Consider the following 60,948-nt stretch of genomic DNA (forward strand, 5'->3'; position numbering starts at 1 on the left):
TTCCAAGTTCTGTACGTATGCCAAATATCTCTTATAAAATGTATCAAAGACAATTACTACTTTCGTTAGGTTAAGAATTGTACGAGTCTTTAGTTCGTCTTAAAAGGGTATAATCGCGAGCATAACAATATTATATATTAATGCCATTAAAAAAAATCAGCTTTAATTAATGGTCTATTTATTTCATCTGTTGCTAGTAATTGAATGTGGTTTACACTCTAACTCTCCATCAAACAGTCATCCAATTACAACACGCGGTATAGATGGAGATGAAAGTTACAATGCAACAATGATCGTTGTGTGTAATGGGAGTTACAACTATACTTCTCCTGGATCGGAGACGGTCCGCTGTGGTAACGATGGAGTTTGGGAAACAATATTAGGAAACTGCCAATGTAAGATGTTGTGTTCCTTTCCCCATAAATTATACAATCTAAAAAGCCTGTATTGGTAAACATAAATTTAAAAAACTAATGAATTTATTCTATGTTAAGTGAGACAGAATATTCGTTTATAGAATCAGTAATGAGTTAAAGAATATTTATCATATATATATATATATATTGTATGTGTATGTTTGTCCCTCAGGTTTAGAAGTTACACGTTAATCGATTTCGAACGTATCAAGAATACTTTGTTCACGTAAACTTCACATTTATTAATATTTTTATACACGCTGACTTTTTTGACACGTTTATAATTGGATTTCGAGGTAAATTATATTACAAAAAACAGTGACATAAATTTTAACCGTGTAATTTCGAGTGACCACATATAAAACGCTGCTACAGTTATTTAAGAATGCAGCATATTTTCCCCACATTATGATTTTAAACATTCAATGACGGGAACAGAAACAAATTTGCAGATGTCAACACGCCTTTCCCTCGCTTCTTCAATCGCATGTATTTCATGTGTAATTGTCACATATATATCCAGTCCATAATCACGACATTTCGTAGAATCGAAAAAGAAAATACCAAAATCTATTCATTCCAGATCAAATGGAAAAGTTGTTGCAATGTGCATTCTTTCACAATATTATTCCAAATTTCAATTTTAACTAGACACGCTATTTTCTTTCGAAAGTTATGTCGAGCGCCCGACTCAGTTCAAATTTATTTGGGTAGAGTTATGTGCTCAGTAATAATTTATATTCTTGTGTCATGACTAATCTGCGCTTGTGTATTTAGTTTGGAATGCGGCATACATTCAGTTACTTTGTTTCTTGTAGTGTATTTTGTTAATATAATTAAGCATTAGGTAGAATTAAAAAAATAGCATATAATAAAAAAACGTTAGTTTATTTGTATGGAAAAATATGAACACGTTTTGTCGGATGCATTTACTGCACTCACAAGTTCGTGCACTATTTCCATTCGAAAAACTCGTTCATATTTTCCCATACAAATGCAGTAACCTATAAGTATATCATGTTATTCTTTTCTACAAAAGACAATATTCAACATGAAATTATGAACAATTTAGCTTTTCTACCACCGATAGTCACAGATAATTGGTGGTACCCTATATTGAATAACAGCAATCCTATTTCAATATTCAGCATAACCAGTAACACCGTATTTTACTCTTCACAGACAACAGAATATAATAAAGGTATTTATTGATGCCGTCTATTTATTTTAAAATTGTTCTTGGAAGCTTAGTAAAATAAATCATACACTAGAATGGAGGAGAGAATTCATTTTTTGATTTGTAACTAAAGTTATATTAAAAATGTAATTTAGAAAAGGGAATGTGCAGATTGTAACTCTCTTTAGAGCTATGTTACAAATAACTACAATCTTTACGAAAACACAGCCTGGATTAATAGCATGGGCACACTTGCCTTACCTGGTTTGTGTACAGACGTAATGGAGTGTTGTTTAATTTGCAATTATTCTATAGTAGCATTTCAAAGCTTTCTACCTGCCGATCATATGTCACCAGTGCTCTATCACTTTGCCAGTAAGATTCGTCGTAAACAGCAAGATCATAATGTGAATTTCATTGAGGGGGTAGATAATTTTGTTCAAGGCAAGTATTTTGTAAATTTCGTCCCTGTTCTATTTATTCCTTAACAAAAACAAATAATGTATTCTTTTATTGACAAAATATACGTAAGTGCGTTTTATGTATTTGAACATTTAAGACACTTTTTATACAAGGGCGCGTTAGAAGACTAACTCTATATATGCATAGAATAATTCGACAATAGATGTGTCATCAGGTTTACATTTATATACTCTCAGAACATTGAAAAATGCATTACCGCTAATAATAATATTTAACCATTTTGATACTTTAAAACCAATAATCATTGTTAACTACAGAGATATTTTCACTGGCATTATCTATGTCACTATCTATCATAATATAACAATATACACGAATTTATGTGATAAAAGGTTGTTTCTTGTTTGTTTTGATATTGTCAAATTATTATATCCTAAATGAAGAGTGGATAAGTACAAGAGAACACTGTTACAGCTACCGTAAAATGGTCACATAAGTCAACACAGCTCGGCAGCTAACATGGGAACGCATTCGCCTATGCTAAACCTTTGATCTTACTCATCAGACAGCCACTGGGGACCTTGTTTGCATATCAAAGGAAAACGATTGGTATGTGACAGCACTCTAATAGTTCCCATCACTGCATTATATAGTGTTATTGGTTTAAGATATCACACGAACGCACTGGCTTCAAACACATGTCATTTAGAAAACTGGACAGACCTTTCTAAATCCCGACAAAAGTCAGCGTCTTCTTCTTGTAAAAGTAACGATTTTGTTACAACTTATGTTGATGTTAAGTTATTTTCGTTATCAACGTTAAATCCCCAATGCCACCGTTTTTCATACATTTCACCATCCTTCCAATCTAATTAAAGTTTGGATTGAAGTAAATTATTCTTTCAAAGGATATTTGACATAAACCGTTCTTCGAAGTTCTCAAGATATTAGGTTTAAACGACCTTTAAATATTCAGTTTAGAATTAAGAGGTGCGACCCCTACAGAGAACACCTATCTCTAAATTTTAATTCTTTTATTTAGAATGCGAAAACGCAATAGAGAATAATGTAATACGAGGCTTTGAATGTAACATCGTGAAATGTATAAATAGTCTATAAGTGAAGAGACCAGATCTTTTAATTCTGACTAATCAGATAATACGTCAGCCCGGACTTTTACCAGAACTCGTGTCCTTATCAGATCAATTGATTTTTACATGCATTCATAGTTCGACTCAACTTTGGAACTGATAAATGAATCAAATTACGCACTATATATGACTTATCTTTAAAGTGCAAACTACGATCATTGGATAATTGCATTAAAAATATCATTAACTTTACTTCTAATCGTTTGTGCAGCATAAAAGAGCCTGCATTACGTTTTCTTGCAGATTGCCCAAATGTAGTGTTTCCAGAAATCGAACCATAATAACTTTATCCCCTGATATCTATAATATATATTTCTTACGGGTATTCTCTTGCTATTACCCTAGGGAAATAAGGATATATCTGGTGCTGTTCATTGGATTCATTGTAAAACAAACCAAATTAGTTTCTATTACGATTTTCCCACTCTTCAGAATAGTTCTGATCACAATGCTCAGATATAAATTTTACGACGTCAGCCAACTATGCAAAGTAATTACTAAGCACACACACACCTATATTGTGCAGCAACAATTCTACATATATATATATATATATATATATATATATATATATATATATATATATATATATATATGCAGATACACGTAATATTTCTTTTCATCACTTTAGTAAACTTACACGACATCCAAGTAATGAGGGAACTTCAAACGATGGAGCTTTAAACATATTTCGCTTGTTTATTTGTCGTTGATATCCTCACCTGGATAAGCTGGAAAAGCGAGTTTCAATATCACATTTACAATTCTTTGCAATAATGCTTTAAACTACACCCTTCCTGGAAATGAGACTATTATCTGCGGCATTAAAGGACACTGGACGGGTAATCTATGGCTATGTGAAGGTGATTGCTTTTTATTAAATTATTTATTTCATTCGCTGAATCGTGTCTATGGAATATAAAGTTGGATTTATTTTACAATCTGATTGTCAAAGCTGCAACGACATATGTTCTGTGCAATCTGTGCATTTTCAAGTCATATAGGTTACACACATAGTAGACAGGCAAATTGTCAAATGGTTTCTTGGGAGTTATTGAAACAATATGTCATCTGAAATGTATCCAAGAAAATCGATATTTTAAAACAGTCATGATTATCATCAATCTATTATCGATTATAATTAAATATTCCAGGCATTGCACTATGATAGCATATAACCAAACTTGAGTCCATGTTACATGGTTATCGCTTTCTTACTAGTAATTGTATGTGGTACGATCGCTACCTTTATATGCCTAATACAAAGTCCGGTAAACATGAACTAGAGATACAGCAGTAGATCTCATGTTTTTGAAACTAAATATATCAGTTCAACAAAATTTTGCACTTCTTGATGAAACGTTCTCTCTGTATGCATGCATTCCAGAAATGGTCGATAAAGAATGCAAAAGGATAAATATAGTGCACACATTGAAATTCTAACTCGATAGCAAAACACTTGAAAACAGGACGTTTTATTTCTTCTTTAGACAGGAAAAAATATTTGGAACAATGGCACAGAATATGAACATAATAAATTCAAAATATACAACCTGATTCAGGCTCAATTCTCCGAGGGGGAAGCAGTTTCTGTATCATACAACCATCAATAGATCACACGTTTTAGAGTTAGATCTTAGCTGCAATAGCTTCTATCAGAACGAGAATACATCAAAGTTCGTTTCCAAAAATATGTTATGCAGATGAAACTTCTCCCACTAGAGTTTGGGAACAATAACGTTCCATCTAAGCATTCTTTGAAATGATGTTCAGATAGTGACAACGAAGAAAATATCCCACATATTGCTGCTAAGCTGACCAGAGGTTCCCAAATTATATATCCAAGACTGAGACATCTCTGCGTTTTTCAAAACCCGTAACGTTATAATAACCCACTTTCACTTTATTGCAGTTGTTTCTATCGCGTGCCGAAAACTGCCGTACATTTTCTGACTGTATATTCTAGAATGTTCTTAAAACATGACTATACGAAGATTATCTTTTGATATTAATATATCCATTTTACTTATGCTCAATCTCTAGCTATCATATTAAGTAAATGAGGAGTTGGTTGGTTGGTTCCTTCCTGTGAATCCTATTATCCGCTAACAGATTTTGTTGAGTTTATTATTTTTCATAACCTCTACAGTATAATTCTGATCAAAATTTTCAAATGCATATTTTGCGATGTCACTTTAATTGTCCTGTTCAGAAACTAAGCCTTTACCAATGATTGCCAGAAACAACACTTCCAAACTTGTACCTTGTGATACATACTTGTATCTTAATACTATTGTTTGGCAATAGTATAACCAGGTGTCAATCTGATTAATCTACATTATTCTAAGTTTATTTCTCCAGTATTTGAGAATGACTGTACTCTTTCCGTTAAGCGCTTGATTCATTCTCGTTAGACGGGAATATTATTTGGGATATGGGCACGGAATATGAAAATATTAAATTAAAAATATACAACCTGATGCAGGCACAATAATCTGCGTGACTATAGTTTCTGTATCATACAGCCATCAATGGATCACACGTTTAAGAGTTAGATCTTATCTGCAATTACTTCTATCAGAACGAGAATACATCAAAGATTGTTTCCAAAAATATCTTATGCAGATGAATCTTCTTCCACTAGAGTTTGGAAACAATAACAATCCATCTAAACATTCTTTGAAATGGTGTTTAGATAGTAACAACGAAGAAAATATCCCACATATTGGTGGTTAGCTGACCAAGACTGAGACTTCTCTGCGTTTTTCAAAAGGCGTAACTTTTTACTTATGCTTAATTTCGTGCTATCATTTTAAGTAAATTAGGAGTTGGTTGGTTCCTTCCTTTGAATCCTATTATCCACTAAAATATTTCGATGAGTTTATTATTTTTCTTAACCTCTCCAGTATACTTCTGATACAAAAATTTCAAATGCATATTTTGCGATGTCATTTTAATTGTCCTGTTCAGAAACTAAGCATTTACTAGTGATTACCAGAAAAAACACTTCCAAACGTTTACCTTGTGATACATACTTGTATCTTCAAAAGGTTCAAAACACACTTAAAGTACCACGATCAGAGCACACCTACCCGCTGCTCTGTACCCTACACTGGCTATCCGTTCGATCCAGAATCAAACACAAGATTTGTTCTCTGTGCTACGTTTCACTGTCGGACTCTAGTCCAACATACCTATCCGACTTCACCCATGTGTACACACCAGCAAGATACTTACGTTCCTCTTCTGACAATCGTATACTCATTATTCTGACTATGAAAACAAAGTCATATGGACAGCGTTCTTTTGCATACAAGGGCCCAGCAACGTGAAATGAATTGCCCACTGAACTTAGACACAAAGACACAGAGATCACATTCAAGAGTGCTCTCAAAACTCACTTATTTCGACTGCGAGAACAAACTTAAAGACCTAATAATGTTTCCTACTTGAAATATTCAAACCCCTTTTTCTTTTTTTTAAAATGTTTTTTTCTAATTTCATGGTGTTTGTTTTTGTAATAATATTATTATATGTTTTTTTATCTTATAGGTGTTGTCTAATGTTGTAAAGCGCTTAGAGCTTCTAAATATTAGGCGCTATACAAAGTCCTCATTATTATTATTATTATTATTATGTTAATACTATTATTTGGAAATAGTAAAACATGGTGTCAGTCCGATTTATCTACATTATTCTAAGTTTCTTTTTGCAGTATTTGAGGATGTGTGTACTATTTCCATTAAGCGCTTCTGTTAACTTGAAACTTTCACGAAAGTAAAAATGCTTTACTCAAAAGAAAGCTTAAATTATATTATGTGCATGCTGTTTATTCCAATAATAATAGAAATGTACTCAATACATTGATGTTCCCTCTGTCGGTGTTGATAATGAAAATATTATTTAACGAACTTCCATCGTATAAGTATCGTATGTGATGTTCTCTGCATCTATGGTACTTGGTTTATATAACTCAGACCTTATCCTTTAGACGGGTATATTTTCTTTGCGTTTTGAAGTATAAAACGAGCACATTTTTATAAATCTTAGAAGCTCTTTCATATCGATGGAACTTTGACCAAATTATTTATCTATTTTTCCTTGTTCACCAGTGATAGACTGCGGTCGGCCATTGAATATACCTGGTAACAGCACAGTAATCTTTTCAACGGGATTAGCCGGAAACACGAGTTACAATGCTACACTGACAGTTCGATGCAATAAGGGGTTCAACTACACACTTCCAGGAAATGAAAATATTCGCTGCGGCAAGGAAGGAAGATGGCCTGATATTCTAGGGCTATGCAAAGGTGACTGCATTATATTTTTTGGTATATTTAAGTCGACAAATTGTTAAAACTAAAGAGAAAGTCAGATTTATCGTATTCATTTGCATTGTCGAAACATTAGTAAGATATTTTCTTTATAATTCATGTGTTTTCCAAAAGCATTATGTATTACGTGGTAGCCAAATAGATTTCCAAGTTCTGTACGTATGCCAAATATCTCTTATAAAATGTATCAAAGACAATTACTACTTTCGTTAGGTTAAGAATTGTACGAGTCTTTAGTTCGTCTTAAAAGGGTATACTCGCGAGCATAACAATATTATATATTAAGATTTATCATATATATATATATATATATATATATATATATTGTATGTGTATGTTTGTCCCTCAGGTTTAGAAGCTATACGTTAATCTATTTCAAACTTATCAAGAATACTTCGTTCACATAAACTTCACATTTATTAATATTTTTATATACGCTGAGTTTTTTGACACGTTTATAATTAGATTTCGAGGTAAATTACATTCCACAGAATAGTGACATAACTTTCAACCGAGGAATTTCGAGTGACAACATATAAAACGCTGCTACAGTTCTGTAAGAGTGCAGCAAGACGTAATCTAATGACACCTTCTCTGTTCAAGTACAAAGCAATTGGACCGATGGTACAAACCGAAAATTCACTACTGAGGCATGAAGAAGTTAGATGTCAACTAATATTTTACCATGATATGATTTCTGTTATTCTTACAGTACCTGGACGATATAATATGTTAACTCATGAATGTGTTCATGGAAAGGTATAAAAATTACAATCAATGTTTGTCAGTAACACTCACTTTCCTAAGAATTGGTAAATACTCACTGGATAATGTAGTATGCCATGTTCCGCCTAGAAAACGCTCGCGAATTTCCTTCAGCTCAGAACCATCATCCTGTGTATTAGAAATATATGGTCTTAAAAAATAGTAGAAAAGAGTGAGACGAAACAAGCTTTATAAAATTCAACAAATAATTTAATTCGTACCTACGATAATGTTATTTAAACCACGAATAATCCTAGAATCATAGAATTACAGACACAAGTCCTAATGATTCAAAAAACACTTTAGTAAAAACCCAAATTAAATCCAAGTGTTGATGTGCCTGTGGTAGCCCGTTCGTGGTGATGAACCAACAGTTTTCTGATGGATCACAATAATACAATCCAAGAATCCAATCCTTATTCAAAATTTCATTATAAATTCAAGTCTTTTTCCGTGAATGTTATATTTAAAGAACAATTCCAGAGAACAATCTTATCAAATAACTAATTTGAATAAATAACCCAGATGAAATACTAGAAACAACAATAATACAATTAATTCTGCTAAGATCTTATAACACTAATAATTAATGTCTAGAAGAATATATTATATAGTCCTCCACCTGACCAGAGGTCACAATTAGCATTTTCTGAACATACAATTATTATATAATGGGGTAGTCTCATTCAAGAGGGTTCAGTGTTTATAAAATAAAATCTTATTTATAATTAGAAGTATATTACTAACATTATAATATAAAATGTGTAGTAAACAATAGATAGATCGGGCAATTCATGGGGGATTTGCAAAGTTCTAGACACAAATTGAGAAAAACGTTTGCTGCAAAACCAAAATCGATGATACAGTTCACGTAGAAACTAAACTTGTTTATTGACCAGGTCAAGTCTAACATCCTATGGCATAGTATCAATAGCATACATTGTAATCAGAAAAACAAAAAGCAACAAACAAAAATGGAAGAATAAATAAACATAAGTAACCTTGGTCAATGTATCTTGTTTTACATTGTTCGAACCAACAATGTATCTTACTTTATACTTTATACTTGCATGGATGCATTCTTAAAATCCATCGTTCGATTGGTGCACTAGATTTTGATCCTAGTGGGTATATACATTGAAGATGTGTATGCACAGTAACTCAATGATATTTAAGTACATATGGAGTCTTTACGAATAGTGTTTATATACATCGTTCATCGTAATAATTTTGTGCTCATTTCCCTGTTGCTGACCAAGCACCGCACAGAACACGTCATTTGTTTTGTTTGTATTTTGCGGGGGAAGGTTGTTGTTTTTTGTTTTTAGTTTCTTTTTGCCGTTGCTGTTGTCTTTGTTTGTTTGTTGTTGTTTTTTTTTTTTGTTGGTTTTTTTTTTTTTTTTTGGGGGGGGGGCTATTTTCTTTGTTCTTTTCTTTGTGGGGTTGGGTTTTGTTGTTTTATCTTGAAATATATGTATATATTGATGCTATTAGTTAGCTTGTTTCAATCTTATTTATGTAATCGATTTTTTATTTATTCAGTATATGTGAATACCTGTAACATCTGCACTTACTTAAGTCACGTTATGAAAGATCTTCCAAGTAAAGTGTATTCTTCAGGAATAACGCAAAATAAGTAACCTTTCTTGCTGCTCCGTTCTTGATAGATAGATAGATTAGTATACAGCCCACAAAAGATCAAAGTAATTTTCAAGTTGAAAGTCACTAAATACCGTATCAATCAGACTCCTCCATCTTAGTCTTAGTTGCCAAGTAATTCTGAACGGATTGGAATGTGTCACGATTATGGTAATTTACTCAACGAGAAAACACTTCTACGACGATCTACATTTTATTGTGCAGCTCCTTCTACATCTCTGATGGGTGCATGGTGTAGGAAGGAGCTTATATACAGTTGTATGCTCCCGTTGTACAAACATCGAAATTTACTTCGAAGTTCAACAATACCATTACGATTGTATAACCTTCAACAAACTCGTTCATATCTATGAATATGTTTGCATCATCTACACATTTACTTTTCCTCGTTCACCAGTGATAGACTGCGGTCGGCCACTGCACATTCCAAGTAACAGTACAATAATTTCTACAAATGGATTAGCCGGAAACGCGAGTTACAATGCTACACTGACAGCTCGATGCAATAAGTGGTTCAACTACACACTTACTGGAAAAGAGACTATTCGCTGCGGTAAAGAAGGGAAATGGAATGCCATATTAGGATGATTTGAAGATTAGATTCTCGGTTCCTTTTTTTAGTCATAGAAATCTAAAAGCAGAAAATAGATTTAATAATATTTTCCAATCGTCAAAACTGCAGTGAGAATTTTGTTTCCAATCATTATTATATTAGCTATGATTTAAAAAGAAATATAGTTAACTGGGCAGTCGAGCCGATTTGCAAACAGTTTATTGTGGGTATGTTGCATATGTATGTGAAGTGTGTCATATACAATGTATAAAGGGCGATCATTACCTTCCATTCAGTCATGACTTACTTGCTTTTATTGTGACTCTGAAAGATAGATATTCCCCAGCATTACAACATGATATTTTCCCACAAGAAACAAGAAATTTTCTTTCATGTTATAAATCTTTGATGTCTTATCAGCAATACAATGTGGGTTGCGCCCTACTTCTCTATCAAACGGTGTGCTAATTACATCCCCCGGTATAGATGGTGATACAAGCTACAACGCAACAATGACTGTTGTGTGTAATGAGGGTTATAACTATACCCATCCTGGATTGGAGACGGTCCGCTGTAGAGACGGTGGGGTTTGGGAAACAATTGTTGGAAACTGCACAGGTAAGGTCTAAAAAATATGTATATTGCATGCAGCATATAAATTTGATTTAATAACTAACCTGCTCTAATTCAAGTAAGACAATACAACCGCTCCTGGAAGGCTAAGAGGAGTGGAAGATATGCATATTTGTATATTGTCGACTAGAAGTAGCAGATGCAATTTATGCAACAGACAATATTTATCCCACTGGTTTATTTGCTATACGTGCGTGTATTAATAATAAGTACACGGAATACTTAGTTGATGTAAACGTCATATGTGCACATTGAGTTTTTTTTATTTGACATTTCGGACTCTACACATGTAACCATACTTTTGTGTTACCATTTATGCATTCAAATACTTTCGTGGGTTTTTAATATTAATGAACTCATTTTATTTACACAGTTGTTAAAGGTATCGATGGAAAGGACATTGGAAAGAATATTAACACAAATTTCAAACCGGTGATTTCGTGTGACCACATATACAAGGCTACTACAGTTGTGTGAGAGCGTGGCAAGGCAACATTTAGTTTTGAACAACTTCTATGTTGAAACTCAAGGCTGTTTAGACACACAATAAAAAATTAAAATTCACTTCTCACGTCGATTATAGTTTTAATTTACTGATCTTACAAGTACTTTTACCATGTCTTCATCATTAATAGAAAAACGAAAAGTAGGTCTCAGTTTATTAAATTAGCTTAACGTCTTATTCCTCATAATTAAAACTGCCATCAATATTTAAATGTACACAATAACATGTTCTCTTGTCCACAAGTTTGTTATTGGACTGCCAATCAGTAAATATAAAATATTGTAAAACTAGTAGTATCTGTGTGATACATGCATAATGGGAAAATCCACTCTCTGGTTGTCATTGTTTGAGACGGTATAGGGCTAAACGGTAATTTCATATTGAATGCCCATAGGATTAATATTGGGGTGGTATGGGGATCAAACGGAATTTTAACACGGTGATGGCACTTTACGGTCCACCTCCAATCTTACTGACAAACACTCAGACATACTAAACAACATGCAATCACACATACACGCAACCATACAATCATGACATTACACATATACTATCACAAAGACCCCAAGGACAGAATGTCACATAGTGTATACATGCATATATCTTAGATTGTACATATAAAGCATTAGCTGTACCTCCGATTATGTAAGCTCTGAATACAAAGTTTCATATATGTTACTAATATTACAAATAGCTTGAATCAAGAAAACCCAATCATAATGATATGGGATTTACCCGAGACAAATTATTCCCAAAATATGACAATGGCTGAACTGAACAAGTGAGAGAATGTAGGCAAAGGAGATGGCTACTAGCACACATATTGACTATCCAACTTACCGGCTCTCAACTATACCAACAGACATACGAAAGGGGTCAAGGGAGAATGTAATCAATCCCTTCATCACAAACGACCACGCGATATTAATTATAAGTCGTTTGCTACAGACTTTGGACATATTTTAAATTCTACTTTTGTTTTCCATAAAACCTTATAAAAGTTTGCATGATTTCTTTAGCTTATAACATTAGTTTCATGCCTAATAAAAGGAAGAGCATTGCCCTCTATTACCACATATGAAGGGAACGACAACTTCTTAATTTATCTTTACTAGATATAAGGAAGAATATTGTCTTGGGTTGTTGGAAAGTGGATAGAGGCGGATATCTATTTTACACCAGATGAGTAGGAGATAAATCAATACTACACATGCTTTATAATTATGTTGAAAGTAAGTTTCGTTCAGTTCAGTACAATAGTACAATTCGAGATATTCTGGCGCTCAAGATGGTGTCAAAGCAACTTTTATTTCCTCCCTTCTAATTCAAGAAATTGTATAAAATACTAAAGTTCATTAGAAACAGTACTTTGCAGTCAAGACTTTTGAAGTCAATTTTAACTTAGTTGCATATTCAAGCCATAACCTCTGCACTTTATTGGTTGAACAATCATTCGATAAATTTGAATTGTCCCTAGTTTTCACAATATAATCCTATTACACTTCAAAAACATTTGCAAGACCGAAATTTATATACTTACATATGTAAAATGTCCGAATTGTCATTACATACTGACTTTCTTTTGCCCAACATGTGGCCGACCAAATTTCTTTTCTTTGAAAGAATAGTTTAAAATCAAAACCTGTAATTGGCACATGTTTTATTCTTCGTCCAACATGAACATCTTAACTTACTGAGTGAGTATGATTTACACAGGTATGACAGCAGTTACTTTTTGGACATATATGAGGCGATTTGTCAATATTATAAAATAAGCATGAATTTGAATAAATGAATTACGGATAAACAATATGTCTCTATCATTCTAAATATCGCAAGTTCCAAATGAACGTTAGATTATTAGAAATTAAATTAATGAGACGGTTATTACAGCAATACTCCGAAAGAAGATATTTTCTTACCATGTCGAAGACATCATGCAATTGTACAGCAGAGAATTAGATTAGCTCCGGTCAATACGAGATGGGTTACATTTGTTGCCAAATGTAGCACAATTGATGAAAATCCAATAATATTTTAAGCTAGTGTCAACTTTCTTTTCTCACTTTTTGATCTGTAAACTGAGACGCTGGCTAACGTGCATCGCTAGGTCAGTAGACTAGAATGTTTACTCGTGTCGCAATTTTAGAATTTGGTTATGATAGAGTTTCTTGCTGTCAAATAAATGCAAGCAATATCCTTCAGTCATTCCCCTTGTCACATTTAAAAAAAATTCCACCGGAGAATTTTGCACCGTAGTTCTTATTGTCTGTATCACATTTAAAAGAAATTTATAGCAGCGTTTCTCTGTAAAGGTCCCACTTTTCTGAAGTTAAAAAAATTCAAGCAATAACAGATTTTCATCCCACTTGGTACAAACGAATATTTGTGATGAAATTAGTTTTCCTAATAACTACGAACGGTAATTATGTTGATATCGCTTAACAGACAAATGTTCTGATTTTAGTTTGTTTGCTTTTCTATTATTAAGAATAGATCCTTTCATTTTAAATATTGATATCTAAGGTTCACACATTAGGACATTACAGTGTGATCCAAATGAAGATTATTTTAAAGTTTCTGAGATATTTCCCTACTAAATGCATAATATACATTTGCATTGTCAGTAAAGGTGGAATCTATTCATCCTTTTGCACATTGTTTCTTTTTTATTTCAGCGATTGAGTGTTTTATTATATTCAGTATCGATAATGGAAAAATAAAAGTCAAAACAACAGGAGTAGATGGCAAAAATAATACTTATGGAGTCAAACTGTCCGTCGAATGCGATAGTGGTTTTACATCAAATGTTCTAGAAATCACGTGTCTTGATAGTGGCCTATCTTCCCAACCCGTATGCAGACCAGGTGGAAACCACTCCTCTCTCTCTCTCTCTCTCTCTCTCATAAAAAATCACAATTAATTATGTTGCTAATGAAGCATGTCATTTTATTACATAGCTTGCAATGGTATAAAAGAAAGGAATGATTGCACCGTTTTCGTGTAGAGGTGACACTTGTTAGAACTCGTCAGCTCCTGTCATTTTATAACGAATTCATATCTATGCTATCTTCGTAAGTTCATTTGCTAAATGTTATATTCATACCATTGTGACATAGAAGTTTTCTGTTCAAGAGCAAAACAAAAGGGATAACTTTATTGTGTAGAATTGTGCCTGACATATTCACAAAATCTAAGACATAATCAAGTTTAAATATTAAATATAAAAGGCGTAGGGAAGAAGAAATATTGCTTTAAAAGTGTTTTTCAGACGGTTGTCTCATCGGATATATTTACACCAATACGCAATGTTCATTATATTTCAGACCCTAAGCCGACCGATTTGACAGCGGCCATCGTGGGATCTGTTGTTACCTTTATAACAGTAATGGCGCTGGTGATCGGTATTGTTATATTCATGAGGTATATGTTTCATAATTGCATTTGTTTCTTCAAACTTCTTAACCAGTGGAATATACAATCACACTGTTTGTAATGCAGCACTCGTAGAGTTTTCTGTGTTGAATAATTACAAACATTCGAAATGTATACTAATATTCAGAATACGAGAGCGTCGTGTGATTAATAAAATCTATGTCATCACGTACACGAATCAAATACATAATTTAACAAAGCCTTTCGCATGATGCATGTCTTATAATGCGTAAAAAAATCATCACTTCGCTTCTGTTACTGTTGCAGGAGAAGAAAGAAACACAAGGATGATGCAACAAGAAATTTTGACCAGATCGACGAAAGCGAAGTGGGAGTCAGTAGCAATCCTGCTGAAATGGACTTCCAAAAAGGTGTGACAATAGTTGTTATGTACCTTCTTCAAATGAAAAAGGTTGTTAAAATTGTTGAACACTTATGGAATTAAAATAACATTAGTTATGAGCTACAAATCGATTATTTACACAATCTGAATTTGCAATTTTAGACCTAAATAGGCAAATTATCGTACTTTTACAATCCCGCCTTTTTACCATGTGAAATGTGCATTATCCTCCTCCAACTATACTACAATATGAATTTCTTTGAAGGGCTAGGTATAAAAGAAAAACTGAAAATAGCCATCTTTCTTATGTCTCTGCATAACCTAGGAGAGGGAGGGGAACCGCGTTGCGTATTGGCTGAGTTGACGTCCTCTTTTTATTTCCGAAATTTTGTTTTTAAGATATAAATTCATAATTATAAAAAAAAAAAATAAAGAAATTTTAATAAAAAGAACTCTACAGTAACATTTTAATATTTATTATGGCTTCAACCCAGAGTTTATTGGTTAAGGTGATTTGCTCAGAAATCATTGTGTCACATGTGAACTCACCCATTGCCAGATGAAACATCAACACTATCAACATTTGTGCATTTTCAAACTTATTGGAGCAAATTACTGGCTCCGTAAATCTGGTCTAAGTATGTTCAAACACACACAAGCACACACACTAAATGCAAATCCACAAATTTTATTTAGACCTCATAATGAACCCATACATAAGAACCTGTAAGCCGCTGTTTAGTGTATAAATTTACTAGTGAGTAATATATCTTATTGCTTGATACGGATATTCATTAACGGTGGAGAGTAAACCACACAAAACCACTTGCATATGAATAAGCGTGCCAGTGTGTAACATAATCAAGTATTATTAATACATGGTAATACTTTACGTATCATGCAATGCTTTTAATGTCAAATATCATAGCAAAAATACGTGCAGCTGTCAAAATGCGCCTTAACACTCTAGGAAGGTGTCAAAATACGGTGACGATATATTAGATTAATATTCTGTTTGTTTAGCTCCTTGATTGTTGAATGGCGTGTTTTGACTTGAAGGCATGCATATATCTCTTCAGTAATATTATCTCCTTTTGTCAGTTACATCGAGGATATTGTATCATGGAAGTAGTCTCCCTCAACACTTATGAAAGGAGCATTGTCTCTCCGCTCTAATTAATTTCCTTTTGAACAGTTTGTAAACAGTATAAATTCCCCAAGCTATACACATTACACTGGACAACAAATTTTTACAAAAGTCATGTTACTGAAATAAAATTAGTCAATTCTTATCAATTTTTATGTGCTGAACACGAATATGACAGTCAAATTGCAAAATTGGCTCTAGTTTTTTTGTAATCTGCAAGAAATTAATGTTTACATAACGAAATGCATTCCAATAGTAAAAGGTCAACTGTAATAGCCTACCTATAAAAAATCAAGTCATTGACTACATCTTAGATTTCTTCGCCTGTCTCTTGTACAGCTGTTCGGGAGCATCTCTGAGGAGTGTCCAGCAGTAGTCAGCCAGCATTGTAGTGGACCATTTTCCCTGGTATCTTTGTTCCATTGTTGCGATATCTTGATGAAAACGTTCGCCGTGTTCATCACTAACAATACCACAGTTGCTAGGAAAGAAATCCAAATGGGAATGAAGGAAGTGAATCTTTAGAGACATATTGCAGCCAAGTTTCTTATACTTCATCAACATGTCTTCTACTAGTTCCTTATAGTTTTCTGCCCTAACATTTCCGAGGAAGTTTGTAGAAACTAGGCGAAAAGCATTCCATGCTTGTTTCGCGTCACCTTCCAGCAAGTTGTTGAACCGGTCATCTTTGAAAAGCTCTCGAATCTGAGGACCCACAAAAACTCCCTCTTTAATCTTTGCTTCGCTGAGTCGAGGGAATTTTTCATGCAGGTATCGGAATGCTGGCAAAGTCCGGTCAATGGCTTTCACGAAGTTCTTCATCAAACCTAGTTTGATGTGAAGGGGTGGTAGCAAGATTTTCTGAGCCTCAACCAGAGCTGGGTGTTGGATATTCTTCTCTCCAATGGCTACATTCTGCCTGTGAGTCCATTCCTTCCTCATGTAGTGCATTTCCCTTGCTCGGCTATCCCACTCGCATAAGAAACACATGTATTTTGTATATCCTTGCTGCAGTCCCATTAAAAGGGCAACTACCTTCAAATCACCACAGAGGTGCCAGCTGTACTTGTTATACTCAATGGAATTCAGTAGCTGCCTTAAGTTATCGTATGTCTCTTTCATGTGGACAGCATACGCTACTGGAATAGATGGAAGAATGTTTCCATTGTGCAAAAGCACAGCCTTGAGACTCAGTTTCGAAGAGTCCACAAATAGTCTCCATTCTTGTGGGTCATGAGTGATTTTTAAAGCATTCATGAGGCCCTCAATATCGGAACAGAATATCAGATTACTTTCCTTTCTGAAGAAAGGCTCCAATTGCTGGTGGCGCTTTCGATATGCAGTAATTGTGACATCTTCTTCTAGAAGATTCCATTGTTGGAGTCTTGATCCTAACAATTCTGCCTTGTTCTTTGATAAGTCCAAATCACGAATCAGGTCATTTAGTTCTTCCTGTGTTATTCTGTGTGGGGTTGATGATGCACCACAGTGAAAATCTGGATCACTGCATGCTGATGGACCAGGAGAAGAACAGGTCGACTCACCTTTGTCTTCGTCAGATGAATCAAGAGAATATTCTGCTGGAGGTTCTGGAATAGGAAGTCCCTCACCATGTGGAACTGGTCTCAATGCAGACGGAATGTTTGGGTAGACTATTCTCGACTTCTTTCGCTTCGTTATTCCACCGGAAAGAGGAGGAACCAAGCAGAAGTAACAGTCATTTAGGTGGTTGCTTGGCTCTCTCCACACCATTGGGACTGCAAACGGCATTGATGACCTTTTGCAATTCAACCACTGTGAAAGCTGTGTTGTACATGTAGCACAGCATATATGCGGAGCCCAAGGCTTGTCTTGGTCACCAACCTTGCATCCGAAGTAAAGATGATATGCCTTCTTCACTTGAGAATTGATACTTTTCTTCTGGTTGGCAAATGTCACTTCCCCACAAATATAGCAAAAATTGTCCGCGGTATTAACACACTTTCGAGGCATTACTGTTCTTTATTGTACGTAAATGGATAAAATAATAAGTTTTATGTAACAGTAGCTTGAACTGTCTCGCACAACGTCTAAAATATTTTAAATGCTGAACCTATCTGATTGGGCTTTATATAGTACACTGCTTACGTCAGCTTCAGCAGCCGCCTGGCATTAGTATAATAGGCCTACACATGTATAGTACACTGCTGACGTCAACTTACTTCAGCAGCCGCATGGCATTAGTATTGCATTGCATCAGAAAATGATGCAATCAACTGTGGATGATGTGAGCATGATGGTATTATGCAATGTTACATCATTATTCCGGATGTTGCTGCAGTCCTACTGGAGAAATTTACACAGTGAAACATAGAAAATGAGGTATATGAATATCTTCAAAACGAGAGCCAATACAAATTTTTCACGGTTATATTCGTATTCGGCACACCAAAATACTACAGATTAGGGCCTTTTCAAGTCAGTAATGATTTCACTGTTGACCAGTGTTATCAGTTAGGGACCAAAAGTTATGTACAAAGACATGGATTTTATTTTCAAATATAATAATATCATATTTGATGCCTACCTTGCAAATACCGCTTTGCCATGAAATTATAAAAAGTCGACAATTGGTAAGGATCTTATTTTCTACTGCAATTTAACATAGCTTTAATAAACAATATAATGGACACTTTGTAACAAACTCTACATTCATACTGTCTTAGTTATTGTTCAATGATACTAAAAAGGACCATCTATAACCTGGAGTTTCCTTAAAACCTGATTAATTAATACCGCCCTTTCACTGTCAAGTCCAGAGATTCGTTGTCATTTGGTATATTTATATCACAGACACTAATCTCTCCGGCAAGGTTTGAGTGCAAAGTTTCTCATCTTAATATGATATATTTTCATTATATGCACCACAAGGAGAACATGCAACACTAAAATAACAACTTACAAATACACATGTATGTATAAATGTATGTATGTATGTATGTATGGATATATGTATGTATGGATATATGTATGTATGTATTAATATGCATGTATGTATGTATATATATATATATATATATATATATATATATATATATATATATATATATATATATATATATATATATGTATGTATGTATGTATGTATGTATGTATGTATACGATCATCCAGTGTCGTTTTTCTTGCTTCCATAGCAGTGTATACAAAATATTGTCATTGTATTAATTAATCCACTTGATAACATTGTGAATAATTTATTATTTAAAAATTATGGTTCAGAATTAAATGGCCCAAAGCATGACATGCAAGTAATAAGTGATAGCCATACAATCATATTCAATTTGATTTAGATTTACAAAGCTTGTAAATTCTTTGGTTTCTATTTATGTATTAAAGATATTGGAACTTAATTTCAAGTTGTCGAGATACATTTAAATTTGAATTTCTCCAACAGAAGGCAATATAAATATTTTTTAAACTAGAATTCGGTTCTGAATACTATATATGCATGAAACTTCTAGGTTAAAAATAAAGTTTGAATGCTTTGATCTTGTACTCTTCAAGTCATTGCTTCCAATTGTAAATTTTCCCCATTATTAGTCTATCTCTCCTAATCTTCTTGAAAACCATGATCAAACATTATCTCAGTCCAATATGTAAGTATTAGCAACACGACTGTGTCAATGAGATTTAATTTATGTTTAGTATTCACGTTTTCATTATGAAGCCTGTTTGATTTAACTCTGAAACATCGACATGAAACTGTTATTTATGTCACATGCAATGTTATAAATATCAAGAGTGACTCCAGAAAAAAGTCGAAACAGTTGCCTAACTGGGTTTCAATTTTCAAGGTTCAATATGTCTCTTAAACACTGGTAGTCATACTAGTACAGAACCATTATATATTACAAACAACCTAAACATCTTTATTACATCATTAAATTCAATGATTGGAAAGGATTCTTCCACATCACATGAGATTTCACTATAAACAATATAATGGACACGTTGTAACAAACTCTTACATTCATGCTGTCTTAGTTCTTGTTCAAAGATACTAAATAGGACCATCTATAACCTGGAGTTTCCTTAAAACCTGATTAATTAATACCGTCTTTTCACTGTCAAGTCCAGAGATTCGTTGTTATTTGGTATATTTATATCACAGAGACTAATCTCTCCGGCAAAGTTTAAGTGCAAAGTCGATTTCTCATATTAATATGATATATTTACATTATATGCACCACAAGGAGAACATGCAACACTAAAATAACAACTTACTAAGACATACATGTATGTATGTATGTATGTATGTATGTATGTATGTGTTGCAGAATAGAAACCGAGTGGGTTTTGGATTAAATGAATAACACAAACACAATGTGTGAAAGATGGAAATTTATGAAATGAATTAATAAAGAAAAATATATGGTTTAAAAATACAATGATTCTCTCACGCTCTCAACATACGATTGACCCAATCACTCTACACAAACATTCACACATTGAAAATAAACACAAAAAAAAAATGAATTCAGTATGAAATACAGATCCAAGAAACCTCATGGACTGCAGATACGATGAAAATAGTATTATACACTACAAGAAAGATTCACATAATCTCTCAAGTATGGGCTCCGATTAAGATTCAAAATAATCTTATGATATTCAAATGTGTTTCAAATAATGTTATAAACTGTAAGAGAGATTCATATAACCTCTTGGAACAACTAAGATTCAAACTAAACTTATGAACATAAAAATGCACCCAATTGACACAACAATTGGACCAAACATGTGCTTCTAGACCCTTGTACACTCGCACTATTCATACTCTGATGAACCGCAGTGTTTCACCGCGTCCTTGGGTTGGCCCACACTTGTATCGGCCGCTCGCCCCTTATCGGATCCACCACATGTACAGTCATACGTATACACACCTACAGACAGCATACAGCACCATCTAATTAGCTATGTGTACGTCCTGGGCTCCACCACATGTACAGACATACGTACATACATACGTATCGCCAGCACGCAGCCCTAAATACTCTAGAAACACCAGACAGCTCTAAACAGCTTCAGACAGCTCAAGAGATTTCTAGTCATAGTCACAGTCACAATCACAATCAGCTACAATAAAACCAAACTGGTCATAATAATAGTTCTGTAAAATCTCTAGATATATGCTAATACGTTAACCTCTAATAGTGACTTGTAATTCAAAGTTCAAATCTACGTTGTAAAAATGATTTATTACACGATAAGACATTACAAACCGAATAAGCTTCGCATATCAATTGAAATATAAATTTAACACTTACCCCTATGTCTGGAGTACAATGGAGAGGGTACACTCCTTGACGTGATCCAGAACGACCAGTGTGTCGGTTATAAATTGATCTTCCTTAAATCCATAGGAGAGTGAGCAATAGTCAGGGTAAAATACCCGTGCATATCATGCTTTTAATGTGCCTCGTCGCAAGTAATTTCCGGCGATGTACATATTAGTACAGTGGCTTACCTGAAAAAAAACACATATTCACCCTAGATAACGTTGTACGTGTGTACAACGAAAAATAGTCAAATAGTTCTAAGGCGAAACCAAGTTATATTTTGCCTAATTCTGTGACAGTATGTATGTATGTATGTATGTATGTATGTATGTATGTATGTATGTATGTATGTATGCATGCATGCATGCATGCATGTATGTATACGATCTTCCAGTGTCGTTTTTCTTGCTTCCATAGCAGTGTATAGAAAATCTTGGCAATGTATCAATTAATCCACTCGATAGTATTGTGAATCATTTATTATTTAAAAATTCTGGTTTAGAATTAATATGGTAGTCTTATGGAAACGAATTTCTACAATGGCCCAGAGCATGACATACAAGTAATAAATGATAGCCATACAATCATATTCAATTTGATTTAGATTTACAAAGCTTGTAAATTCTTTGATTTCTATTTATGTATTAAAGCCTTTGGAACTTAATTTCAAGTTGTCGAGATAAATTTAAATTTGAATTTCTCCAACAGAAGGCAATATAAATATTTTTCAAACTAGAATTCGGTTCTGAATACTATATATGCATAAAACTTCTAGGTTAAAGAAAAAGTTAGAATGCTTTGATCTTGTACTCTTCAAGTCATTTTTTTCAATTGTAAATAATTTTCCCCATTATTAGTCTATCTCTCCTAATCTTCTTGAAAACCAGGATCAAACATTAATCTGTGTAAATTCAAAAACCAAAAAATAAACTCGCAAACGTGTCAAATTTTCACTTTAAACATTAATTAATAAGACTAATTAATCAACATATAACTTTATACCAGTATTTAAAATTTATTTTATGTCTCACATTTACGGGAAAAGTCAAAGTTCACGAATTGTTGCTACAGTTTTAAAGTCTGCTGATTTACACCCAAAATTTCATGTGGATTTTTTCGACATCTTCTGTAAAGTGAAACCCCCATATCTCAGTCCAACATGTAAGTATTAGCAACGCGATTAGGTCAATGAGATTTAATTTATGTTTAGTATTCACGTTTTCAGTATGAAGCCATGAATTGCCCTATGGCCTGGTTTTCAATTTTTGTTATTCTCGGTTATTACTCAAAGTAATACAAAAATATGTAAACTCATTTATCAACTATAAATGTTCCTCGCCATATAAATGACACATACGGATATTGTTGTCCGATTCTAAAAAGCGTTACTTTCCTTTTATTGGATTTAAATCAAAGCCACAGTTATCACAATATTTCTTCAATGTATTCCTTATTTAGTAGGCCTTGTAAAGGTTCCGTTATTACACAGGTTACACAGGTTGCAGGACATTATCAATCATAACGCAGTTTTAACCAGGGATTGTAGTATTAAAATGTTTATGAATGAAACTCCACCTACCGTCATTGTATAGTCGAGACATCGGTCCCATCATATTGTGCTAATTACCAATATCCAGTATGTGCCACAAGAAACAAGTTACGGAAATCATTAAAAAGGTCCATAACAGTATTAAGTACCGATCGTTTAACCGTTTCCATGGGAATACATTTTTGACTGACTTAATATATGCCTTAAGTAATTGTTAACCTACTTTTATATATACAGACCTTGTTGTACAATTCTAGTCATTGATTTATCATGCAATTCTAGATCTTTATGCTCGAATTAAATTCAAAAGTGTCTCAATAAGTATGAAGCTTGTTTGATTTAACTCTGAAACATCGCCATGAAACTGTAATTTATGTCACATGCAATGTTATAAATATCAAGAGTGACTCCAGAAAAAAAGTCGAAACAGTTGCCTAACTGGGTTTCAATTTTCAATGTTCAATATGTCTCTTAAAAACTGGTAGTCATACTAGTACAGAACCATTATATATTACAAACAACCTAAACATCTTTATTACATTATTAAATTCAATGATTGGAAAGGATTCTTCCACATCACATGAGATTTCACTCCTTATAGATTCGAACGTACCATTTCATGTTTTATTTAAGATCCCATACGTATGCGTTCAACATGTTATAAACAGTTTTGAGAAACGTGGTGGCAACAAAGCGACAAAATGGATGATCTTTCCCACTAATTTCAAATTAGCCAAAGTCTTACCAGTTTTTAAACAATGTGATAGTTCGTCAAGAAACAATTATTGACCGACATCAATTTCACGAAACTAATCTAACTTGTTTGTAAAATAAAACATACCTTTCATCTTCGCTGATAGTGGACAAAATAAAATCTAGATAACTCACAATCTGGTTTGAGAGAAGGGGATTCATGCCAGACTGTGTTTAAAAAGTTGCTCGATAGTAGTATAGTGGGATATTTTGGCGTCAAAGGGACTTTAATGTTAAACTAGGGGGGTTGTACTTTGGCGTCAAGGGGAATTTAACATGGGAAAATTTAGCATGGATGTGACTGTAGAGCGTCAATGGAAAATTAACATGGGAATATATAGTGGATTATAAAAACTTCTACAACATGGAAAACAAATTTCAAGAAAGTCATTTATTTTCGAGGCCTACGAGGGGCCCTGAAAAGGGCTTTTGTGTTTATGTTCACATCATTTCGCTAACACAGAGAGTATGGCATTGGTCTTCTTCTTTTCCTCAAACTTTGTCTGGCTTCAGGTCCGTAGATCATAACTGTCTTTAAACAGCCTTGTCACTCCACATAAATTCTTCTTTTCCAAACGATTGAATCCGTCATCCTGACAATGTTCCACGATAATCTGACATGCATGGGTAAGTCCGTACGGAACAGCATTGATGATACGAGAATAGAGGCGTCTACGTCGGTCCACTTGTTTGTGACGAAAACAGGTGAAGGAATGCAGCGAAATGTGATTATTTATATGGGAAGGGAGGATCGAAACGGATTGAGTTATTTGACTAATCCAAACAGGCATTACAAAATTCAGTCACCACACGGAGTCATTCGTCCAATCCGAAGAGAGCATTATGTGACGTCACATCCCCTATTTAGAGACGCTAGCGTCTGTGCGTAGTCAGTCCATGCGACACCGTTTTCAATCACAACGGAAATTAAGAAGACAATGAATTGGGGTGTACCGGTCGTGGAGACGAGAAGCGATGAAATAGCAGCTACTACCCAAGAGAACACAGATTTACTTCCAGAAGAGGCTACTTTTAAATGGGATTTTGTGGATTTTCTTACCTCGCAAGAATTTGTTTTGGTACCAGTACCTTTGCAGAACCTTCTCCTTCTTTAATACTCGCTCATCATTTCAAACAGAGACAGAAAGAAGAATTGGAGGAATTTATACAGCAGCAAAAGGAAGCAGAACAAACTTTTCTTCTTTAACAACAGCGAGAAGAAGAGGCAAGAAGGAATCGACAGGATGAAGAAGCAGCGAAGAAACAAGGTAGTGAAAGTCAAACGGTCACGGTACTTTTAGACATTTTAGCAGAGTTAAGAAGTCTGAAACAAATGTATCAGACTTCTTTGTTACGATCGAAGAGAATAAGACCTTCCCGAGCTTAACAACCAAATCATGTGACTACGCCTGTCATACCACCCTTAATGATTTCTACCAAAACATCATCGACAGGAGGCAAACTAGAAGTAGGCCTTGGCCAGGGCAAAGGCTTAAGGCAGATAAAGTTGATATAAACAATCAAATACCCAAAGGCCCTTTTCAAGGCCACCCACTTCTCTCGAAAAGAGATGGTATTTCAATTGGCAACATCAATTAAAACTCAAATAGCCCTTCTTTTATCCCTATTGTATGTGTGAATGTATGTGTGCGTGAGTGTATGTTCTTATTCTAAAAATCAAAACTAAGAGACACTTACGTTTTATGACTGGTATATTCTGATCCAAATGTTACAATCCAATTCACATAACACTTTAAAAAGTTATTAGGGTTCCCCTCTGTCTGTCTTCTCTCTCTCTCTCTCTCTCTCTCTCTCTCTCTCTCTCTCTCTCTCTCTCTCTCTCTGTTTTCTCTCTCTGTTTTTTAAATTTCTTCACTTTCACAGTTTTTTCTTCCACTTCTTCCTCACTTTCTCCTCGTCTTCTTTTCTTCTTCTTGCTCCTGTTGTTTCTTGGGGCAATCTGAAGACCAGTGTCGTTTTTCTTGACAATGATAACAGGTATCTTGATTTTTGTCTCTTCTAGCCCCTGTCTTGATTTTTGACGGTCTGGGCACTCTGAAAACCAATGTCCTTTCTTCTTACAGATATAGAAAGTATATTGACTTTCATCTCGAAAGGAGGGTGAGTAGTCCGTCGGCTTGTGTGAAGAAAATTTTCTGATGACACCTCACAAAGCTCTGATCAAAAGTTCGATCTGTGTAGGCTCTTCCATCGTTCTGCTCGGTTTGAGAGTGAAATGAATAGTGGAAGGGCAAGACACACACCCTTTATATATACTCTGGTCTGCCATAGATTAAAAGTGACCTATGGTGTTTAACATGTGGTCATTTGACTTTTTGCAGTCAAGATGAAACGATCTCATCAATTCGGGAAGAACGGAGAAGAAAGTAAGAGGTAGAAACGTGATGTATCGCCTCGTACAATAGCTGAAGTCTTGGCACAAATTCATGCCAGTGATTTTGAAGATGATATGAGTGAACCAGAATCCAGACCCAGAGAGTCTTCATCTAACCAAAGTTCACCAGTAAACCCAGAAAAATACTATCACATTCGAGAGACGGAAAAGCACTCCTCGAGAAAATGTAGAACCACAGCTTACACCTACTCGGTGAAGTTTAAAGATTTCAAATCCGACGTACCGTTGGAGAAAGCAGAATAGTTCATCACCGAAGTGTGTGATTCTTTGTTAATCACACTGAAACACTAATCTCAAGCCAAAGAAGACGATTGCTTGACACTATCTATTCATCACGACAGCTTGAAATCCCCTGTTTGGATCGAGTTTAGCAGTCCCGATGAACTGACACCTTCTAAAGTCGTCGACAAGATTCAAAACATGCAGCAATCCAACAACCAGTTTCACATCACCGATGGTAAATATACACTGTCCATGACCCGTGTCTCTCTTCCCCAACGGACATGACGCAAAAAGGTGATATTGGTGGACGACCTTCGGAGCACGAAAAAGAGCCTCGTCCGAATTAACAACCCTCAAGACCAGATGTGTTTAGCCCGAGCCATCGTGGTGGAACGAACATATGGCAACAAGAACGTCACGGCAGAATGGAAAAGAGCCTGAAAAACTATTCAACAATCGGACCTAGCCAAACAAGGAAATGAAGCAGGGCCCCTGTTACAACAAGCTGGCTAGTCCAAAGACACACCCAGTGGCATTCCTGAAATGCAAATATTGCAAGATATCATAGCTCCACGCTACACTTTGATAGTGCACCCTCAAGAAGTGCGCCGGCCTATGTTGTTTAGAGGGAAAGACTTTAAGTATGGAAAATACTTTCACGTCTATCATCACGACGAGCATTTTTATGCAATTACAAGTATCACCGGATTCATGGGATACGGTTATTACTGTGAAAAATGTGACTATGGTTGTGACAATCGAGAGCATCACAAGCATTGTGGATCGAAATGCTCAGGATGTTTCTCCTCTCAACCCTGTCTGGACGAAGGACAAGAACCAGTGCATTGTCTAGCTTGTCAGCGCACGTTTGTCAGTCCTACCTGTTACCAACAACATCTAAAGACGAAAGGTTCACATCAGAAATGTGCTTATCAACTGCTGAGATTGTGTCCTACGTGTGAACAAGGCATCCGTACCAATAACGAAAAGGCACAGGTATGTTCAGGAAAGAATAAATGTCCCATTTTTCACCAAATCCTGGACCTAGAACACCAATGTTACATTCAAAATACCAACCCCAACAAGAGGAAGATGAGGACCACAAGAAGAAAGGGAATTTCATCTTTTTCGATTTCGAATGCATGCAAGAGACTGGCATTCACATTCCTAATTTCTGTGTGGCTCATCGAGCGTGCGAAAAGTGCATTCAAGAACCTATCTTTAGTCATTGCCCTCACTGCCGTACGATTCCTGGAGGACGTGAAAAAATATTTCGGGGACCCATCGCGCTAGCCGAATTCGCTCAATGGATCTTAGACCCCATCGACGAGACGCGGAGCCAAAAGGACATTAAACGTTATGGAGATTTGTCATCGCCATGCCACGGTGATGGCTCACAATTTCTCAGGATACGATGGACAGTTTCTTCTCAGATACTATACGGAACAAGGCACCGCACGTCCGAAAGTGACTTTGAACGGAGCCAAAATCATTTCCATGCAAGTGGGACAAATGCAGTTTAAAGAGTCGATGAGCTATTTGGCAATGCCTTTGAGCCGAATGCCTAATACGTTTGGAATGACAAAAATGGCTAAAGGATACTTTACTCACTTTTTCAATACCGAAGCCAATCAACATGCCGTCCTACCTCATTTGCCTGAGGCTAACAAATACGACCCCGACAACATTCGTACCGAACAACGAGAAGCTTTCTACGATTGGTACCAGGCCCATCCGTCTGTCAACTTCGACTTTCAGGAAGAAATGTTAAAGTAGTGTCGTTCCGACGTGGACATTTTACGGCGTTGCTATGGAAAATTTCGGGAACTGTTCATGGAACACAGAGGGGTCAATCCATTGAAAGATGCTTGCACCATTTCAAAGTATGTTCCTTTGTGTACAGACAACGATTTATGCCTGAAAACACACTGCCTGTCATCAGTCCTCAAACTACCAAAATTGTCAAACGTCAATATTCGGTCAAAGCCCAACGCTGGTTACATTACCTGTGCGACAAGGAAGACAAATGGATTCAGCATGCCCGCAAAGGAGGGGGCCAAATGATCATCGGAACGTGTACGAGTTTAACGGCTGCTTATTTCACGGATGTCCCGTCTGTTATCCTGAACGTGACACTAAAAATCAGTTTTTACAACGAACCATGGAAGACTTCTACGAGGCCACTAGTCAGCGACGCTTGAAGTTAGAACAGCAAGGATACCAAGTGGTAGAAATGTGGGAACACGACTACGATAACCATTTGAAAACCCATCCCGAGTTTAAACGCATCGTGCAAAGTTACAAGTTGATGGACCCACTAACCCCGAGGGATAGTTTGTACGGAGGACGGACAAATGACACCTGTTTGATGTACCACGCTGACGAAAAGAAAGGATATGAAATCAAATACTTGTACGTGAGCTCACTGTATCTCTACGTATGCAAATAGTGTCGCTTTCCTGCAGGGCACCCACAATTGCTGACGGAACACATCGACCTGGACCACATTCGACAACACGAAGATTTGATCAAGTGCAAAGTTTTCCCTTCCACGGACTTGTACCATCCCGTGTTACCTCACCATTGCCCAGGAAAACTGATGTTTCACTTGTGTCGTACTTGTCAGCACACCCAGGAAGAACGCGCCTTGACGGGAACGTGGGTCATCGTGGAATTGTTCAAGGCTCTGGACATGGGATACGAAATGTTGGAAGTGTACGAACTTTACTACTTTCCAAGACACAACAATACCACAAGGGTGAACCAACTCAGAAAGGCATTTTCGCGGACTACCTGGATGCCATTTTGAAATTGAAACAAGAAGCCAGTGGCTATCCTTCCTGGTGTCACACTCCCGAAGATGAGCGAACATTCAAAGAGAAATACTGGGAACAAGTAGGTATCACTTTAGACCACGTCGAAAAAAACGAAGGCAGGCGATCGTTGGTCAAAGTGATGTTAAATTGCTTGTGAGGTAAAATGGCATAACGACCGTGTTTACCCAAGACGGAGTATTTGACAAAACCTTCCCGTTACTTCCATATGATTCACAACAAAACCAAATACACGAAACACGTGGACGTCGTTCGTGAGGATTTGATCTTAGTCAATTACGAAAAAGATCTGGACTTTGTACAAGCCGACGAATTTGGAAATGTCTTCATTGCGGCCTACGTGACAGCCCATGCTCGCTTAAAACTGTACGGAGCTTTAGAACTGTTAGGGGATCGTGTCCTGTACTTTGACACGGATTGTTGCTTCTACATCGATCGCCCGGATCAGCAACAACCTGACATCGAAGGAGACCGTTTAGGAGCCTGGACAGACGAACACCCCGACGACAAGAGTCTATGTTTTGCTAGTGGCGGTCCTAAAAATTACAGCTACGAATACCGGGACCCACAAGGAGAAGTGCACAGTGTAAAGTGAAAGCATTGACTCTGAATTATTGCACCAGTCGAGTGGTAAACTTTAGGGTATTGAAAGACGCCTTGCTGTCTGGAGAGGATGAAAACTTTAAAGTGACCACCCACAAACCGAACAAGATTGTACGTTTACCCACTCACCAAATCGTCAGTCGACCCTTGGAAAAAGTCTAGAACATAGTGTACCAGAAGCGAGTGCAGTTTCCCAACCACTATACTTTGCCGTACGGTCACGTCGATATTGGTCAGCATATAAAAAGGACTACGTCCAAGGCCAATAGTGCATTGTGAGTACCAAGGTCAAGCAAACAAGACGAATTCTTTCAGAGAAGCACAAAAGAAGTTCAGAGGACTGTCTTGGACATTCATGAAAGACCAGTTTTGGAAGACACTTGTGTGACATTGACACTTGTAGATCCTGTCAGAACATTACACCCTGTCCCTAGGACATGTTAGTTACCAAACACATGTTATACACAAACTTGTTTCTATTCTACTTTGATCGTTTTAATGTGTATTTTATCGTTGTACATAACTATTTGGCTTTTATGTATTTTTTTAACAACTCTTGTCTTGTCAGTCTTCGTGTCACAAGTGACATTCCTAACACTATTGCCCCCTCTACTGTCTCTGCCCCCTCTTCCTCCATTTTCAAAGTCATCGACGAACACTTAGATCGTGTCAGTTGGGAGGCTTTGTATCTACGTCATCCCTTTAACATGCTCATTGCTGGACCTAGCGGTTCAGGCAAAACCGCATTTATCAAACGTTTGATCAAACATAAACATTATTTGATCGATCGTCCACCTCAACGAATCGTGTGGTGTTACATAGAGTATTAATCGGCGTACAGCCTCTTGCGAGTAAGTCAAGGCGATTCCATCGTGTTTGTGGAAGGCATTCCTAACGAAGGCGACGGAATCGTGTCTGACCCACGTCTAACCCATCTGGTCATTTCCGACGACATGTTAGGAGAAGACGAAGAAGAAATTAAACTGTGGTTTACTTGTAAAGGGCATCATCGTAACGCCAGTGTCATTTACATCACTAAAAATTTGTTTAACAAAGTAAAGCCCATCGTACCATCAGTCTCAGTGCTAATTACGTGATCTTGTTTAAAGGCCCTAGAGATAAATCGCAAGTGCAAGTCTTAGCCAAATAGTTAGGAACGCCTTGGCTAACTCAGGCATACGACGATGCCACTCAAACGCCAGACGCCTATTTACTGGTCGATTTGAAACCCACTTCCCCCGATTATTAGCGATTTTGTACCCATTTGTTTCACCACTGGTGTCAAGACGGCGGATCTGTCCTGTACATGTCTCCGTCCTCGATTTAGCCCAAAAAATGTATAAAATCCTCAGACACTTTTTGTCTGTCTCGTACAGTGTCAACACGACATACCTTCAGTCTCATCTTCCCGTCAGGCTTTTGGAAACCCGGTAGAACTGAACGAAGGACTGAATTTGATCTTTGTGTACTCCGATGTGGTGGAGTACAACGTGGTGGGACACACCTCCGTGCCGTTGCTGTGTATCATTCCATTCAAAGCGGATAGTACCACGACCAATGACCAGGAAGGTACAAACACCTATCACGTACACCGTGAATTTGTACATCCTCACTATTTGCCCGTCAGTAAGTCGTATTTTGGCACTGTCAACATTGCTATAAAAGGAGATCTGGGACAAAATATTCCATTCTCCAAAGGGAACGTCACGGGAACAACAAGGGAACGTCACGGTGACACTCCATTTTCGAAAACGATTCTCTAACGATTTGGAAGTCATATATCCAGTGTACAGAGGCGATGCTTGACAGCGAGGACATGGTTTAGGGGGTATGTTAAAATCACCCTTTCGTTCGGTGGCTCCGATGTTGAAACCGATGGTGAAACGAGGATTGCACGCCTTTAAAGATGCGGCATTGACACACGGTAAAGTATTTCTCCAAAATGTCATCATTGACAAACAAAACCCAAAAGAACCATTCTTGAGAGCAGGCAACAATGTCTTGCTGCAAATGGGTAAAGACATTTTGGACCGACGAGAAACTCCTATAAATACCCTGAACGCTACCGAGTCAGGCATTCCTGCTTCCTTGACGAATCAGCAAGGACAAGGCAGAAAGAGACGACGAAGAAAACACCCTTTCACCAGACTTCACACTTTTGAAACTAAAAGGCAAAGAAAAGAAGAACTGCTCGAGACGTTTTTCATTATTAAATTATAGAGAGACAGAAATGATGAACTGAGAGTCTTGCGCTTGTTCCAAATCGCAACTGGATATGTTTGCCATGCCGCCCACCATGATGACGATACAAGAATCCCAATGGGTCAAATTTCATCCCATCTCCTCTTTGACAGCCTCAGCTCCCATCGAGTTTGAAATCAAAGGACAGCCCGAATATTACATCGATCTGAACGGTAGTTACTTTTATTTGAAAGTCAAAGTGAACGATTCGGATGGTAGAGATCTAGATGCCGATGAGCCAGTAACTTGAATAACAAACTGGTCAGCAGCAGCATGGATACTTACCTTTATCGAGCGTACCTGGAAAATCTCTTGACATACGGAAAAGAAGCCAAAAACACTCATCTGGATACTTGCGTCGTATGGAAACCTGACACAGCGAACAAGTTCGATGAGGTGGCAGATAAAGATTGTACCAATAAGGGATTTGACACACGTCAAAAGAAAATTGCTGGAAGCCGAAGTGTAGAATAGATGGACCGCTTACATTTGGACATGTGGTTACAAGAAAAGTATTTGCTGGACGGCGTATATATTCTTCTGAAACTGAATCGCAGCAGTACCACTTTCCATTTCATGGCTGGTGCAGCCGATGACAAAACCTACATCGAGGAAGCCAGACTCTACGTGCGTCGTGTGGAAGTGTTACCAAAAGTGGGAAATGACATCGGTCACACTTTGAGCAGAACGACCGCTAAGTATCCGATATGACGCGTGGAAGTGAAAACTTTCACCATTGCCACTGGCCTCCGATCCAAGATCGAAGATCATCTGTTCCAAGGACAGTTACCCTAGCCATTAATCCTTGGTATCGTGAGCAATGCAGCCTTCAACGGAGTCCACAATCAAAATGCTTTCCAGTTTAAGCGCTACGATGTGTCCAAGATAGAGGTCAGACGAGATGGCAAGACCTTGTGTACCCGACCTTTCGAACCTGAATGTAGTGCCAAGATGAATTACTTGAGGTCGTACTTATCCCTGTACGAAACCACGGGACAGTTAGGAAGCAACACCAGTCATGGTATTACGTACGAAGATTATGCAGGAGGCTACGCTTTGTGGGCTTTTGATTGCACTCCAGACCAAGGGAGCGACGAGGGACATTTCCACACTATAAAATCCGGCAAGATTCGATTGAAACTTCAGTTTGCTAAACCTCTACCTGAGAAGGTGAACGTCCTCTTGTATGATGTCGAATTAGTTAATACCATATAAATCAATAGTTTGAGAGAAGTCATTCTAGACTATTAGAAGCCATGGAAGAATGTTATCCCTCTTTACATAGGCCATTATGGTTATATTTCGTCTTTAGCTAGGAAACGTAGTGTAAATCAATGGCCCAGTGACTTCCAACAGTGGAAATCTCAGTTTCATTCACAACGTTGTCAACCTTGTCCAAAATAGATAGTTATTGAAACAAATGTTTGCTGTTAAATTGAATTGTTAATTTGAAGGAAAAAAATTAATTGTTAGTTATTTGAAGATTTTTTTAAAAAAATGCGTTTGTCGTTTGGTTGCCATTGGTATTATGAACCGTTCTCTTTGACTTCTCTCTATCCTTCACATCAAACTATATGAGCATTCCGACTCGAAACCGTGTTGGGATGTTTTCGTTCGCGTCCGCGCTTTTACCTAAAAAGCGGAGTAGTCTCCAGTCTGACCATCCATTGTCGACTCATCCTCCTACGAAGATGTGCTCAACATTAGCCAAGCTGAACGAAGCCTACGTGAATTTGCCTGAAGAGATAGAGAATGTCAGAATGTTACAAGTCACTGAAGACCTGAGAGTAGAGGTCTTCAGAGAGGAAATTAACAGGGGAAAAGAAGAATGGACGGAGAAGTACAGACTTCAGAAAAACAAAGAGAACAGAGAGAGCGGCAGCAACAGCAGCAGCAGCAACAGAAACCTAACATAGGTTTTGTTGAATGCCGTGTCGACACCAAAGAGTTCTCCTTCTCTTTCCGAAGAAGCAGACCCTATCCTGTGAGAAAGTCTGTCACCAGACGAGGCCACAATCTTAGACCATAAAAGATTGCCATCACTCCTCGTCCACAAAAAACAGCCCTTTTCAGGGCTACCTCATACTCTAGAAAAGAAATACTCATTTAATTGCCTATGATATGTTAGTCAGAAGAAAAAAACAGAAGTGCGTCTATAAGCACATGATTTCTTTATCTTGGTTAGAAAGTGTGACTCTAAGTCCTTCGTTTTCGTCGCTTGTCAGAAATTTTAAATTATTGATTGTCAGTTGAATAAAAGTGAGTGTTTCTTTTAGGTCCGCGCGTTTTTGGTGATACTATGGGTAATGTAAGATTTGGGTGTCAGGGGATGTTTTCCGTCACGTCCGTGCTTCGGTAATATATACGGAAACACTCATCAATCTGGCTACCTATTGTCAACGAAAAAACATTGAAAATGAGCAAGTAGACTCGCAAAACTGTTGGAACTCTCTATGCACCTGAAATACGCCAGGCGCCTCCTGAATGAAATAGCAGCGGATGCTATTGTAGAGGAAGGAAGAATTAAAGAGGAGGAGTAGCAGAGAAGACAAAATGAAGAGGAGGAAAAGAAGAGAGGGATCAGGTCTCACGGAATGATGTGACGTAAGTGTGAGGTGACACCTGAGGCAAGGACGCCTCCACAAACAATAGCAACAGTACCACAGCATCAACCACAGCCACAACCTCTTCCACCAGTAGTACAATTACCTGTGATTCGCCCAACTGAAAACTGGGAAGAAGACATAAGGAGGCCACAACATCCTAGACTGCGACATATAAGAAGAGAGAGGGAAGTTTATACTATCCCAGAGACAGAAGATTGGGGTGCACTCTCATCTACTACAGTCAACTGGGATAATGACTGGAGCAGGATATGTGTATGTGGTGCTCGGCCTGGGAGATGTCATCACTAACAGGTGCATGTGGAGTTCCGAAGAAGAAAAAACCTTTTCAGGACTAACCAAAACTCTAGAAAAGAAACACTATTCAATTTGTCAATGTGAGAATGTGGAGTGGTGTGTATATAAACCCTCGCTCCTTTCCAGGTGTAATTGTGTGTGTGTGTGTGTGTGTGTGTGTGTGTGTGTGTGTGTGTTTATGTGTTTGTAAGCGCTTGCGTACGTTTGTGTGGATGATAGAGTATTGGGGTTTGTAAGTGCTCACCTACGTTTGTGTGGATAGTTGATCATTGGGGTTCGTAAGCGCTCACGTACGTTTGTGTGAATAGTAGATTATTGGGGTTTGTTTCTCGGCGTGTGTGGATAGTACAATTAGGGTTTAATATGGCTTCTTCACGTGTGTGGATAGTAAATTATGGTTATGTTTTTGCTTCTTCGCGTGTGTGTGTGGATAGTATATTGGGGGTTTGTTTTGCTTCCTCGCGTGTGTGGATAGTAGATTTTGGATTTAATTTTGTTTCTCCTCATGTGTGGATAGTAAATTGTGGGTTTGATTTGGCCTCTCTGCGTGTGTGGATAGTAGATTTTGGTTATGTTTCTGCTTCTTAGCGTGTGTGGATAGTAGATTGTAGTTATGATTTGGATAGTATAGTTTGGGGTTTGTTTTGTTTCTCAGCATATGTGGATAGTATAGTTTGGGGTTTGATTAGGCTTGTCAGCGTGTGTGTATAGTAGATTTTGGTTATGGTTTTGCTTCTTTGCCTGTGTGGATTGTAGATAAGAGGTCGCGAGTTCATGATAAGAGGTCGCGAGTTCATAACTCAGCAACAGCTGTGCATCTCCTTTATCCATGAATTGCCTAATATCACAGCAAGAAACCGTGGATAATGACGAAACCCATTTACATTTGCGCGCAGGTTCTGGATCTGTCAGAGTTATTTATGTAAGAGTTTATTACGACAACGTTAAACTTCGGTGCGGCACATTAACAGATATGACGTCTTCGCAGACATGGGTGAATTAGCGGTCGAGTTGGACTCCAGAGAGTACTCGAACGACCATATGCCATTCAAAAAGTGGACAAGAAAAATTCTTGGGAAAATCAAATACGAATGCGTAGGCAAGCCCACTGAAGAATTCGTCTGACCGAGATAAAATGGACTTGACTGTGGTTGGATCCGGTAGGATTGTTAAGTAGGCCAAAGGATTTCCACTCGTGGTTTTTCAAAACGACCTCTTGTACAACAGGTACGTAGAGTGTATTCAAGAACGAGTTGAATTCGCACACTTTCCAAATCTTATTCGGTCGTGGAAATATTGTATCGGTGTGTGTCGTTACACCATAGCAGGTTTGTCTCGGCTGGGCACCAAGCGCAATTTTTCACAGACGTAAAAATATCATTTATTTGCGTGCGGCCATTAACTAATTGGAGGAATGACTTGAAATTATCAACACGAATGCTTTAATCGGTGTATATGCCGCTCTTTTTATTCGCGACAATACATAGTGTTTTCTGTTTCGGAATACTAATCCAGTCTGAAATCGTGAATACATGACGCACTACATAGAGATAATTGCACGCCGTAGTTCATCTTTCAGCTCTCTCGGTGTATAAAAGATTCCAAACAAGATTGTTTCCCGAAGTCTAAAGCAGGAGGCTACAGCGGCGTTGTCTTCCTTAACTCCCTACCCATGCTCCATCAATCAGTAAATAAGTTAACTGAACCAGTCAGATAAAACAGACTCATTTCGTTCATATGTTCGTGAATTAGCTACATTCGATTACTGTATAAAGCAATAAATGCGTTCTTTGCTGACAATTACTCGGTGTCCATATCGTGATCATCAGGACTAAAGTAAAGAATAATAACAAACTAGTATTGAAGGCTGTAAGCTGTAAAATATGGTTCACTTAAGTAACCCTGAACGTATATCGCAAGAATATCAACAGAGACTAGCTATATTGTATGCTACATAAAATATTTTAGGAGAATGATTTTGTGATATTATCCAAACTTGGACAAATTTATAAGTTATCGAATCACGGCAATAATTAAAGAAGACAATTCTTGTAATGAACATTGTTTTCGAATATAGTTTTCACATATTCACCGTGTCGCACTTTTCATTTATTTAGATCGATCGAATAGAAGCCAAACGTTTCAAGAAAGCGACTGTACAAATACCGTCTCAAATGGAAGCGAAAGAGCAACTGAAACAGATGGCGATAATAATTGTTATGAAAACATCCAGAGCATCAGAACAAAGGAAATCAAAGTAGAGGACCTTTTTGAATTTGTGCTTCAAAGGAGATCAAAATCAAACCTCTACGAGGAAGAATACAAGGTATGTTTCTATCAGCTGAAAAAATACCAGCAAGCCTTTCCATGTAAGACATCTATTTTAGCTCTGCAAAGAGTGTAAATGTCACTTCAACATTGGCTGCTGTCCCATTCGAAACACGGTATGCAGTATTTTGTCATTGGTTTCCAGTTCTAATAGTGCATTAAAGTTTGATTTAAACTGACATATTGTTGATGTTCTAATGCCCCTTCATAATGTATCCAATAAATCAACGTGTTCTAATATTTATGCATACAGTGTGTAATAACACATGCAATAATGCCCCTGAATACAGTCAGCAATAACTCAACCTGCTGTAATGTGTGATAACTCAAAAATGTTGTAATGCCCCTGCATACATTGTGTCATACCTCAGCATGTTCTAATTTACTTTGTATATTGTGTAATTGCTCATCGTGTTCTAATACCCCGTATGCAGCGTGTAATAAATTAGAACCATCATAAAATGCTTTATTCTTACAGCAAGCTACAAGAAGTGTTGCTAAGTCAAAAGATGTTGCTGTGCAAGCAGAAAACAAAGACAAAAATCGATATAAAGGCATGGTGCCCTGTAAGTATATTTTTTTGGGGGGTATCATATATTTATATTTGCTTTCGTAATCGTTTTGTTATTGCTGTTGCTGTAGTAGTAGTAGTAGTAGTAGTAGTTATAGTAATAGTAGTAATATTAGTAATTGTACTAGTAGTGATAATAGTAGTGGTAATACTGTATAATTGTAATCAATAATATTGCAAATTCTGTTATGTATATTTAATTAACATTATGTGCTTCACTTTGTTTCGTGAAATATGTGTATAAAGGACTTGCTAAGCAATAATTATTTCCTGTTTTATGGTCAGTCTGTGGAATCATTTATATTTGTGTTCAGATATAATTTAAGAGGAATTGTTTATTCTAATTATTCATTAGAGTTACTAAGTGTTCATTGACTTTTTGGACTCACGCCCTACATTGGGTGTATTGAGAACTCATTCAATGACATTCTGTATTATATCATTGTGGTACATCAGGACATTGAAGACTATTGATACATCAGAACTTTCGACATTATTGGAATTCATTTTAGGAAATTTCTATACCTTTTAACTTGTGATAGAAAGTTTAGGATTATTTCGGATTTAATTGACAATACTTTAACTGTCTTTTGAAATTTACTTTGTATTTTAGGGAAATTATTTTGTTGATTTTTCTAGAGTTGTTAGTTTATCTTCTTTCTGTAACATTTTAAAATCTAGCGTCGAAAGAATTGATCGATCATATAGTTTTAATTTGACACTCTTTCCAAACAACTTTTTATCAAACGTTCGATTAGCTTCTGTCTAAAGTTATCTGCATATTGATTCCGTGTTCCTATTATTAACATCATTTATGATGTATTTAAGTATCTGTTTGATTATCTGCATCATATAAAGACGATGACAACAGAGTCATACTCCACGTTTGGGACGCTACTATGGAGACGGACTACATAAACGCCAGCTTCATCGACGTAAGTTCAACGAAATTTACAGTAATAGCCACACTTTCTTCACCAGCAAATATTAGTTGCATTCAAGCAAAAAGCTGCCACATAATTTCTTTTAAACTGAAAGAAAACATGAAACACTAAATTGCAACCACACAATGTTTATTAGACAAAGCTGTTCTTCTCAAAAGTTAAATTATGGAAGTTAAAATGGCCGTATTGTTGTTGTGATCGGGGCAAAGGAGAAATGATAACTGACTATCGATACAGTTCTATATCCCGCCGTTGTCAAACCGGTGACGATTGGTGATAACCGCAATTATTAATAAAGATTAAAGCGAATTATCGTGCAGTGAATAATTATTTCTTTTCTGTAAACAATCCACCTCCATATCCTAAGTTCCGTCAATACATTTTCTCTTGATTATAACCACGCTTCCATGCACTAAGTTTCGTCGATACGTCAATAATCGAAGTAGGTTAATAAATATTATGTTATCAACGTTGGAAGATATAGCAAAAGAATAAGAAGACATATTTCTAACATGTACGACTCTTATGATATTTTCTATATGCCAATGAATTGGTCAGTTTTTATTGAAGAAAAGGATATAAATGGTCTTTCATTTTCATTGGGACTTGACTTCACTAACACCAGTGTATATATATATATATATATATATATATATATATATATATATATATATATATATATGTGTGTGTGTGTGTGTGTGTGTACACCACTGGATCTATGTAAACGGACAAACAACTTTATTTCCATCTAATTATTATTTTCTACTACACACAATAATCATAAGCCAATGGTAGTTTCATCTCGTTAAGATTTGTTTATAGAATGAGTAATGATGTTTTTGTAAACTTTAGCATATATATGTGTGTGTGTGTGTATATATATATATATATATATATATATATATATATATATATATATATATACTTATTTATTTACTTATTTCTCATTGTTAATTATTTCTCATTGTTAACATTTGCTGTTAAATTCCATCTCCAGGGATTCAGCCGACGCCAGGCGTATGTGGCTGCTCAAGGTTTGTTAAGCTTGATATCGTCTCTTCCGACTTTTATACCAATAAGGAAAATACTAACGGACGTACACACACACATACATACACACGCACATACATTTTCCATTGTCGCTATAAACGTCTTTTGGTTAGAAGGGGCAAAGTTTTTTAACCTTTACACGTCATTTCCTGTGTCATTTTTTTGATTGGGAGGGAACGGGGTTGTGTTTCTGTATTTTTTTGTTCATCTTTATGTTTGGGGGTTAGGGGGTTCAGTGATTACGTTGACCATATTCACCTTCCTTGTAAGCATCAGCTGTGTACACGAAATAATCATCTTTTTATAAACACAGACACAAAATATGCGATGCACAACAATAACATACAGCGATTCGGTGTTACAGCGAAAACATCTAAGTTTCCTTTGATTATAAAAATTGCATCGAAACCTGACACTGAAACCTTTGTGCTTATTAATTTGACACACTCTAGCCATGTGTTCTATAAAGTAAATTACTTAGAACAAATACATAAAGTGTTATTCACTGTATCATATATTTTATTTTCATCGACTTTGTGTGTTTGGGATCTAATTACCATTCAGTCGAAGTCTAATTAAAATTTTGATAAGTTCAATGTTACCTTCAAATACACCAAACCTCAATAAAATATATGTCCCTACTGAATAACATGTGCTTGTTATTGTTGATATCACTGGCGCTCTGATTTGATTTTAAAAGATAGTTAGATTCTATAATCGTTGCCACAGATGCTAATTCAAATGTTAAAAAGGGCAGCTTACATTAGTTCGTTTATATATATATATATATATATATATATATATATATATATATATATATATATATATATATATATATATATATATATATATATATATATATATATATATATCACCATCACAAATTTGTACGTTTAATGAAATATCTACTCATTAGAGCTTTGATATTTAACTTCATGCGTACATTTGTCTATCTATCTCATGTATAATCCATTTTGTATGTTATAATAGTGTGCTGTTAATAAGTTTCATATTTATGCAAATAAGAAACTATTTGATGACAAGCCTACAAGCATGTAAATAAACAAAGAATAATTTTAGATATTTGCAAAGGACTTGCCAAAATACTGCCTTAAAACAATTATTCACATGCTATACAAGTAACGATTAAATTGCTGCAGATTTTCAGCATTATTGGGACCAGGCGTTTGGTAAAATATGTCTTTCTTTAAGCAATACATTATCTTTGCTTTCAAGCCTCGATAGTTCATTCTTTTCTAAACCATTCAAAAATATTTCCTTCTTTTGACCTAGTTCAATCTATAATGTTTTAATTATTTTAAAACAATAAGAGGATTCGTTTCGGAATGAAAATACACTTTTCACAGCCTGTATGTCAAACTCTCATTTTACCCCTTTTTATTAGGAGATAGAATCCCCTTATCTCTTTTTGGGATCCTACTTTCAGTCGGGATGGGGGGGGGGGGGGGTAGTGGGAGTTTTGTAATCTTTTAGTTGGGGGGTTACAGTGAAATTGGTGGTCAAAGAACAGTGTCAGCCGTAATAAGCCTTAGTTTGGTTTTCTTTGGTTTAGTGTTTTATAGCACAGCAATGCAAATAAGTTATCTAATGCCGATGTAATTGGAGTCAAATGCCTTGCCAGTGAACACACAGCAGAAGCTGGCACAGACTGGTCTGATGACAGGATTCAAACCGGCACCCTTTAGATTGTTATTGCAGAGTCAGTCATGCTAACTACTCTGCCACAACGATCTGTGGACCCTTAGTATTAAAAAGTTTGAAATAGACAAGAATAAAGAGCTGATATCTGTGAAAATAACTTTAGTTAGCACACTAATCAAACCAAAATACCTATTAACGGCCACCTGTATTCTAGAAACAAAATACTGATCAGTATTGCCAGCTAATGTGTTTTGTGTTCTGTTAGTGTCTTTTGTCTTTCTGTGTTTTTGCAACAAAAATAAATATATCACTCCGTAAAGTTTGTTATGTGTGATTATACTCATATATGTATGTATGAAGTCATATTTTGTTTTGCTATTTAATGTTAAAAAGCTTCTTATTTATGTACTTTACAAGATAAGCTGATAATAATGTGATTCCCTAAAACAATGTGCTCTGGTAAATAGTACGAAATAATTTAGCACTATCATCTTTATTTAACCATTGCAATCAAATCAGATCTTTATTGAAGTACAAGCGCGTTATCGAACTCTGAATGATTTAACTCCATCGCGATGGAGATAGCAGACGAGAGAGTCAGAAAGGTAGATAAATGGGATATTTCTCAAAGTCATAACCAACATTATTGCATGTAGTCTTTGTTTTAACCTGATACAAGTCTCTGTGCTCACTGATGCTTTGTTCACATTATGGTTTGCAAACCTTGAAGCTATTATTGTACGTTAGCGTGAAAAATAAAACGAATATGATATGTATTGCACAGCCAAGTTTTGCTTTGCCCTGACATATAGAAATCAAGACGAAACAGGCTGTGTAGAAAAGGCAAATTTCGTTTAAGTTAAGAAATGAAAGCTGCATATAGCGGAAATCACATAGTAATACCTTAGGAGTGAGAAAAAGTTTACAAAGAAATACAATTATTCCATTAGCTCGTAAAAAAAAAAAACAGCTTCGATGCAAAATAATAATGTACTTTCGCTTTGCAGTTTTCAAACTCAAACAGAAAATGACACCTTACATTACAAGAAAAGATCAACTTAATGTCAGTTTCTTTACCAACAGCAAATTATAACAGGCAACATTTTTCATAGCGCATTAAATCTAAAGAAGAAATTCATTTTGCACCAAAGTTAACGAAACTGATGATCAGTCTTTTGCAAGACACTTTCTGTCAATGTTTATTGAAGCGATAATTCGTAGCCCTTTGTGATCAAACTAAAATTCTAGTAGGGCGAAAATAAAAACATTGATACAAATTGTATACTTTTTGTGCGTTTGGTATTTATTTCAAAACAACTTTTCTGTCTTATGTGACAGTCTTTCAGAGTGTGTGTAAGCATTCCTGTTCTTTTCCATTGTTGTATTACATGTGTGATAGTGGTTATAATTTGCAAGTATGTTTGTGTATGCGTGTAAGCATTCCTGCTCTTTTCTGTTCTTTTATTCCATGTGTGATGGTGTACAAGTATGTTTGTAAATGAGTGAGCACCCCTCCCTTTTCTCTGTATTACTCCATGTTTGATACTAGATAAGTATGTTGGTATAAAAGAGTGTGTGAACATTAACATTGGTGATGGTTGGTCAAGATGCGTATTGGTTAGTAAGTATAGGTGTTAGTAAATGTAGTTTTAATTTTACCGTTCCCCTTAAACCACATTGTCATTTTTCTATTTACAACTAACAGGTACAATAGGAAAAATAATGTTAATTTTAAAATTTAGCTTTCCCCTTATCGACAGAGGTTAATTTTTGTACTAAAACAAAACTATTTATAGCAACAAGGGGAAATGTAAAGTATATCTTAACCTTACATTCTTCTTTGTCTTGATAGTGTCATGTATATATATATATATATGCCAATTCTGTTTCACTGTAGAATCACAAATATAAGTAAACTTTAAATTATTCGAATTTTTACCGTCAACTCTAACTTATTTATAACTGTAATTTGGCATAAAAAAGATATTCCATTCTGCAAACGTAACCTTTGGAATAGAAAGACATTATACTCCATTGACGTTCAACAAAATTTCTAATATTTTGTGTAATCATATAGACATTAATTAATTCACTGACTTTTTGTGCCAAAATATGTGTAGGTCCAATGGAAAATACCTTGAATGATTTTTGGAGAATGATTTGGCAGTTGAAAACCAAGAAGATAGTTATGTTGACTAACCTGATTGAAGGAACTGGAGTGAGTAAAATGAAAACTTTATTGCCTCTGTTGTAACCATTCTGAGGTATCTTCCTTATATCTTTTATGTCGTGTCTTCAAATGTTTCAAGCCATTTCTGATTTTTTTGGTTATAATCTCCTCTTCGTAAGAACTTTTTTTAAGCTCTGTGTGCCCTCGTTCATATTTTATTTGTTTTGTTTACCTCTTATGAAATATTTCATTGGGCTTTGTTTTATTATTATGATTATTATTATCCTAATTATTATTATTATTATTATTGTTATTATTATTATTATTATTATTATTATTATTATTATTATTATTATTATTATGATTTTATAAGTGAAACTTATATAGATGCCCATATTAGTTTGCACAGAGAGAGAGAGAGAGAGAGAGAGAGAATTAAGTTAAAGAGTTTCATAAATGTATTAAAAATTCCAGAATAATAGCGTTGTACACTACATTGTACAACATTGTACACTAATGTTTACTAGTAATGTCTTTACTGTTTCAGCGTAAATGCATGCAGTACTGGCCTGATGAAGGGACAATAGATTTTGGAAAGATTAACGTCCAGCTTATTCAGACAGACCAATTTTCAGATTTCACCATTCGAACTATGAAAATTAAAATGGTACTATTTTAATGTTGTCTGTCATGGTGTTTCATATCAAAACAAATGAAATGTCAATCTGAATTGTATAGAATATAATATACCACACAATATTTGGTTGCTTAATATACTTCATTGCAAAGGTCTATGTGAAAGGAATCGAGTGGCAAGATATTCAGATTCAACTGAATCTACCCTTCTACGGACAAGTAAACAGTCATTGATAAGACAACTAGCATTGTGAATTAAACGATATTGTAGTCACCCACTTTTGTTTAAAATATCCAAAACTTAGGCTTAGGATTGGGATTAGGCTTCACATAGTCTCAACTGTCTGATTAAGTTGAAAGACTTCTTAAAAGCAGATGTTCGTATGATATTGTGTACACAATTTGTCCGCTTAATATAAATTTGGTTACAACGAAATCGCACTTATGTTTCCATTTAAAACATTGTAGTTGGTAATATACTTTACACAGTTTTTGTACTATCAGTATTATATACATTTATAAGACATTAAAACATATATAATTCAGATATCTCATTAACTGTGTATATTTTATTCATTACATAATGTAACAGTTCGAATATATCAGAAAATATTTGATTTATATCACATATTTTAATTTAATCTGTTTTAAGAGACATCTTGTACATTTTTTTATTCCGTCGTACAATATACATGCTATTTTAAAACATCTTATAAATTTAGAAGAAACGTGTACTTTATAAACCACATTAGATATTATATAGGGTGTACACAACATCCTGCTAAAATTATATTATTATTGTAATTTTTACCAGCTAGCGTCTACAATTGAAAAGATATGTTTTGCATGTAAATGATATCAGATAACATGGTTTAGTTAATAATAGAAAATTAAATTACATCAAATAAATTACACCAGCCACGAGGGTATTGTTTGATGCAACATTCATATACTACGTAATCAATGAGTAGGTTTCAGTAATTACCATCTCAACGTAATAATAACGAGCACATTTCAGTAAGTACCTTCTCAAAGTAATAAATGGGCACATTTCAGTAATTACCTTCTCGACGAAATAAATAAGCACATTTCAGTAATTACCTCCTTATTCAAGAGGGAAATGGATGCATATAATACAGATTAATTCATGTCATAGAATGACGCCTTTGAGGAATGCCGGATGATAAAGCAATTTCATTTCACGACATGGCCGGACAAAAGTGTGCCTCGACATTCTTCCTCCATGGTCCACTTCCGACACAAGATACATACTACAGAGGTAGAAGGAAAATGCAACGGCCCTTTAGTTGTCCACTGCAGGTAATGTTCAATGTTTGTCCTTGGTTGCGATTTTGAATAACATATTAGTAATACAACAACAACATAATAATAATAATAATAATAATAATAATATAACAGTACTGATCTTCCTGCGAATGTTGTTTGCATGTTAAAGTCGTTAAAAGCTTCAAGACACATTCATACACACGTACTTTCTTACGCTAATATGCGTGAAAGGTATCAGTCGTCTATATGCCTTTCTCTATATCCACAGTGAAAGTATAATAAGAAACAGCGTCAGTCTTTTTTAACTAATTTACCATGTTTTCTCATATACATTAAAAATGTAAATTGATTTTGCAATATAAAAACTGAAACAAAATTTCTTACTGCCATCGTCATATAGTGCCGGTGTTGGAAGGACGGGGACTTTCATTGCTATAGATTATCTGGTGGACCAAGCAGAAGCTCAAAGGAATGTCAATGTGACCTCCTGTTTGGAATCCTTGCGAAATCAGCGTGTCTTGATGATTCAAACGTTGGTACGTTGCTCCCCCACCACCACCATATTCCTGGTTATGGCCAGTTTAGCTTCACGTCTGTTTCTTCTCTTGTACATCTTTCATTTTGCATTATTTATACTACAATCTCATTAATATCTTTACATTTATGACATAGTTATATTAAAACGGTATAAAGATGTCATTTAAGGTCTCTGTTGATTCTCTTCCGTTCTGTGTATTTTTCATATTTTTACTATGGTATCTTTATTGAATAGAATTCAACGAAATAATTCTATTGGATAATTTTATTACGGTATCTTTATTGAATAGAATTCGAAGAAATACTTATATTGGATAATTTTACTACGGTATCTTTATTGAATAGAATTCGAAGAAATACTTATATTGGATAATTTTACTACGGTATCTTTATTGAATATATATCAAAGAAATACTTATGTTGGATAATTTTACTGCGGTATATTTATTGAATTGAATTCAAAGAAATATTTTTATTGGATAATTTTACTACGGTATCTTTATTGAATAGAATTCAAAGAAATATTTATATTGGATAATTTTACTACGTTATCTTTATTGAATATATATCAAAGAAATACTTATATTGGATAATTTTACTACGGTATATTTATTGAATTGAATTCAAAGAAATATTTATATTGGATAATTTTACTACGGTATCTTTATTGAATAGAATTCAAAGAAATATTTATATTGGATAATTTTACTACGTTATCTTTATTGAATATATATCAAAGAAATGCTTATATTGGATAATTTTACTACGGTATATTTATTGAATAGAAATCAAAGACATATTTATATTGGATAATTGTCTTCAGATATGTCGTATCATTAGAAACTTCATTCGTTTTGAAGTATAATTAAAATAATCTACTTCTTGAATTTCACTGTGTATTTTTGCCGCAAGTCAAATCGCTGAAAATATATCTTCAATTCATAAACCAAAAAAACTGAAACCGGTTATGTAAATCTGTTTTAGCATTGTGTCACCTATTTCATTGTAAGAACAAATATGTCTCTCCAATGTAGTACCTTGTAACATTTTGGAGTCATAAGCAATGTCAAAGTCAATGGAGGCAATGTCACATGAAGTTAAGCTCTGTGTTAACATGCTATGACAAAACAAAAACATATTTTTTCTTCTCTTGCTGTCATAGGAATGTTTCCATGCGACTTACAAATTTTCTTCATTATAGTGTAAAAAAAAAAAAAAAAAAAAAAAACAGACTAGCGTCATTAATTAACTTGATTACTTGACTGCTTCGTATTCGAAAGGGTGGAAGAGACTTTCATGACGCGAACTATTATTATAAAGTCATAATCCTTGAAAGAAGTATATCATGGGTATATTCTGATCATTTTAGCATTGACTTATTACGTAGGTAAATATAACTTTAACTTTTATTTTTAAACGGACATTATAGACAAGTCGAAATATCTTTCTAGACAATACAATGCAGACTTTGTTATTCCTTTATCTTTACATCAATGAGACAGAAATCAGCAATAAAATCCCAAATAAAGTTCAGATACAATAAAATAAATAAATGATAACATACATATACAATTAAACAATTGAAAGCGCCACAAAAAGGGGCCTGATATTAACTTCATTATTGTCAAGCCGTGTCATAATCAGATAATACCTTGTTGGTCAAGCCGTGTTATAATCAGATTATACTTTGTTGGTCAAGCCGTGTGATAATCAGATAATACCTTGTTGGTCAAGCCGTGTTATAATCAGATAATACCTTGTACATTTCAGTTTATTACATATATGTCATTTTAATGTATCTTTTGTCATTATTCGTCTGCGTTATTCCTAATTTACGGAAAGGAAAGAAAAATAGATAATATGATCAGTCATCTGCTGATAATAACTATAAATATACCAATATAAACTGAATGACTCCAATTTATCCACAACAATTGATTGCAGGAGCAGTTCATATTTGTCCACGAGGTTTTGGTGGAAGCACTTACATGTACTACATCAGCAGTGTCAGCTCGAGACTTTCAGGAGGAGTATCGAAAGTTGCTGACAAGGGAACCTAAACAGAAAAAGACATTTCTTCAGCTGGCCTTTGAGGTACCTAACATTGGTATCATCTAAATACATAGTGAAACATTGCTAAACAATCATATCTGGGAAGTAAACCAAATGACATCTAAAGAAAGGTGACTGCGTAATACGCGTTCATTTCTTCTACTACTGGATGCAACGGCGTGGGAAGAAAAACTAATTCATGAAATTAGGGGTTTTCTTCTTAAATTAGTTATGGTGGCTCTAATTTTATTAGTAAATTTTATTCCAAAATAAGTTTAAAAACATGTGTCCCAGATCTGCGCCTTTTCCGAAGTGGGCAATTTTATGTAAACCTGATATTAATGTTTTCTTAATGAGAATAATGTTGAGACAAAGTCACAATGATATTTAACAAGGGAATGAATCTGCACAGATGTGTACATCTGATTGACACGCCAAAAACACATCGAAGGAGCCCAGTAAAGGGACATCTTTCTTCTTCTGGTCATATTTTCTTTGACTTTAGCTAAATAGTTATAGCCCACAGTTCAAATTGGAGCATCGCAACGAGAAGAGTGAAGGAAAATGTCGTTGCATTCTTCATAACCGGTTTTCAACTTCCATTTGTTTCTTGGATGCCTTTTTTGAGCGGAAGTTTTCAATGTGGAACGTAAAATGTTTCTTGCAGCTGTCCTTTGCCAATAAGTGGATAGTTCTTGAAATGGAGAATCAAACTTTATTGACTGGTTCCAGACATAAATTTTTAAAAGGTCATTATGTCATATTAGCTGTATCTGCGTGTGTTTATGTGTATATTGTTATCCATTGGGATATATTAAATATGGCTTCATTAATTATATTAAGCAGAATCTGTTTTAAAAAATTTCGACTCCGTGGTCTTAAACTCCGTAACAGAAAGAGCAAAAACCAACAAGTTTAGTAAACGTAAACAAATAACTTATTTCTCTAGAATACAATGGGGAAATTCTTTTCAAACTAAAATACTGAGAATTAAATCCCGAATGGTCTCAAAAGTTATATCACAAGTCCAAACGTATAGAGTTGTCAACTCGATCTGGTCCATCACTAATTTTAATAAAGAAAATAGCCAATATTATGTGCACATGGAATTCTCAAGGGGAAAACAAATGTCCTGAACTCAAATGCAAGGAAACGTGTTTACCTACAAGTAATAACTGTCTTAATATATAAACTACAATCATACACAAATTTTAGCTATAGAATATATCGTTTATACAAAAAAGACATTTTTCACGTAGGCCAAAACTCCTACCTTCAATCTTGGACAAAAACAATCACACGATACAAATTAAATAAACATAACCTAATATAGATACGCTTATTCCTTATTCTTCGGCATTTTAGAGGAATCATAGGGGAAATGAGGAAGCATCTCCACGGTTGGTTTATTTATTTGGGTTCCTCAGGGATTTTGCGCTGCAAAAGAAAACTTTAGACCGACATCTGAACCTTTGAGAGTGCATAATATAAGTTGTGGGAATTTGCTATGTAACTAATGTAAAACAATTTTACCATATCCTGTGACATGTTTTTGAACTCTGAGCAGCGTCAGAAATGAAGAACTAAAGAAGCTACAAATGCTTGGTACTTGAAGGTTATGCGAACAATTACTGACGATTTCTGCAAATCAAAGCTCGTACTTTTAAATAAATCACAAATAGAAAGATTACTGGAATCGTAATAGCTACGTGCTAGTACATTGAATACAGGGAGACAATATAGTGTAGACTTCCAGTAAAGGTGGCGTATTTTCGCAACTTCTCAAGTAACGTTTCATTGCACAAAAATACGTTACCTAGCATGTTAGGCATTTTAACAGACAAACCAATGTTTATACAAACTCGATTTCCTCTGTATGTTTCATAAATTTGACATGGTCTTAAGATACATCCGTTGACTGAACAGCATTACTTTAACGGTATATTATATCAAAATACTATTAAATCTATGTTTAATATTGATATAATTTTTACTTTCGAATGTCTGGAGCTTTTACATAGTCCAAAGATTCTTGAAAATGCATGCCTTTTATTTTCACTTATTTTTGGTCCACAAAACAGATACAGGCCATTTCTTATTAGTTTCCTGTTATCAGTTGATGTCATTCATGATTAATTGAGTATGTGAGATAAAATGTACATGGATGTGTTTATAGTCTAAGTTGTTATATGCATAAATGATAACGATAACTTAGGATTACAGCCTGAGTAATCTCCATGGTAAGAAATGTTTTGAAGATTTCTTCCATCTTTTCTGAATATGTTAGGCTTTCTAAACTAATTTTCAATTTTTTATTAAATACGACCTTCTATGGGTACTCTCTTGGATTTAGCAATCATATTTGGGGAAAAAGCAGATGGATTACTATTTATGTTGCTCTAATTCCCGAGACGATATCATGTCACCGTCGAAGCCGCTTAGATTTTGCAGCACGACTGGCACATTTCATATTTTCTAAGTACGAGAGAGTTTCTTCTGTTTTATTATTTAAAATTTAGAAAAAAGCATTTTTTGTTCTCCAGAAATTACAAATACTTATTCCGAACACTGACGAGAATATTTATGCAATCGCCAAAGAAACTGGAAACAGAGATAAAAATAGATACTGCAATATCCTTCCAGGTACGTACCTCCTATTTAGAAACTTAAATAATTTTTGTTTAAAAAGTACTATAAGGATAAATGCTTGGACTTTATTTAATGAGTATTTTTGTTTAGTTCTCCAAGTTATCGCATCCACTTTTAAATCCGAATATTAATAAAGTGATGTTATGCTTTTATATTGTAACACTCAAGGGATCTCACAACCGAACTAATCAAATAACACCTGCACGAGTCTGACTTGAGGTCGACGTTTCCTCTATTTTGATCGAAGGCAAGACAACACTGGTTGTCACCCGAAGGATACTAAATGCCACAAATAATTTTCCTCAAATCAACAGACAACCACACATTTACAAGACCTTGATTTCATACTTGAATGTTACTTCTTTCTGCACATTAGTATGACCCATCAGTAAGTCTACCTAAGCTGTAAATCGCTACATCACTTCATGCACCACAAAACATGACCCAAACACCCAATGCAACTAATTATTCCTATCAAAAATTACTAAAATATTATACGTGTGTGTGTGTGTGTGTCTTTTAGGAAATTATGGAGGGTCCATTCAAAGAAACTAGTGCATGATAGCATAAGGTTTCGTGAATACTTTTTATTATGCGGTCTTCTCTTAGCAATTTGTTATTACATAGTTTGAAAAAATATATTCTTAACACTGACTACCCATAATCAAACAAATAATAATTTAAGTCTAAAAAAGCCATAATCATCAACATCATCAACATCATCATCATCGTCATCATCATCATCATCATCATCATCATCAGCAACAACGACAACAATCCCATAACCCAAGAGCTCTTGGGGCACTACAGATGATTTTTCACCAACAGTTATCTCCGTCTTTCTTTGTTCTCCCATGCCTTTTTGCAAATCTCCAAACCCCAGGCCTATTCATTCTTCAATGTTGTGTTCCCACCTCCTTTTCTGTCACCCTCCTCTTCTGACCCTCTCACGGTTCCTTGCAAGATTGGTTTTGTCAGTCTATATAATCACGAGACATGACCGTACCGCTTTATTTGCGCTTTTTCACAGTGGTCAAGTGGTCTTCGTATGTTCCAAGGTCTCAATGGATTTTATTGTGGCCCTCTTTATTGGTTACGTGGTCAATCTATGTAATGCCCAAGATCATTCGAAGGCTTTAATCATGCTTTACAAATGTGCTGTGAGCGCTCATCTTCACAAGCATACAGAAAAATGGATATGATAATAGAGCCCATCAGCTTTATTTTGGAACCAAGAGCAATGTTAATATCCTTCCATACTGGTCTCAGCCTTGTTAGTGCTGCTGTGTTTCAACAATCATGAAAAGATATTATGCTTTGGAGCCCTGCTAATTGATCCCAAGTATTTGAAGCATGTGATTGTTTCCAGCTTCTGTCCACTGATCGTTACCTCTTCACTGATGCCATTGGCGTTGTTTGTCATCAGTCTGGTCTTTTCGGCGTTAATTAACATACCGTATGCTGAGGATATTGTGCTGATGCGCTCAACCCGTCCATCTCCTGCCAAGACACCAATAAAGCCATAAACAGTAACGTGCAAATAGCACGTACTATAGATTTTTTGTAATATCTCCGTTATCTTCCCAAATTAAAAAGGAACTAAATTATATTTCAATTGTTTCCTTTCGAGGTCCATAAAATATAAATTGCATTATATTGTCCATTTTCAATTAGGTTTATAACTTTCTTTATATTTAACTTTCTCTTTGTTCTTTCTTGAGTCTAGTATTACCAATGGACCTTGACTTTCTATCAACCGGCGTAAGAACTTTTCTTCGGACGCTTTTAATAAAATGCATTTGCAGTAGTATTATTTCATGAATATTTTAGTCAGATGTACACGTTATATCCTGAAATATAGCATGCACAATGCTTCACTTGTTATATTATATTATATTATATACCAGACGAAAACTACCGCCCCTACCTGTCAACCCATGTGAATGGAAGAAATAGCTACATCAACGCTGTTTTCTTGCCAGTAAGTACAAATGTAAAGTCGCCTGAAGCAACTCATGCACCAATTTTACAAACGACCAAAATAAATTAATTACATCAAAATTAAATGACACGTAACAGTTAATGTGTGACAGAATCAATCATATGGTCGCAACTTGAAGTTTCTGGTTATTTTATCATAATTATTTATCAAAAGATTTCATGCATCTAAATAAAAATCAAGTAAACTTTCGTCAAGGACAATATACATTCATAATTTGTTTTTTTTTTTAATCGAAATGTTCAAAATTTGTTTTTTAGCTAATTTAGCCATGACAACCGTAGACGTTACTCATATAACAATTAGACATTTTCAATCATGATATTCCGTTTCGTCAAGTAGTTATTGGTGGGTACGTTTAGAAGTACAAAAATATACAGACAGACAGATTAACAGATATAATGCAATGTTCATGTTTGAACATTCAGTCCCACGATGCATCATGTTTATTCAATTGATAAAGAAAGGTAGTGCCACTGTGTCGTGAAGTAGTGCCACTGTGTCGTGAAGTAGTGCCACTGTGTCGTGAAGTAGTACCACTGTGTCGTGAAACTCAAATTGATCTTGAAATCATACATAGTGTGACGTCCATTTAGTTTCAGTAATATTATCGAGCGTGAAATTAGTTTCACAAATGATAAAATGTCAGAAGTTCGGATAAAAATTCCTTCGATGCATTATTTCAGGCCTACAAGGAAAACGATGCTTTCATCATTACCCAGACCCCCCTGGAGAATACCATTGTTGATTTCTGGAGAATGGTGTATCAATATGACGTCAGCTCCATTGTGATGCTTAACACTCTGTCACAGATGAAGGTAGAATTTAGTATAGTAAAAATTTAAGTTCCTAAGTAAATAATACATGCGGGTAATTTTAAAACTACAAAGAAAAGTTGTGTCAATGTAATGAATAAGTTTGAATCGTAAATAAAAAGAGAAGTTCAGTTTAATAAAATATCCATAGAAATTGTGGAAATGATTATTGCTTATCAGCCGCTTGTTATATACGCTGACCGCGGGTGATTACTCCAGTCAATTTGGTGTTTATTAGTTACACGCAAAGCTTGTTTATTCCGAGTAATGTATTTTGGTTCTCGACGAAGATTTTAATTCACCTGTACTCGTCTTTTAATCAAATCTATTCCATAGATAATGTCAAAGTTTGTCTCTTTTCGATCAGGGATAATTCAACGTACAAGGATAAATGTACTGTTCTCTCGTGATTAACGTATACCATTTAACATTTTTACACCTGGGTTGACTTTCAACGTCTGTTTAATCATGTTGTCTTTTGTGTCAAATTTGCCTTTCCTTCATAAGTGTTACCATTATCGCTTCTGTCGATGTTGCCACTAATACCGCTACTATTGTTTCTTCTTTTTCGATTGCAAATTTTCGTATAAAGACAATGTATTTCTTTCATTTGTGACAAAAGCTGATTATTATATCAAATGTTATTCCCGTTCTCTACTGGTACATGACACATTTTTGAGATTCCAGTTTTAGCTCAAGTGGCCGTCAGTTTGAGTAGGTATACCGTACTATGACCCTGCAGTTTTTACGATTCGTACATCGTCCGTCAATAAATTGTATTAACAATTTTTACAAATCATTCGCGCAAAGCAAATCTTTCAGAGCGCTCTGCATTCATGGCAATTTTAAGTTTATGAAACTATGTCGAGCAACTATTAGATATAGCCGCCGCCTCTAAGATAAAAATAACAAATGACTTATTCTCAATGTATTTGCCCATACAAATTTTACGTAACTCTAGGGAATGTGACTCTATGCGAGCATTCTAGCAAGATCGCGTGCACACGCATCTGTGTGTGTGTGTGTGTGTGTGTTTGTGTGTGTGTGTGTGTGTTGACGCCAATGCCTTTCAAGTTAGTATCTGTGATGCTCATTTGCCACTATATATTGCTGCCATTACTGTAAATGTAAAAAAAAAAAAATGTTTCTTCGCAGAACACTTTCAACAGATATTAAGACAAGAAAAAACTTTTAATGAATTTATTCAGTAAAATCGCCTGATTAAGATAAAGCAAATTTGGTAGAAAGGATGTCTATTTAATTTGCACAATGGAGATCTTTTTAATTCGTATAATGGAAGTCTTTTCTATTCGTATAATGGAGGTCTGTTTAATTTGCACAATGGAGATCTTTTCAATTCGTATAATGGAAGTCTTTTCTATTCGTATAATGAAATCTTTTCTATTCGTATAATAGAGGTCTTTTCAATTCGTATAATGGAAGTCTTTTCTATTCGTTTAATGGAGGTCTGTTTAATTTGCACAATGGAGGTCTTTTCAGTTCGTATAATGGGGGTCTTTTCAATTCGTATTACGGAAGTCTTTTCTATTCGTATAATGGAGGTCTTTTCAATTCGTATAATGGAAGTCTTTTCTATTCGTATAATGGAGGTCTTTTCAATTCGTATAATGGAAGTCTTTTCTATTCCTGTAATGGAAGCCTTTTATATTCGTATAATGGAAGTCTTTTCTATTCGTATAATGGAGGTCTGTTTAATTTGCACAATGGAGGTCTTTTCAATTCGCATAATAGAGGTCTTTTCAATTCGTATAATGGAGGTCTTTTCTTATCGTATAATGGAAGTCTTTTCTTATCGTATAATGGAAGTCTTTTTAATTCGTATAATGGAGGTCTTTTCAATTCGTATAATGGAAGTCTTTTCTATTCGTATAATGGAAGTCTTTCTATTCGCATAATGGAAGCCTTTTGTATTCGTATAAATTAAGTCTTTTCTATTCTTATAATGGAAGTATTATCTATTCGTATAATGGAAGTCTTTTCTATTCGTATAATGGAGGTGTTTAATTTGCACAATGAAGGTCTTTTCAATTCGTATAATGTAGGTCTTTTCAATTCGTATAATGGAGGTCTCTTTAATAATTATATCGGAGGTCGTTTTAATTTGTATAATGGAGTCTTTTCAATTCGTATAATGGAGGTCTTTTTAACATAATAGACTGATACCAGTACTGTAAACAAACAAAAAATAACTTAATGATTACTCAGTAAATGGACTTACAAAGTTTACCGAACATCAGAGAAATCGACATGGCAGAATAAAGGTTGAAGTTAAAATTGTATCAGCAGTTGTTGGTGCCTGTGATAGCCCATGATCTCAGAACCATGCAAACGCTTACGTGAATAAAACTGGATTGGATTTAATAGCAATTAGATTTCGTTTTAGTCCGCTGTCAGTAATGTAATCTTCCTCAGCCATATTCGGAATTTTTGTCTTCCTGATAGGTTTGCATTTGTATAATCTATCTTTCAATTGGAATAGTTAAAACAAAGAAATAACAAATTTTGCAGGACAATGAGCGATACTGGCCACAAAAGGGAAATGTTTTCAATTGCCCGCCGTTCGAAATTCACCTGGAGTCTGAGGAAACTTTTGGCTGTTGCGAAGTTTCTAAACTCATCTTGATTTATAAAGAAGAGGTAATATTTTATTTTATCCTAGGGAAACAATTTCTAGTGTCATGATTTATATCTCAAACTCACTCTGATTTTTAAATACGCACTACACGGGAAAATGTACATGGCGAATAGTGTGATTGATCCGTGTGTGTGTGTGTGTGGTTATTACAGCCTGATACTTAAATTGTGTGATAAAACAGGAATGGAGTTAACATGTTACTACAATGTGTATACTTTTACATTTAAAGGCTTGTGTTGCTGATTATCCTTAAATAGGTATGTGCTGCACTTATTATAAACAGCGTTTGACATAAGTAATGGCGGTCGTTTTGAATCTCTGCTTACTTTCAATGCAAAAATATATACCTTAAAATTCGACTGATAAAAATTTCAAATATTTTCGTCTGTACCCCCACGGATTGAAACATTAATCTTTTATCCGTTCACAACACGCACTAACAACGTGTACTGTGGACCAATCAGTAATATACCCCTTGCAGACAAGATTGTCTCTAGAATTATGCAAGATTTTTTTTCCAAGCTGCAAGATAATTAGTACACCGTATACTCTTTTCCCACACACTTGTTAGTTGTTAAATGGAGGCTGGATGTTTTCGAAAACTGAAGGCCTGGGAAGTTGAGAGCTGGTATGTCACTTCTTCTCCTTGGACTCCTCACTCGAACACGCAGACCAATAACTATATCTCCCTGTACACTTACACAATAAGTGTAGAAGACTACATCGTTATGTAATACACAACTTTGCATGTACTCCACTAGTTGTGGCGACCTTTTGCGTAAAGAAAAATCATTACACAATCAAATGACACATATTGAAATTAGTATCATCTTCAAACACTTTTTTTATTATGAATATTTATTATCATTTTGTTAAAATGTTTTCAAACTTCAAGCCATATAGTAGGTCTCAACGCATAAATGTTAATGTAAATTGCAGTGTAAACAATATGCTGTGTAGGAAAAAGTTAGAATCAATTACAAATGCGATAAATTCTATTTAAAAAACTCGAATGTCACACATTAGACTCACTAGTTAGAATTTCCTTGATAACAAAATCAATAATATCATATGTAAATACAGTCTCATCGATCATTTTAGCGACGTAATGTCCGGTTGTCAAGAGCAAGCTACTGGGCTGAAGATGAACGAGTTCCAAAGTCTCCCGTACATGTATTGGAACACGTTGAGCTCGTGCAGGGCTGGCAGACAGAATCAGCAGGGCGAAATCCCATCGTAGTGCATTGCATGTAGGTAACATTTGTGTAAGCTCTACGTTCTACTGCATTTATTTTCTTTTCGGATTTGATTACTTAATAATTAAGGGCAATTAATCGATCTTTACGTTCATACTCAACATAAAAAGAGTCAAGAGTAAGTTAAAAGGCACAAATTTGATCTTAGCCATTCTGGAGACGTTACGATAGACAGAAATTTCACTATTTGATTTTCATATTAGTAGCGCATAATTGTCAGTTTTAAAGCTCTGTACACTACGAAAGCTGAATACACAGATTTGTTTACTCTTATCTTTGAGGAAAATCTATATTTCGTTCGTAAGGTACTGTCATTGCTTTTTTCTAGCAGAAAGCTAAATGGAACAGAGAGGCGTATAATTTTCTTCTATCAAATGAGAAACAAGCACATACGCATGAAAACGTGAAACATGTTTCTAAATTATTTTTCAAGGCTGGTTTGACATGTTTATAAAATTATTGACAGGAATGGTGCTGAAAGAAGTGGACTCTTCTGCGTCATAACTGCTGTACTGGAAAGAACAAAGATAGAACAGGACGTAGCTATAGAACAGATCGTCAGACAGTTACGCCACCGGAGATCTCAGATAATCCCGGATTTGGTAGGTTTTGGAACTGGTAATACAAACAAAATAATACGCACTTTGATTTTGTTTTAGTTGTAGTAATAGTATTAGTAGTAGTAGGAGGAGGAGGAGGAGGAGCAGCAGCAGTAGTAGTATTAGTAGTTGTTATTGCTGTTGTTGTTGTATTGAGATGAAAAAAAAATTCCCTTATGAACTGTTGTGATTATGGTTCGACAACTGTTAGATAAGGGAGGTAACTCTTATAATTAAGTTAATCAGATGGGCGCTGTTCTTTCACCTTTATAATGTCTGTATTTTGTATTTGTTTCACTTGTAAAATCTTTCAACTGGAAACTGGTTGTAAAAGTAAAACAATAAATAAATACAAACTTTTTTCTAATAATTGTTGTTCGTAAAAAATTGTCTTAAAGCTTTATTTCTCTACATTTAGGTACTGGTATAAACAACAGGTCCAATTCAGTATGTTTATTTCATCCCTTTTTTAAATAATGCTGAATAAGCAAGTTAATGTATGCTTGGGCATGGTTTAGATGTGAAAAGAAAACCAAAGTGATGAGTTTCTTAATATTGTAATTTTATATTATACTTATATGAAGCACTTATCTGCTTTGCACACTAGAGTGATTTTTAAAATTCATATTACTTTGCCTCAGAAAGATGTCTATGCATTGTAATGTTCATTGCATACCTTGTACACCCCATACATGTATCATAAAATGACGTGTTCAAAGAGTACTAATTCAGATGTAGCCATGTCTTAAGAATAGATCAACATGCAAGTGATTTATTGAACTTTTCTATTTACAGGAGCAGTTTAGATTCTGTCACGAAGCTGTCATAGCTTACCTAAACCAGCACGAAACATATGCCAACTTCTAACCATGCCAACTTCTAACCATGCTAACTTCTAACCATGCCAACTTTTAACCATACCAAATTCTAACCATGCTAACTTCTAACCATTACAACTTTAGAAGAAATTAATAGTGTGCGTCTCTTTTGGACGTTTGAATGTTTGTCAACATATTTATCACTGACTATGTATCAAAATATATTTTAAAATCAAGATCTAGAATATATTAAAATTAACAAGAGGATAAAAAATATGCTTCCTGTTTCTGAAGATACATTTACACAAATTATCACAGACTATAATTATATCAGGCATTCAGGTTCACACATAATTGGCAATGGAGGTCTGGAGGACCCTTCTGTACTGGAGGCCAGCTGAAAAGTCTCAGCACATATTATTCCATGCTCCTTCCTTTATCATGTTTGCTTCATTTCACTTTTTATGTTTGCTTCATTTCACTTTTTTATGTTTGCTTCATTTAACATATTTATATTTGCTTCATTTAAAATTTTTATGTTTGCTTCATTTCACAGCTGTGTTGATTATATTCAATATGTATTCAAGAAGCTATTTAGTTTTAATTATAAGAAATTCATTGCAGTAAGATAGACTATATAATGATTTCAAACGAGACAAATGTGTCCTGTGGTAGCAATTCACGTCTTCCAAACAACTTGAGTTATGCTGTACACAAGAAATCCTTGCTTTTATGTTGCTTGCAATTCTATCTGACCTACTAGCATTTGAATCAGTCATGCACTATTTGCAATGCGCCTTGCAACAAAAAGATATAGCTGTGACTCCTACAATTAAGAGAGTTTAACCAAAAGTACAAGTATTTCATGTTCTTCAAAGATACCAGACTTTTGATCTTCGGAATAGGGATATATGGATAAATGTAAATTTATATGTATATTTATATTTAATTTTTCTATTTAAATGTATATTTTTCTTATTTCTTTACTGTTTTAATTTTTGATTACTATTATTCTGACTTTGGTCTATGGTGAACAATCAACATTTAACTATTTACATTTGATATCCTCATTCAGCCAGCTTTTATTTTACTCCAAAGTACCATATCAAAATTTCCCTGCCCTTGTTTTAAAAAAAATCAAGTAAACTATTACACTCTGAAGAAATCTAAAATGCCTGCTTCATTATATCCTTGGTGATGACTGGGACAATGTGATTTTCGAAAAGGGACAAAAAGTAAATGATACAGGATAAGTTTTCATCATATACTGTATATATGAGTGTACTAATGTTATCAAACTGCAAAATGCATAGATCCAGATCTTCTGTCACATATTGGGTCAGTAAATCTGAGTCTATCCAGCTTGTTTGAACTTCTTATTATAACAAACAATACAGACCCTGATCTGCTGGCATATAACATTATGTCAGATCAGAGTCTGTTATTTTGAGTTCGACCAGACTTATACACGAATATGTACCATATACAATTCAAGTAGGATGTCTTTGATCTTAATTACC

General features: G+C 35.1%; 1 protein-coding gene across 1 annotated transcript; it reads left to right on the forward strand.

Moving 5' to 3' along the window:
• Positions 1 to 10,902: 10,902 nt before the first annotated feature.
• Positions 10,903 to 59,789, forward strand: LOC149808214 (receptor-type tyrosine-protein phosphatase kappa-like). The gene is made up of 20 exons (XM_089974957.1): positions 10,903 to 11,096; positions 14,295 to 14,483; positions 14,943 to 15,039; positions 15,319 to 15,422; positions 37,517 to 37,725; positions 38,206 to 38,293; positions 39,157 to 39,233; positions 40,240 to 40,276; positions 44,075 to 44,172; positions 44,672 to 44,791; positions 45,917 to 46,080; positions 46,448 to 46,583; positions 48,529 to 48,678; positions 51,180 to 51,279; positions 53,193 to 53,266; positions 53,971 to 54,102; positions 56,629 to 56,757; positions 57,857 to 58,005; positions 58,478 to 58,613; positions 59,406 to 59,789. The coding sequence occupies exons 1-20, from the start codon at positions 10,991 to 10,993 to the stop codon at positions 59,475 to 59,477; spliced, it is 2,367 nt and encodes a 788-aa protein (XP_089831083.1). The 5' UTR covers positions 10,903 to 10,990; the 3' UTR covers positions 59,478 to 59,789.
• Positions 59,790 to 60,948: the final 1,159 nt, after the last annotated feature.

Source organism: Sinohyriopsis cumingii, chromosome 1, assembly GCF_028554795.1.
Source record: "Sinohyriopsis cumingii isolate HCF-2022 chromosome 1, ASM2855479v2, whole genome shotgun sequence".
NCBI lineage: Eukaryota > Metazoa > Mollusca > Bivalvia > Unionida > Unionidae > Sinohyriopsis > Sinohyriopsis cumingii.

What these genes read in the sequence shown, in the direction of transcription:
- LOC149808214 (XM_089974957.1), top strand. Translation starts at nt 10,991, where the DNA reads ATGACTGTTGTGTGTAATGAGGGTTATAACTATACCCATCCTGGATTG. An exon ending in TAAACGCCAGCTTCATCGAC is followed by an intron (nt 39,234 to 40,239) that starts GTAAGTTCAACG and finishes TTCCATCTCCAG; the next exon opens with GGATTCAGCCGACGCCAGGC. An exon ending in CCCATCGTAGTGCATTGCAT is followed by an intron (nt 58,006 to 58,477) that starts GTAGGTAACATT and finishes AATTATTGACAG; the next exon opens with GAATGGTGCTGAAAGAAGTG.